This window comes from Myotis daubentonii, chromosome X (genome assembly GCF_963259705.1).
Source record: "Myotis daubentonii chromosome X, mMyoDau2.1, whole genome shotgun sequence".
Lineage (NCBI taxonomy): Eukaryota > Metazoa > Chordata > Mammalia > Chiroptera > Vespertilionidae > Myotis > Myotis daubentonii.
In genome coordinates, this window is record NC_081861.1 from 92,414,215 (window position 1) to 92,485,658 (window position 71,444).

General features: G+C 47.8%; 1 protein-coding gene across 6 annotated transcripts; it reads right to left on the bottom strand.

Moving 5' to 3' along the window:
* Nucleotides 1-10,254: 10,254 nt before the first annotated feature.
* On the bottom strand, nt 10,255-43,513 carry STARD8 (StAR related lipid transfer domain containing 8). Of its 6 annotated transcripts, XM_059680574.1 has the most exons (15): nt 43,272-43,513; nt 21,737-21,808; nt 20,717-20,798; nt 19,694-19,757; nt 17,050-18,452; nt 16,217-16,390; nt 15,078-15,237; nt 14,421-14,619; nt 13,924-14,134; nt 13,516-13,630; nt 13,021-13,245; nt 11,895-12,112; nt 11,619-11,795; nt 11,310-11,468; nt 10,255-10,674 (listed from the first exon to the last, which is right to left on the bottom strand). In XM_059680574.1, exons 4-14 carry the CDS (start codon nt 19,748-19,750, stop codon nt 11,351-11,353), a joined length of 3,057 nt encoding a protein of 1,018 aa, XP_059536557.1. In that variant the 5' UTR covers nt 19,751-19,757; nt 20,717-20,798; nt 21,737-21,808; nt 43,272-43,513; the 3' UTR covers nt 10,255-10,674; nt 11,310-11,350. The 6 variants fall into 6 exon arrangements, with proteins under 6 accessions (XP_059536557.1, XP_059536556.1, XP_059536554.1 ...); XM_059680573.1 differs by having other exon boundaries at nt 10,255-11,468; nt 21,737-21,805; XM_059680571.1 differs by having other exon boundaries at nt 10,255-11,468.
* Between the last annotated feature and the right edge of the window lie 27,931 nt (nt 43,514-71,444).

Consider the following 71,444-nt stretch of genomic DNA (forward strand, 5'->3'; position numbering starts at 1 on the left):
AAACCAAGAGCTGGTTCTTTGAAAGGATAAACAAGATTGACAAACCTCTAGCCAGACTCACCAAGAAGCAGAGAGAGAGGACCCAAATAAATAAAATCAGAAACGATAGAGGCGAAATAACAACAGACCCCACAGAAATACAAATGATTGTTAAAAAATACTATGGACAGCTCTACTCCAACAAACTAGACAACCTGGAGGAAATGGACAAATTCCTAGAAAAATACAACATTCCAAAACTCAATCTGGAAGAATCTAAAAATCTCAATAGGCCAATAACTATGGAAGAAATTGAAGCAGTCATCAAAAAGCTTCCAGCAAACAAAAGCCCAGGACCGGACGGCTTCACAGGGGAGTTTTACCAAACATTCAAGGAAGAACTAAAACCTATCCTCCTCAGACTACTACAAAAAATCTAAGTGGACGGAACACTTCCAAGCACATTCTATGAAGCCAGCATCACCCTAATACCAAAACCAGGTAAAGACAACACAATGAAAGAGAATTACAGGCCAATATCCCTCATGAACATAGATGCCAAAATCCTCATCAAAATCTTAGCAAATCAGATCCAGCAGTACATCAGAAAGATCATACACCATGACCAAGTAGGATTTATCCCAGGGATGCAAGGATGGTACAATATCCGCAAATCAATAAACGTGATACATCACATAAACAAATTGAAAGAAAAAAAACCACGTGGTCATATCAATTGATGCAGAAAAAGCATTTGACAAAATTCAACACCCATTTTTGATAAAAACTCTCAGCAAGGTGGGAGTAGAAGGATCATACCTCAACATAATAAAAGCCATATATGACAGGCCCACAGCCAACATCATACTCAATGGACAAAAACTAACACCATTTCCCCTAAGAACAGGAACAAGACAGGGATTCCCCCTCTCACCACTCCTGTTCAACATAGTATTGGAAGTGTTAGCCATTGCAATTCGGCAAGAAGAAGAAATAAAAGGCATCCAAATTGGAAAAGAGGAAGTAAAACTGTCCTTATTTGCAGACGACATGATATTATACATACAAAACCCTAGAGACTCCATCAAAAAACTACTAGACTTAATACATGAATTTGGCAATGTAGCAGGATACAAAATTAACCCCAAGAAATCTGAGGCATTTCTATACACCAATAGTGAACTTTCAGAAAGAGAGATTATAAAAACAATACCGTTTACCATTGCACCAAAAAAATTAAGCTACCTAGGAATAAACTTAACTAAAGAGGTAAAAGACCTCTACTCAGAAAACTACAGGACGTTGAAAAAAGACATAGAGGAAGACATAAACAGATGGAAGAACATACCGTGTTCATGGATTGGTAGAATCAACATCATTAAAATGTCCATACTACCCAAAGCAATCTATAAATTCAACGCACTTCCCATTAAAATACCAATGGCATACTTCAGAGATCTAGAACGAACTTTCCAAAAATTCATCTGGAATAAAAAAAGACCCCGAATAGCTGCAGCAATCCTGAAAAAGAACAAAGTAGGTGGGATCTCAATACCAGATATCAAGTTGTATTACAAAGCCACTGTTCTCAAAACTGCCTGGTACTGGCACAAGAATAGGCATATAGATCAATGGAATAGAATAGAGAGCCCAGAAATCGGCCCGAACCAATATGCTCAATTAATATTTGACAAAGGAGGCAAGAACATACAATGGAGCCAAGATAGTCTCTCCAATAAATGGTGTTGGGAAAATTGGACAGATATATGCAAGAAAATGAAACGAGACCACCAACTTACACCATACACAAAAATAAACTCAAAATGGATAAAGGACTTAAATGTACGACAGGAAACCATAAAAATTCTAGAAGAATCCAAAGGCAACAAAATCTCAGAAATATGCCGAAGGAATTTCTTCACTGATACAGCTCCTAGGACACTTGAAACTAAAGAAAAAATGAACAAATGGGACTACATCAAAATAAAAAGCTTCTGCACAGCAAAAGAAACCATCAACAAAACAACGAGAAAACCCACTGTGTGGGAAAACATATTTGCCAATGACATATCTGATAAGGGCCTAATCTCCAAAATTTATAGGGAACTCATACAACTTAACAAAAGGAAGATAAATAATCCAATCAAAAAATGGGCAAAGGACCTAAATAGACACCTTTCAAAAGAGGACATTCAGAAAGCCAAGAGACATATGAAAACATGCTCAAAGTCACTAATCATCCGAGAGATGCAAATCAAAACAGCAATGAGGTACCACCTCACACCTGTCAGACTGGCTATCATCAACAAATCAACAAACGACAAGTGCTGGAGAGGATGTGGAGAAAAAGGAACACTTGTGCACTGCTGGTGGGAATGCAGACTGGTGCAGCCACTATGGAAGACAGTATGGAGTTTCCTTAAAAAACTGAAAATGGAACTCCCATTTGACCCTGTGATCCCACTTCTAGGAATATATCCCAAGAAACCAGAAACACCAATCAGAAAGGATATATGCACCCCTATGTTCATAGCAGCACAATTCTCCATAGCTAAGATCTGGAAACAGCCTAAGTGCCCATCAGTAGATGAATGGATTAGAAAACTGTGGTACATCTACACGATGGAATACTATGCTGCTGTAAAAAGGAAGGAACTCTTACCATTTGCAACGTCATGGATGGAACTGGAGAGCATTATGCTAAGTGAAATAAGCCAGTCAATAAAGGAAAAGTACCACATGATCTCACTCATTCATGGATAATAGAGACCATTATAAACTTTTGAACAATAATAGATACAGAGGCAGAGCTGCCTCAAACAGATTGTCAAACTGCAGCGGGAAGGCCGGGGAGGGTTGGGGGGCAGGAGGTAGGGGGGTAAGAGATCAACTAAAGGACTTGTATGCATGCATATAAGCATAACCAATGGACATAAGACACTGGGGGATAGGGGAGGCTAGGGGACTGTCTAGGGCGGGGGGATAAAATGGATACATATGTAATACCCTTTGTAATACTTTAAGCAATAAAAAAAAATCATATGATTGTTGTGGAAACTGAATTATCTAATGCATATAAAGTACTCAACACAGTGCCTGGCATGATAGGTGCACAAGAAGTGTTAGAGGAGGAAAGGCGTGTGAAGTGTGTAAACAGTGCTTGGCATACAGTCGTCACTAAATACATGTTAGCCACTATTATGCTGATACCCACCTCAGGGTCTTTTGGAAACAAATCAAGTGTATTTTATTGGAGGTGGTTCAGAGACAGACTGGCTTCCCAGACATTGACCAGGTAAAAGTAGGAGAAAGGGTGCTCTTGCCTGGCTCACTCCCTCACTTCTCAGCCACCATCTCACTGACTGATTTGACTGATTTGACTGATTTGACTGATTTTCTATTCACCCAACACTGAGTCACACAGGTTCAAATTGTTCAAATCTAGTTCCACCACAAACTAACTGAGTATAACGTTAGCCAAGTATCTCCCTTCACCTCTCCAAGTCTTGGTTTCTGAACCTCTAAAATAGGGATAAAAGTTATATCTGCTTTTTTTATCTAGTAAGAATGCAGGCAGGTGAACTGTGTCAACCACACTAGAGAGGGATTGGTTTTTATTTCTGTAGCTTCTCTTTTCCTTGAGTTCTGGGCACTGCCTCTCTTCTTAGTACCCTACCCACCCCCCATCTCACTCTCCCTCATGTCCTCTTCTTCCCCTCCACGTGAAGCTGTCACAGGCCAAGACATCGCCATTTCCTCTGCCTACACAAGCAGTAGTTGTTTATACTGGTGCTTTTCTGTGACCTGGACAACATGTTCCACACCATGGAAAAGCTGGAGCCACTGATTCATCTGCTCCCCTTTCCCGGAAGACTGCTGGGAGTATGCCAGCTCTGGCCCTGCTCTTCCCTCCACCCTTAGAGGAGAGGAGGCTGGGAGCATGGGATCTCTGCATTCCAGTCCGGAGCTCTGGGCCATAAATTGCTCTCTTTTGACATCAAAGAGCTTGTCTAAGGCCATAAGAGCCAGTTAGAGGCCCTGACAGGAATCTTCTTGCTCCTCTGGACTAAGAAGCATATCTGAGGTGGTGTTGGGAAATGAGTGTGTACACCCCAATAAGGGAGGCAGGAAGCACTGCTGTGGTTACATGTGCTAGATGCACCCAAGTGTAGAGACAGAAATCCAGCTCCCTGGAGCCTCAGTCAGTACCTCCACCCCTTCCCCAGCAGCAATGTTTTCACTTTCCTACAAGCTCTGTGATGCCTTCTACCAGGGACAACTTATTGTTAAGCATAGTAAGCCTAGTACCTAAGGTTCACAAAAGTGTTTTATTTTAACATCAAAAGAAAAACATGAATATAATAACAATGAATATATAATGATTAGCCCAGCCTGGGTAATATTCATTTTCATACCAATACAGTTACAAAATATATATTTTAAGAAAGAGCCCACAAAAGCAGAAGTAGCTAGGGTCCATGAAAGTCCAGATGTGCCCTTGGTCTCTGTTCCATCCCAGGCCCTCTCCATTGGCTCAAGATACCATCTGCCTATCTTAGAGGCTGTGGCAGCTCAGGACCAACCTAGGGCCCTTAGTAACCACAGCCAGAATCTTGGTGGCAGGGCACAGCAGGCCAACGCCCAGCAGGCCTTGGGGGTGAGCTGGAAGCATAGGAGGGCAGCCTCTACACCACTGTGCATGCATGCCCTCTTCCCTCCCTCCTGGTCTCACTTCCTTCATTCATCCAGCTTTTCTCAAATGTATTCCCTCCTTTGTTCAACAGCTCTCACAGCTACAGCTATTGATTCCCTCCCCACTGTGCCCCCTGCCCCCTCCCACACACACATATACACATGGAAGCCACCAGCTGGAGGTAGCAGTGTCCTCTCCCTTTGCACAGGGCTGTAGTTGAAAGAAGATGGGCTTGGGAGTCTGGTGGAAAGTCCCAGGTCATCTGCTTATTTGCTGCATACCTCAGGGCAAGTCTCATTCCTTCTTGGACTCTCAGAACCCCATCCAGAAAAAGGTGATGCTAGCACCTCAAAGGGCACTTTGGAGGTTGAAATGATATCCTATGTGGGAAAATACAATGCATTGTGCCTGATACACAGTAGGAACTCAGTACCCAGGAGTTCCCTGCTAGGCAGCAGAATAATTTGATACTGTCCTCACCCACTCTTCCCCAGGTTTCTTTGAGCTCCAGTGTCCTCTCCCATCTCATAGCCCCAACCTCACATACTCTACTGTCTCTCTGATTTCACAAATATTTAACTGTATTCAGTACGCACTCTGACCTCCCTGAACACTGGGTCTTCTAGACCAGACCCTATGCTGGACATGGGGCCACAGAGGTGACTCACCTGGTCTTTGTCTTCTATGTCACAGCCTAGGCAAGGAGAGACTGGCTTGTACATTTGAGGGTAGTTTTGTGTGATAAAAAGTCCACTTGAAAAGTGCTTCAAGAGCTCATGGGTGGGTTAGTTAGGAAAGGCTGGCTGAGTCGGGAAGGGTGTGAACAGCTAGAGAGGATATGGGGAGGCAAGCCAAATAAGGGGGACTTATAGAACAATGGCTTGGAGTGAATGAGGTAACATAATACAGGTACCTTGGAGATATTGCAGGTTTGGTCCCAAACCACTGTAATAAAGTGATAAAGTTATTCACATGGAATTTTTGGTTTCCCAGTCCATATAAAAGTTATGTTTACACTGTGTTGTAGTCTATGAAGTGTGTAATAGCATTATGTCTAAAAAAGAACAATGTATATACCTTAATTAAAAATATTACTTTATTGCTAAAAAAAAATACTATAGCCATCATCTGAGCCATCAGTCAGTTTTAATGTTTTTGCTAGTGGAGGGTCTTGCCTCAATGTTGATGAAAATCCATTATCTGTGAAGAGCAATAAAATGTGGCCTGTAAACAGTGATGAAATGCTCCCTTTGTGCCATTATTCTATTGGGTACTGTGTTGGGATACATGGGCTCCTCTCAACACCCTAGCAAGATAGGCATTCCTGTACCCATTTTACAAATAAGAGAACTGAGGCTGAGAGAGCAAAGTTGTTTGCTCTAGGTCACACTGCTAAGAAATGGCAGAGCCAAGATTTAAACACACCACTGGGTGTCTCCAGATGCCTTTCTTACCTCCCCAAGTGAGGGACACTATGATGAACTCAGAGAAACCCCAGATTAATGGAGGGAGAGAGCAAACCTTGCTGGAAGTTTCAGGGATGACTTCATAGTGTAGATATATCAAAATTGAGTGTTGCCAGACTGGTGAGGTTTAAGGGTGATAACATTTCGTGATAATCAACCTACATTGATAAGGAATCCACACATCTCTCTGAGCCTCATTTTATATATGGGGAAATAGAACCCCAAAAGGTTAAATAACTTGCCACAGCTAAGAACTGGCAGAGCTGAAACTTGAACCTGTGTCCTCTGAGTTCAAGGCAGTCCTACATCCACTCCTGAAAGAGGTAACTAAAGGAACATGTCTGGGACATGGCTGGAGAAGGGGAAAAAAAGAGGGGAAATATTTGGTGGATATTTGGAGGCTGCATTGCGGGGTCCCGAATGCCACAGTTTGGTAGTCAATAGGGGAGGAAGCATAGACAGTTTTTGAGCCAGAAAGTCATAGGATGATACTTGACTTTAGAAAGATTCACCTGGTACCATGTATAGGTGAAAATGGGCAGGAGGAGAGGAAGGAGGTGAGGGACTCTTTTCTAATATCTAGGCAGAAGGGTGTGCAATATCAATGGGGCATTGTATCCAGCATAGGCTGGTTATAGGAGATGCTGTGGAGGTAGAATAGATGGAACATGGCTAATTCCCCTTTAGATCCATGTGATCTGGCTCTTATGACCCCATCTCCTCCCACTATCCCCTTGCTCCCTGTACCCCAGCCATGCTAACCATCTGCTCATCTGGAAAAAATGGCAACTTTGTCCTCATTCCAGGGTCATTGTACTTGCTTACTATGTCCTCTGCTCAGGATTCTTCACCTTGGATCTTTGTGTGTCTGATTCCTTATGCTCCCTCAGGTCTTAGCTTAAATGGTCCCTCACATATTCACAGAGGCCCTCTCTGACCACCCTATTGAAGTAACTGCCCAGTCACTACCACCTCACTCTGCTTTATTGCCTTCATCACCTTTATCATAGCTGAAGTTAGCTTGTGCATTTGTCTACCATCTACATCCCTCCACTCACCCATCTAGTAGAATGTGCACTAAAGGCATATTCCCAACAAGGTGGATCCTTGTTGGTCTTGTTCACTGCTGTATTCTCTGCACCTCACAAAGTCTGGAATGTAACAGACATTCCACAACTACTTGCTTAATCGCAGAATGGATGAGTGTTTGGATGGATGGATGGATGGATGGATGGATGGATGGATGGATGGATGGTGGATGGATGCATGCATTTGGTTGTGAGGAGAGGTGAGGAGAGAGGGCTTATGCCTGAGACAGAGCAGGCAACAGGAAACAAACTGTGTGTTGGAAGATGATGAATTTGATTTGGGCCTACAGGTGAAACAATGGATGTCAGCAAGGTCCCTAAAGAGCAAGGTGGTCCAAGGAGGAGAAGGATAAGAACGAACATGGAGGAATGTTTTAGGATGAGGTGGGGAAGAGGGAGGAGAGAAGCGGGAGGGGCAAGGAAAGAAGGTTAGGAGCTATGGTCAAAGAAGTGGGAAGAGAGTTCCTTGCCTGGATGAAGGTGGGCTCAAGAAGGAAGATGTGGCCATGGGGCCACATTATCAAGGAAGAAGTGGAGTGAAAGCCAATCAGTAGTTAGGATACAAAGAGGTCATTGGAATGTTTTGAGTCTGCTGAGGAGGTAGGTGAGTCCAGAATGGTGGAACCTGAGGCTGTGGTGTCCCAAAAGGGTAGGTAGGTCCTTGATGCCAAGCAGAAAATGATATGCGTACCCCACCCACCCAGGCATCCATGCAGGCCTACGCCTTCTCCACAGAGCCTGACTGGCAGGGAGGAAGCAGAGCAGAGGAAACTACCACATACTCATGTCCACTATCTGCTAGGCACTGTGAAGCCACATTCACATTAGCTCATTTAACATTGTTGACAACCTTGCAAGATATAAATGATTATCTTCTGTGAGGAAAAAGGAATCAGAAATGTTGAAGTGTCACTAAAGTCCACACAGCCAGGCAATGATATAGGCAATCTGAACCTGAGTCTGTCTACCATTGACCCTCAGCCATTCCAGCAACAGAGCACTAGAAAATAATAGATAAAATCTCACACATAGATTGTCCAATTCCCACACAGGCTCCACCCACAGCTTGGTTTCTTTGAGGTACTGGGTCAGTGGAAGCAGAAGAGAAGAAAGTATAGGCAATGGTGTTGGGAATTTGGGGGTGAGAGCTCTCTGGCACCAGGGAAAGGGAAAGGCCAACTCAGGGTGGGTGGAGATATAAGACTGAGGGCTAGAAAGAAATGGTTATGGATGATGTTCACAATGTGTGTGGCAGTGAGGGGCCTGGGCAGCCTCATCATCATGACACCTATTCCCATGTCTATTGGCCATGGCAGTGCATTCATGGACTGCACAGTAATCCAGGCAGAGCTAGGCAAGCATGAAAGCCTCTGCTTTATGTAGGAGGAATAACACTAAAGTGTAGAGAAGCTCCCCTGCTTGGCACTGCCTCTTCTAGAGCCAGACATAAGGGAGCCACACTGGGCAGCTAGTCCAGAGCGGCAGAGTCTAGGGCCGAATGGTTGGGCAAATCCTTCCAAGAGCCTCCCTTATAACTCTTTTCCTGTCCTTCGCAACAATCACATGGGTGGTGATTTTCATACCACCCATTAACAGAATGCTCAACCCCATCCTCTGTACCATCAGCCAGCCTCCTTTCATGCCCATGTGGGGCAGTGTCTGTGCCAAAAAGCCCCCTGGCTGCCTGCCTTGAAAACTACTGGCCAGAGCTTCAGTAGTTCCTTAACACCAGTGCTGCTTGAGCCAACTCCCACCCCAAAACACAAATTGCTTTTTCAAAGGCAAGGGGCTAACAGGCCCTCTGCTCACCTTGTTCCTCTCCAGGGCTAGCCCCAGACACCCAGGCAGCAGCAGAGAGAAATAACAAAGGTCTGTAGGGGCAGCTAAACCCAGGAGAATGTAAGGAGGTGACAGTAAAATGGGACCTGACAGGCTGTTCAGGCTGGGTAGCGGTGCAGACAGGGGCAGGCCAACCTGATGACTTACTGAGGCTGACTTGTGACAAGGTATCCCTGTTTTCCCTACAAGGAAGGAGAGAAGGGGGAGAGGGAGGGAGGGGGGAGAGGGAGGGAGGGAGGGAGGGGGAGAGAGAGAGAGAGAGAGAGAGATCCGGGCTACTCTACAGCACTCAAGGGATGCAAACACAGATTTGACTGCAAAGCCTATACTCTCTCTAGCTGCCCCTTAGAGGCTGGGAATTTTCTGGCTACAATAACCAAGGAGAGGCAAGTTTATTTCTCCAGGGAAGTCAAAATAAGGGGGTCCTTCTAGTCTCCTGGGTTTTGCTGGCCACTGGAACCAGGCCAAGAGTTGCTACAGGGGGCTCAGACCTCTTATAACCTGGCTTATGAGTGCAACAGCTTCCCCCAGCCTCCAGGGGCTGGGTCTCCACTATTTGTCCTTCAGTCCAAGCTGTGTATAGCAGGGGGAAAATGGAGAACATAGCCATAACATCTCTCTCTATGACTACTATCAGGACTCTTGAGGTCATGCTCATGCGCTGTTCAGGTGGGGGACCCTGGCTAAGAAAGGGGATGGGGTCTGCAGCTTCTTCCCAAGTCCTGGCTTCTTAGAATCCTGCCTGAACACCCCCAAATCACCTCCCAAAGAGAAGAGCTGAGGCCTTGCCCCCATTCCTCCTGTGACCTCCCTGAGTCTTAGGCCAGTAATGCTCACAGCCTCTGACCCTAACACCAAGTCCCTAACCCATAACCTCAGCAAAGACAGCTACACAGCCAGAGTGTATCTTTAGTAATGCTTTATTGTTCTTCTGAGGGGGTTATGTGGCTCCTGCTCTCCACCTCCCTTGTCTCATCTTAAGTGCCCTGCCGCCCACCCCACTCCCAACCATAGATTATAGTACACTTATGATATAACATATCTGTGTGTATATAGATGTGTGTGTGTATATATATATATATATATGTATCTACATATACACAAATATATATATATATATATATACATATTATGACTGTACAGTATTTATAGGTACAAGTAAAATAGACTTAAAAATTACAACGTTGGCTAGGAGCCATCCCACTTCATTTTATTCAGCCAAAAGAAGAATAAATCATGAGCTGGCATTTGAGTGGCACTTGAATTTCCACATGAACCAAGACAGCCAATGGGTGGGATAGATCAGGTTTGGATCTTTCTCTAACTGGCTGAGGTAACACTAGGCCCTTCCATCTGGCCGGCTGGCCACCTGAGCCGGGGGCCAGGTCTCTGCTTGAAGAAGGGGTTGTTATGTCAGCCTCATACCACAGGCACAAAGAGCCGGAGAAGGGATGCCATCTGCTTCTGCTCGGCCTGTGTGGTGGGACTGAGCTTGTTTACTCTCCAGACATGGCAGTGCATGGCCAAAGGCTGCACCGAGACCCCACAGAGTGGCAGATCAAGTGTGGGGCCCATTCCAGGGGAAACTGGCTCATTGGTCTCTTGAGACCTGAAAAAGGAAGGTCCCTCTTTCACTCTCATGTCCCAAGCTATCCCAAATCGTCATGTTGCTGACCAGGGGCCCATCAGTAACCACTCTTTAAATCAGCCTCATAAAAATTAGCATCGTATTTACACAAATAAAACACTTCTTGGTCATTGGGGCTGCCCTCTGCTCTACCCCTGTGCCCATCCACTCCCATCCAATTTATTTGGAAAAGCCAGTTTACAGCCAATGATGGGCCCAGAGGCAGGACCAGAACCTTCTGCTCAACCTCAAAGAGACCCTAGTACCAAACAGGATGGCCTGGCCTCTCTGAAGGGCAGAGAGCTGGGAGCACACACTGCCCTCTCCCTTCATCCCTGCAGATGAAGAGCCAGTAAGGCTTCAGTTTGACTGGTGACTCCCTGGCCTGGAGGGCAGCAGCGGTCTTCTTGGATCCTCTCTCTCAGGAGGGCAGAAAACAGATTCAGGGATGGAGGTGGAGGTGGTGTGAAGATGGGACACTGAAATTCTTCTTCCCATGTATGTGGAGAGGGACTTCAGCAGATGGGGACAGGCAGCTGGGTGTGGGGAATAGCTCTGCCCCTGGAGGCAGCATTGGGGGCTACTGTGCTTTCATTCCCCCCTTACTCCTTTGGTACCATGGAGGCTGGGTGGTGTCACTATGGAACCAGGCTGAAGTTCACAATTTTGTCTCAGGGCCAGCTGCCTGCAGGGTGGGAAAGGAGTCCCGGATCTTTGCCACTTCCATGGCACACAGGTGCCCAAAGACTTTGTTATACCAGTCTGGAGAACGGCCCCTGGAGAGATAGAAGCAGATAGGCATGAGCCATGGGTTCTTACCAGGAGCCCTTTCCAGGAGGAAAGAAGAAAGAACTTGCCCCAGTCTCCAGAGCTCAACAGCATGGGGCACAGGGAAGGAGGGTGCCAGGGCAAAGGGGGCCTGGTACCTTAGGTCAGCACGGCAGATATGGGTGAGTCGGGAGCGACCCAGGCCACAAGGCTCCATGAGGTACTGGGAAGTGAGCATCAGGGCCCGCACCCCAGACTCTGGCACAGGTTGCTCAGGATCCAGGGACTGGGAGACAAGCAAGCAACCCCCACGGGGCAAGTCAGAACGCCACATCCTGTGGGGAAGGGACATAACATTCAGGTTCCTGAAGCTGGTTCCTACCCCACCTCCCCTGTTCCCTAAGCACAACAGGGTGGCATCTGGAGTCCCTCACCGAAGCACCACGAAGTCACGGCAGGGATGGGGTGCCATGCTGTCGGTGACATAGTGGTACAGCTCCACACCCGGCATCAGGGCTTCCAGGACCTGGGCCCGCAGCAGGTCCTCATCCCAGAGGGCCCGTTCCCGCAGAACACGGTGTAGCACCACAGCTGGAGGGGCCGCCACCTCTGTGGATGCCTTCCACACACGTAGGGGGTGCCCGTCTGATGCCTGCAGACCATGTGAACAGGGACAGGGGACAGCTGTCAGGGCTGAAGAACTCCCATTAACCTCCCAGCCCTGGCCTTCCCTCACTCCAATCCCTGAGGAGGAAAGGCTGCAAGGCTATTGTGCTAACCCTTGTCACACCCAGACAGGCCATCCCTGTGTTCCCTGTCCTCTCTCTCTTCCAGATGTCTGCTTCTCCACCTGCTCAAGAGGCCTGCTAGGTTCTACCATGAAATGGGCACAGTGCTTGGAATTTCTGGAAGTGAACAGGAAGAGAAGATGGTGATGGTCCTCAAGGAACGTAACATCTAGCACTGTCCCCAAGAAGTAGACAGTGGAGAGCAACAAAAGCTGCCCTTTACTGAGCCTTTTGTACGTGCCAGGCACTGGGCTGGCTTCTCACCCCAACCCTGAAAGGGAGGTTTCATTGTGCCTGGTTTATATATGGTAAACCTCAGGTGTGCAGTCTTATTTATAACCAGAATCCAAGAAAGAACACGGCTGTGCAAGAGAGAGACAGAAAGAAACCACCTCCAGCCCAGGGCATGACAGCAGGCTCTGAATGGAGGAAGGGGCATATCAAGTTGGGGCTCACAGTGGCTTGGGAAATGTAATGCTTGGGGCAGGTCACTCCAGGTAGCACATCATCAGGTGCAGAAGTACAGTGTGACTGTGGTGCAGGGAGAGATGGGAGGTGAAGCTCTAAAAGTAGTGACATGTCTGGAGAGAGATTTTGGGAAGATAATTCTGGCAAAATGATCCCTTCGTCTCATTTATTCTTGCTTTGCTGGCTGACATTCTCCACATATCAGGCCAAGGCACAACAGCACTGACAAGGCAGCCCCTTTCTTTGGGATCCTTGGTTCCCTGGCCTGCATCAAGCCCTCTCCTATTCCCACGGCAGTACTCACTTTCCTGCAAGCCAGTTCCGTGTCCTGGGGCCCTGGCACGCTCATCCAGCCCTTGAAGCGCTCAGCAGCATCACGCAGCAGCTCCTGGACACTCTCTTCCATGTAGAGGCTCAGGCTCACACCAGCAGCCTGGGCCTGCCGCAGCTCAGCCAGGGCTGGGCCAGGAGGGCTGAGCTCAGCTGCACTGTAGGAGCCACACAATTGCAGCACCATGTCCTGGGGTACCTGACAGGACACACACACACTCTGGTCTGGGGCCATGAGGAGCAAGCAGCAGAGGGTCAGGAAGCCTCAGTCCAAGAGCCCACAGAGTCTGTCAGATTCATATTCATGGATGGGGCAGCCTGGCTACTACAGTGAGGTAGGGGAGAAACCTTGCAGGGAAGAGTTGGAAGTAGGAGGTTGAGGGGCACGTGTCCAGTCTTGGATATAAAGGTCGGACCTGATGGTTCCCCCAAGTCTGGGAGGTAGGCATCATGGCCTGTAGTTACTCACCTGGAAAAGTTTCTTACAGTCACTGATCATATGTGATAAGCCCTGGGTGGCCGCCATGTTCTCACTCAGGTCCCTAGGGCCTGGCCGGCCAACTAGGCTGCGTTTGCTCTTGATCCTGGAGAGAAAGGATGAGAGGAGAGTATGGAATAGGGCAGGAGAAAATATGGCTAATAGGCTGGTTTCCAGTTCTCAGGAAGCCAGCTTGCCAGTCCAGACACAAAACAACCTGCTGTCTTTCAAGGCCCAGTTTTACAGCATCCAACCTGTCCCAGGCCCCTGAGGAGTCAGGCTGACCTCTTGTGGTGATTCCTGGGAACTGCAGTGTCAGCCATCAAGGGCCTGAAGTCCAATGGGGTTGGGAGACCAAACCCTCCCTGCCTGGTCTGGACACAAGTTACCCTGTTTCACCTGGGTGAAGGACTATCCTTCTTGGAGACGTTGAGGTGGAAGATGGAGGGTGCCAGGCACACTGCCAGGTTTCCGGCTGTCATCTGGTTTTCCTCAGCAGAGGCAATGTCACTTAGGAAATAGAGCAGGGTCTGCAGCACCTCTCGGTTCTCGTCAGGAAGCAGCAAAGTGGCAGCTTGCGCTGCTGCCAACCACTGATCCTTGGGGAGGACTATGGGGAAGGAATGGCAAAGGGCTTCCTTATTATCCTGGAGCCTACTGTTTCTAGGAACACAGAGGAAACAGTTGTCCCAAGGGAATCTAGTTAGAGAGGAGGGCAAAGGTGGGCTCTGGTAGGTCTCTGGGTGCAAGATCAGGCTCTGCTCAAATGCACAGTTTAACCTTAGGTAAGTCCCTGCCTTTCCTCAGGGCCTCAGTCTATTCTTCCATATAGTGGGTTTGGGGGAATAGAACATGTTTACTCTCTTTGATAGTTGAGAATGGGGCAGGTGACTCACGCTGGTAGATCTGCAGGAAAGTGGTGGTGAGCTTGCTGGTGAAGATAGGCTCGGGTAGGTCTCGAAAATACTGCTTCAGCAGGTCAGCCACATCATAGGCAGACTGGCCCTCGTAGCAGACATTGTCGGGGGAGGACTCATTCATTTGGCGCAGGTTCTGGATCCTAGACTTCACCCCAGACTTGCGGAATATGCCCACCTAGCCCATGCAGGACAGGGAGGGAGGGAAACATGGAGGGGGAGACTGTGAGGCCAGGAGTCACAAGTGTAGGCCATCCCAGAAACTTCCAAGCCCAGCAGGTCTCCTGCTGAGCAGGGTTGGAAAGAAATGGCAAAACTAAAGAAAAGCGTTTTTATAGCCTCAGGCCAAGGAGAAACATGGCTTTAGTGGAAATGAGTAAGAAAAGGGGGACCTAGACTAATGCAGGCTCTTAGAAGTTGGGGATTACATTGCCTGGACCAGAAAGATGCTGGTACAGAGCTGGAGAGAAGGAAGCTTTGGTTCCATCCTTGCTGGGTCTTCCTGAGGCTAGAAAAGGTCTCTGGTGGGCCGACCAAGGGGGAAGCAGCTTCTCAACCCAATTTCTTAGCTTTGGACTTCTTCCCCTTGCTATCTCTCTGCAGGTCCCCTGGGGGTGGGGCACGGGGGGAGCTCACCTGGTCCAGACACTGGCTGCGCAGGTAGCGCATGGCTTGCTGAATGCTCTGTGGCAGTGGCTGTCCTGTGCGTTGCACATGGATGAGAGGCGGCACCCCAAACACATGCTGGCCCCGGTAATCTGGGGTTTTGTTCCTTTTCATGAACTTGGGCACTGACCTGTTTGGAGGAGTGACAGAGATCAGGAATGGGCTTGTGGTAGGCTAGGACGCAGCTTGGAGACTGTCTTCAGTCTTGGGGGCTCTGGCCGGAGTGAGTGGGGGTAAGAAACACACCACATCCCCAGAATCAACATTCACTAAGCACCTTCTCTGACGCCCAGCCCTAAGAAGTCACAGAGGAACACAGAGAGCTCTCAGTCTCAGTTAAAGAAATATCTGAGTCAACAGGCAGTGACAGTACATGCAGCCAGTAGTGGACCAAGAACTTAGGGGAAGACCCATGAAGGAGAGGAACTGCAACTAGTGGATCAGGGAAGGCTTCAGAGAGGGGTAGAAATTCAACGGGCTCTTGAGAAATAAGTAGGCATTGTCCCGGAGGAGAAATGGGGAAAAGGCATTCCAGGCCAAGAGAAAAGTGTGGACAATAGCAAAGAGGCAAGGAAAGGAGCATGGCACATTCAGGGAAGGTTTTCTGGCCTATACAGTGGTGTTGCTTACGAGTGGCAGGCCAAAGAGCCTGATAGATGGGGCAGGACCGAACATGAAAGGATCATGTTGGGAAGGAAACTGGCAATGCCAAACCACAGAGCCACAGAAGGGTGTTTATTAGAAGAGTGATAACCAAAGCTGCATTTTAAGACAACCTCACTGATGGTAGCATGGGTGTTGCATTAGAGGGGGTACAACTCAAGGACCTCGTGTTCCCCTCCCTCACCCTCACCCCTCCTCGCACATGGCACACATACTCCCATGCACCTTATGTACAGTATACCCTCTGACATACACACACATACACACAAGCCACCCAGAGCAATGCCAACCTCTTAGGCCACGGCTCCTCCAGCCCCTTGGCACATCCCACCACTCCATTGGCCTGTGGGCTCTGCCTGTCTACACCTGCTTTTTGGAGCTGATCCTCCCAGGGCCTTGGAGTAGGGGCAGGGAGGAAGCCGTGACCATGGCCCAGGGGCACTCACCAGCCCCAGCCCTGTTTGTGGGGCACAGTGTACTTCTCCATGAAGGCTGTGAGCCGTAGCAGAGAGCCCTTGTGCAGGAGGTGGATCTGGCTGGCAAACTGCCGGTTGATCTCCAGTGACTCCGAGTTCAGGCTGGGCCGATGAGAGTTCTGGAAGCTGTGCCAACGGAGCTTCCTGGTAAGGGATGGGGGATGGGGATGGGGATGGGGGTAGAAAGCCAGAGGAGCAGGGTTGGGTCAACCTTAGAATGGGCTGTGTTCTTCTGGCCCCTTTTTTCTCCCAAAAGAAAGAAAATGCATGGAGATGGGACCATTGTCAGCATTGCTGCTAGGCCGCAGAGTGGAAAAAGCTTAGTCTTAGCTTCCAGGGCTGCCCAGTGGCCCAGACACTGTCAGGGAAGTGACAGCAAAGCTCAGGCTCCTCTAATGCCAGCAAGTAGTACCAGCTCCTACCCTTCCAGGACTGCAGTGAATAGGTTGCTCTGAGAAATCCAGAATGGCAAAGCTAGGGATCAAAGCTCATCTCTTCTAATGCCCTCCATTTATACATGGGAAAACTGAGGCCCAAAGAGAAGCTAGAATTTACTCAAGACCACAGCAGAGGCAGGTCCTAAACCTAACATTCTGGATTGCTGAGTCCTGTACTATTGTTGTTTCCTTCCTGTAACTGAGTGCCTAGAGGCAATCAGCTAGCTCCCAAGAACCTGCCCCTGGGCCTCATAACCAAAAAATTGGCTGGGGTGGGGTAGGGTTTGAAAATGGAGGGAGGAATTAAGAAGGGAAGAGACAGAGACAGCAGAGGTCCTTGCCCCTTTCCCTACCCTGAACTCCCACCTGCAGGGTCTGGTAAGTGAGGCCCCAACGCCTGAATCTCTTCGTTCACGGGGTGCTGATGCCTGGAGTCCAATCGGGGACCCTGAAGCCTCAGCCTCATTCATGGAGTTCCCACTACTGTCCAGTTCGCTGGAGGAGGCCACAGTGTCAGAAATGGAGTTCCCTTCCACAGACAGGCTAGAGGCAGAAGTGGGTTCCCTGCTTGAATTAGCCTCCTGCTCATTATCCTGGATTGGGCCAAGTGGCTTGGTCTCAGCCTGTGCCTGGAGCTCAGCTGAGGCTTGAGCTGGGACAACTGTCTGGACATCAGCCTGGCCCGGGGCTGAGGACTCTCTGTGGGCCAGAGCGTCTACCTGGCCCAGAGCCTCAGGCTGACTTTCTACCTCAACTGTGGCTATTTCTACTGATGAAGTGGCCTCTTCTTCCTCATCTTCTTCCTCTTCCTTATCTCCAGGCCCCAGGTCTGGGTACATGGCCTGAGACCAAAGTTCTACCCGTTGTTGCAGTCCCCACACTTGCTGGAGGATGTCATCTAGGTGGGCATAGCTGCCACCATCCTCTTCTTCATCTTCGGCCTCAGCCCCAGCCAGTATAGGCTCAGCTGAATACAGCTCAGGCATGTTGTCATAAGTGCTGGTATGGCTGCCTGTGGAGCCACAGGAGCCCCGGCGCCCTCTGCAGCCCCAGCGCCTACCTGGCTGCCAATCAGCCAAACGGTGTCCATCTTCAGTACACAGGCTCTCAATGGACAAGGAGCGAGGGAATGTGCCTGGTTGGTGGTCCCCAGGCACATGCACCAGGTAGTCACCCCTGTGTATCCGCTGAGGATGCCGGAGCATGGCCACAGGCCAGACCTCCCAGCCCCTCTGAGTCTCAGCGCCACTGCCACTGCCACTGCCACTTCCTGAGGTGTCTGCCTGGTTCTTGGCCCTATAGAATCTAGCTGAGAGAAAGCCACGGCGGCTCCGGAAAGAGAAACCTTTAGTGGCCTTCTCTGAGGTGACTGGGCTATGCTCAGGCTCAGCTTGCCGGCTGCCACCCTTTTCCTTCCGTCTCAGAGACTCGAGGTGCTTGAGGAAGCTACAGGAATGGCGCTTCTTGGCCTTGTCCTGGGGACCCTCTTGGCCCTGGGTGGGGCCGAAGAGGGGCCGGTCACTTGGGCTGGGGGCACTGCCTAGCAAGGGCAGGTCCACTGGCTCAGATGGTAGGCTCACGGTGATGGCCGGCAGAGAGGTGGCACTAAGCTCAGTGAGGACACTCTCACAGCTGGAGGTCATTGGTAGTCCAGGGCTCGGTGGGGCCAGCAGGTCAGAAGAGCCCATGGGAGACCAGCATTTACTTTCTCGCTGCAAGACCCAGGGATTGCCGATGGTACATTGTTCTTCCTCTTCTGAGTCTTCATTCTGGGAAGGGCACCACAGGGTCGTGTCAAAGAAGTCCACCCACAAGCCCTTGCTTGTGCTCTGCTCTACTTCAAATGCTTGGGGGACCTTGAGGCAAAGGGCCCTGCTCTTTAGCTGAGGACATGTCCTAGAAGGGGGGGTAGGGGGCTGGCTCTGGGAGTGCTAGAAGAAGGAAGCCAGGAGTCATAGATGGAGCCCAGATGGATGGTAAAGGTCATCTGGTTGATCTAATCCCTCTACATTTACAGATTGTGAAACCCAGACCCACAAATGAGAAGTCACTTGCCCAAGGTCATACAATGTCATTCAAGAAGTCAGTGACAGAGCCAGGCTAGAATCCAAGAGTCTTGACCTCCTGTCCTCAACAACCTCTCAAGTCTGGGCTAGTCTCAGATCAGAATCACAAAATGCCAGAGCTTGGAGAAGATTTTTCTCATTTGCTAATTTGCAAGGTGGGAAAACTAAGGCCCAGAGTGAGAGATTTGCCTGAGGTCACTGAGCAGTCAGTGGGGACCAGGTCCCAGGGGTTTTCTGCTTCTCAGGTAAAGGGTCTGGCAACTTGGCTGATACACCTGGTTAAAGGCCTCTGGGAAAGAAAGCCCCAGAGGAAACCCACAAAGCCTGACCCAGGGCAGGATGGGGTCATCAGGTCCATATCCCAGGGCTACATGCAGACCAACAGTCCTCAAGGTTTCTACAATCCCAGATTGGCAGAGTGAGAAGGCCTTTGAGGCCTATAAATCCTCCCCGAAACTAGATTCACTGTAGAGATGGAGAAAATGAGGCTCAGAGGGAAAAGACTTGGTGTGAGTAGAGTTAAGGACCCTGTCTTCTAAGATTATATAGGTCATGATTTTTCCATCACATTATTATGTTTCTACCCCCTAGTCAAGGAATTTTTGTCATCACAGAGCAGGGAGTTGAGGCAGATGGATTTCCTTAAGGAACGGCCATCTCTAGGTCAAGTTATTAGTAAACCTAACAGATAGAAATGAGCTGAGAGGGGTGGAAGAGGCCAATAGTCAGGGTACTTATTCTCATACTCCAGACTCTAGACTAGGCTTGCCAAAACCCAGAGGTCTCATTAAGCCTTCTACAACCTACTTCCAGGCTGGAACAAGGCACTAATCTGGACATCCTGGACTCTGGGGACACTGGAGCTAGTTTCAAAAGTGGTTTGTGTATGTTTAAGTTCCCCACGGAACCACAAGGTCACAGACCCCACTCCTGCCATGACTCACCTTCTTGGACTGAAAATGAACCTCCAGTTTCATCGAGGCACAATTGTTCAAGGTCATCAGCCTCCTGCAAGGAAACAAAGCAGTGCTCATCCAAGGGTCCCAACTCCAAAGTCTTCAGGGCACAACCTATCAAGACACTCCAAAGATTCACATACCCAGACAATGAAACTTTGTGAAGGTTTCAGTGCTAGACACAATGCTGGGGAGATTATGGCCTCTGTTCTCTGAGAGCTTATAGATGTGAAAACAAACTGCTACAGAAATGAGAAAGGTTCAAGAACAAAGTAGACAGAAGGCACAGCAGGCACACAGAGGGTGGGACAAGGAAGTTCCATGAATGGAGGGGTTGTAATTAGATAAGGCTTCTTGGAAGACAGAAATGGGATTTGGAGGGAGAAAGGCAGAGGGACTCCTATCCCAGAATTCAACAGGAGCTTGGGGAAAGGTAGAGAGGGAAACAGTAGACAGACCAGTGTAGTTATGAGAGGGGACCGAAGCTGATAAGGTTGGTCAAAACCAGATTGCAAAGGGCCTCAGGTATCATGCTAAAAAGCTTTGGATTTTCCCTTCAGGCAGTGACACATTTTAAACAGAGGAGTGAGTGCACACCTGGAAACAGATTCTAGTGGCTGTTGGGCCACTGGGCCATGACAAGGAGGGGAATGCAGAGATGAAAGCAGAAAGGCCAGTTAGGAGGCTATGATGGACCCAAGAAGTCATGGTTTGACCTCAAACCAAGGTCGAGCTGATGTACTAGTAAGTAGAGAGGGGACAAATCAGAGTATGGTCTGTGGGACCTAACTGAAGGGAGAAAAGAATCAAGGACTAGTGTTTGCTTTCCAGCTAGAATGCCTGGTTGGGTGAGGGTGTCACAGACCCAGAAGACAGAGTGAGCAGCATGACTGCAGTAGATGAACTTTGTTAGTAGCTGAGGCTCCTCCTGTGTTAGGGGAACAGGAATTTTTAACACAAGGAAGCCCTAAGCTGGGCCCTAGCCTCCAGGTGTGGCCCTCAGCCCCATACCTGCACAGGGCCCCCAAAGAGTCCTTGTCCAGAAAACCGTGGTCCTTCTTCACAGAGCCAATATCCAAGGGAAATGAACCTTCTGTATGGCAGAGAGAAGCCAAGATGAGTTGAGGGTGGTTGGTCAGAAATTCTGCCCAGGGGCCCTTGAGTTGGAAAAGGGAGGCTGGGGAAGCAGGAAGGCAGGCCAGCAAGTATAGAGCAGAAGGAGGATGCCTAGAGGAAAGGAAGAGTCCAGGAAGCTCAGGTTGGCTATCATTAGAAAGAATGAGGAGAGGTCTGGAAGGCAGAGCTGGACAAGAAGGCCCATCGGTCAGTGAGGCAGGTCCATGGGGGAAAGCAGGCCTGAGGTGGCTGCCAAGAATCAGCATGGGCTCCCTCATTTCCCTTTGAATCCTGGGCTGCTCAAACAGGAAACCTCCTCCCTGACCCAAGGTGAACTGGGGGACCAGAGAGAACGAGGACAGAAGAAACACTTCCTACTGCTACCCATAGCATGGTCCCAGTCCCTGGGGTTTAGGGAGAATAGATGAGAGAGGAAGGAAAGGGGAGGAGGTGAGAGCAGCCAGAAAATCCCACACCTCTCTGCCTTATTGGTAAAATCAGCCCATTGATTCATTTCCTGACATTCATTGAGCATCTACTTTGGGCCAGACACTGGGGACACAATAGCAAATAAGATAGAAAGAGTCCTTGCCTTTATGGGCTTCCCACTCTCCTGGGGGCAAAAGACAAACAATACATAAAACAAACAAGAGAATGAAGTAATAAATGCTACAAAAGACATCAGCCAAAGTGTTGGGGTAAAGAGAGGCTGGGTGGGGGCTATTCCTAGAAAGGTGATCTGTAGAGGCCTGCTGGGGCTGTGACTTTTCAGCTGTCCTGAAGAATGAGAGGGGCCAGCCAGGCAGAGGGCCAGGGTACACAGCTTCTTGTGCAGTCAGAGAAAGGATCTGATTTACTCCATTTTACATATGAAAAAAATGGAGGGATAAGGAGGTTAGGGAAAGGGAACCTTACCTTCAAATAACTGAGCATACTGAGGAAATCCTGTTGCTCGGAGCCACTCACATGCTTTTTTGGCCTCAGCTTCTAAAACAGAACAGAGGGGGATAATGAGGCAGAGAAATGGGGTTAGCAAGGGTGCTGCCTGCTGCCTCACTTCCAGCAGGCATGCACCTCTAGTTCTGGTGATCCAGAAATAGCAAGAGAAGCATGGAGGAGCCGGCACATTTGCTTCATGTCACAGCCAGCTAGGGTTTACCCTCTACTCCCCAAGCCCCACTCATTCCCCATATGCTCAGAGACCTATTTCTTGAATTTCCTTTCTTGAGCCTCATTCATATATTTTTTTAAACCCTTACCCGAGGATATTTTTTTCATTGGTTTTTAGAGAGAATGGAAGGGGGGGGGGGAGAAAGAGAGAAACATCCATGTGAGAGAGACACATTAATTGGTGCCTCCTTCACTCACCATGACCTAGGCTGAGGATCGATCCTACAACCTAGGTACTTGCCCTTGACTGGGAATCGAACCAGAGACCCTTTGGTCCGTGGGCCAATGCTCTAACCACTGAGAAAAACCAGCTTAGGGCTCTTGAGCCTCATTCTTTACTTGCCCAATGCCAAAGAACAGAACCCTCCCAGGACTGTCTGGGATCAAAGAGTACTCCTGGAAGGGAGAGGCACAGCTGTGTCTTCAACCCTCTTTCTCAGGGAGCCATGCCCTTCTATGGCCTGGGTAGACCATCCTAGTCTAGCTGGGGAGATGAAATGTTCACCAATCATTAGTCTCTTTCTCCTCATCATATCTAACATTCTCTAGCACTTTCATAACCAAATCTCACTGAACACACACACAAGAAGCTGTGAAGAAGTTTTTACTATCCCCATTTCTTAGATCTCAAAATCAGCTCAGAAAGGAAGGGCTCATCTACAGTTTCCCAGTTGATGGGGTAGCAATCTCAGGGCTGGAGTCCAAGTTCAGTCTGACTCCAGCTCAGGGTTCCCTCTTCTGACATGGTGGCTGCCCCAGTGTTCTTCTTCCTCTACCACTCATCAAGTTCCAGCTCTCTCTCCCCTGGGAGCCTCCCAGGACTGCCCCAGCTCTCCCCTGAGACTGGTCTATTTGCAGCATAACCCAGTGCTGACTGTCATGCTGACACAGTGCCAGCCTATGGGCGTCTTGGAGGGCAATGGCTGGGTCAGCCTCCTGCCTCTGCTCTGGGAGTTCCTGGCACTGAGCAGGACATCCTGACAGCCTCAGTGCAGACATGCTGCTGGACTGCAGCCACAGAGGAGGCCCTACTGGCCCAGTGTAGGCTGAGTGCCAGCAGCGAAGCCCTGGGACTGCTCAGGCAGCTTTTGTCCCTACCTGGCATTGAGGATGGGGCGGGCTGCTGGCTCAGCAGAGCTGCTCTAGCCACGAGTCCTGTCCCCATTTCCAACATTTTCTTAGTACCTGTGACCAAGGAACTCCAAGGAGACTGGTGGGGTTTTTCCTAGGCTGCAAGTGTGCCCTCCCACAAAGAATCCAGGATGAGAACCTTGCAGCCGGGACTGACAATTTAAAGTACAAAACTGCATTTCAGATATGCTGTGTGGGTAGAGGAGGAAAGAGTGTGGGAAGGTGGAAGTTGGTCAGAAGAACTAACAAGATCCTCAAGGGTCACACACTAATGAGGGAGAGAAAAGAAGGCTCTGCAGCCCCTGAGTGCTTTCTGGGGAAAATGGGATGAGCAGGGTTGCACACTTGTGCATTTTTGCAAGTGTGTGCACCTGGTGTTGCACCCTGGTATCTGCTTCTGGGTATAGCTGCATCCAAGTTTGCTCATGTCCATGATCCACATGGATTGGTGTGGACTTATGCGCTTGCATACACACCCTGCAGGCCCCTTGGTCTGTGTATGCACCTGCATCCGTGTGTATGTGCATTTTTCTTGTTACTGCAACTCTCTAACCTATGATGAAGAGCTAGAAATCACCAGGACCTCCAAGAGATCCTGGAAAGCATTTGTTCCCAGCTAGCACTACCTTAGGCCCTCTGGCAGAAGGCAATGCAGGCCTGGGAAAGGCTCCAGGTCTCTAGGCATATGGTGGTCTGGAAGATAGGGGGTGTGGTAAGAGCAGTGTGAAGGGACTTCACACCCACCAAGGGAGCATTTGAGGGACAGGATTTTGCTACTAGGACAGCTGAGCCGACTGCTGCACCCACCACCTAATCTCTTACTCCTGCCACACACCCAAGAGAAGGGCCTTCCCTGTCCTCAGAGCCCCTCCCAGCAGCCAGCTCTGCTTTCCTGTCATTAAGACAAAGAGGAGGTGCCAAAGGAGGGACCAGATCGGAGATTCCAGAAAGGTGAGCATAAGAGGAAATAGTGACACCTAAAGGGCCATGAGTTTGATATGGCCACCCAAGTCAGGGGAGCCAATCCCTAAGGATAGTCATGCATGTCACACACTTGAAATCCACTACAGCCCCTTGTCACTCATGGTTTGAGGCAGAACAAAAAAAGAAGGGAGGAGAGAAGCATCCACCTATCCATATTCCTGTGCCCCTCCCTAAGCGGGGAGGCAGAGCACAGTGATCAAGTTCTATATCTGCCTGAGCCATAGGGTCCATGGGAGAGTGGTGGGCTGCCTGCTCTCCTAATGCTAGGCAGTGGCCCTAACCAGGGTTGGTGGGAAGGAGATCAGCTCATTCAAGTGAGTGCCAATTTGTTTCATTCATACTTAGGGCCCTCTAGCCCCTGCTATTCAAAGTGTGGTCCCTGGACCAGCAGTAGCAGCATCAACCTGGGAGCATGTTAGACACACTGGGGCCAAGTTCACTGAACTGGATCTCCATTAAACTAGATCCTCAGGTGATTTGCAGCACATTAAATTTTGAGAAGCGCTGACCTAAACCACTTAGCTCAGGGATTCTCATCCTTGTGTGCACATTAGAATCAACTAAGAAGTTTAAAAATACCAATTCCCTCCCTAACCAGTTTGGCTCAGTGGATGGAGCATCAGCCTGTGGATTGAAGGATCCCGGGTTCAATTCCGGGAGGGGGTATGTACCTTGGTTGCGGGCACATCCCCGGTGGGGATGTGCAGGAGGCAGCTGATTGGTGATTCTCTGTCATTGATGTTTCTAACTCTCTATCCCTCTCCCTTCCTCTCTGTAAAAAAATCAATAAAATATATTTTAGAAAAATACCAATTCCCCAAGGTCCCATGCCCAAAGGCTGATTTGATTGGTCTATGGTGGAACTCTCCAAATCAGTATTTTAAAAAAGCTACAGTATGGAGCATGCTAAGGCCGAGGGGACTTTTCCAAGTCACACAGTGTTAAGTGTCATTACTGAGACTATGACCCTGATTTTCAAATTCCATGTCCATCACTCTTCTTCATGGTATTATGTGTACTTGCCCTCAGATGCCAGGTAAACAAGGGGTTTAGACTCAAAGGAACTAACTCCAAACCCTCAAACTTGTTTTCTGTCCCTTCTGGTCTAGTGGAGTGACAAGCTTGAGTTTAAATCTCAGAGCTGTCAGTCAGTAGCTCTCTGACATTGGGCAAGTTGCTTAGACTCAGTTTCCTCCTTGGCAAAATAAGAGCATTCAATAAAATACTGGACAGAAAAATATCCCTGACATGTAGTACCAAGCACTCAACAAATAAGTTCCCTGCCCACCAAGCCTCCCAAGGAAAAAGAGGAAAGGGGAGAAAGAGGCCCAGCTAGAGTTTGCTTCTGGGTCTAGAAAATGGCAGCATCCATATCACTGTCAGAATTGGAGCCAAATGGCTCAGGAAAGTGAGATTCTGAGGCAGAAGTTTCACAATAGCTCAAAAAGACAAAGGAGCCCAGAAGTCCGAAGCAGGGCTCTAGCCTGAATCCCCAGCAGCCTTCCCTGGCAGGAATCTGGAGAATGTAATAAGTTATTGCCCCAACAGGATGTCAGAGACATTGGCTCCCTGACAACATACCACCCCATGGAGAGCTGGAAGGCCCTGAAGCCCCCTCCCAGATGAGCAGTCAGGGATTAAGGGATGAGCTAAGGTGTTTTGCCTTCGTCCCTCCACCTGGCCAGCCTGCCCAGCTCCAGGTGGCCCAGACTGAGGACTGCCTTATGTGCCTGGCAGGGAGACTGACACGGGGCAGGCTGAGAATAATAATGTAGAAATGTCTGCCTGTGGCTCTTGGTCCTGCCTGTGTCCAGATGTGCAGATTCCAGTAGTTTCAGCCTCCATATCAGGGGTAGAGAACATCCGGCCTGTGGGCCATATAAGTACAGAAAAAATCATTTAGTCTCCAAGAGACCTTCCGGATGTTCTTCTGGACAAAGCCATGGTGGCGGGGCTGAGGTAGAGGCAGTTAGAGTCCAAGAGGGGAGGACAGTTGTGGGTGATCAGGCTGGTGGGGGGCGGGGCCGTTGGGGGTAAGCAGACCAACAGGGGGGCAAGTTGGGGGCAAGCAGGCCATCAGTGGGGGTCAGTTGGAGGTGATCAGGACAGCGAGGGGGGGCAGTTTGGAGTGAGCAGGCCAGCGGGGGGGGGGGCAGTTGGGGGTGATCAGCTTGGCAGGGGGGCATTTGGGGGCAAGCAGGCCGGCAGCAGGGGGCAGTTGGGGGCAAGTAGACCGGCAAGCAGAGTGGTTAGGGGCAATCAGGCAGGCAGGCAGGCAAGTGAGTGGTTAGGAGCCAGCAGTCCAGGATTGCAAGAGGGATGTCCGACTGCCGGTTTAGGCCTGAACCCTGTAAACCGGCAGTAGGACATTTTTCGAGGGGTCCCAGATTGGGAGGGTGCTGGCCAGGCTGAGGAACACCCCCTCCCCCGTGCACAAATTTCGTGCACTGGGCCACTAGTGATATTACAAACATCCAAATGGCCCTTCACAGAAAAAAGGTTCCCCCACCCCTGCTCTATATCATGCATGCTGTGCTCTGGCCAAGACTAGGCTGATATGCCAGGACAGGTCAGGGATGGCACCAGTTGGCACAAGCTGGATTCCATTGAGATTTAAGCCCAAACTCTCCCCCTGTGGAGGAGCCCAGCTGAATCGAGCCAAAATAAATAAATAAATAAAAAGTGGGGGAAAGGCATACTAGAGAGCTCTAGAGTCAAATCTGGCCTCAGGGCCACAGTCACAAGTCTCCTGAAAGGAGCATCAAATAAGGACCGGCTGAGCAGAAGCAGATGCTTTTCGAGGTCAGTGATGGTATCTGCACCTACACTTTCACAGGCCACATACCAGGGGTCCTCTTAGCACAGAGCACTTTTTCTGTGCAGAGAAGGATACAATGAGGAGAAAAGCAGGACTTCTGATCTTGGGCTGCGCTCTTTAAGGGTAGAGTTTATGCATCCAGGAGAAAGGCAGCAACATTCCCCTGGAATAAATGCAATAATGCCCAACAGGATAACTGAGTTGGAGAAAAAGATTTTTCCAATTAAGCCACTCCCATACTTGCTGCCAAAGTCATCTTAAGCAACTTTCGTCATTCTCCAAGCTTTAATTTTCAAATCTACACAGTGAGGGATAATAACTTTCCTGCCTACCTTCCTGGTTAATCTGGATGCGGTCAGGTTCTACATGGTTTTGAAAGTATCTATATGAAAGCTATCATTAGAAAGGACTTCCTTTGTTAGAACTACTTGAACTTTGTATTCACATGGTCTTAAAGACTCCATTCTGATTTTGTCCTAGTTGTAAAGAAGTGAGAGAGAAAGCTAGGAGGAAAAGCAAAAGCAGTGGGCAACTAAGCTTTGGGAAGCCAGGCCTCACCAACTGTACCTTCTTCACACCACTATTGGGAAACTTGCATCCTTATGCCTTGTGGTCACTCAGTGGGCTGTGAGAGAGCTGCCCAGACTCTGGTTCATCCTGCTCCCCTCCCAACCCAAAGTGCATCTCAGGTCTAGGGACCAAGCAAGACACAGGGCCCAGGACAAGCAATGGGTGGATGTCATGGGAGCCCAGATCAAAGTGTCTTTGTTTGAACTCAGGCTGAATATTATCATCTTTATTTATTTATTTTTTGTGCTCACCTGAGGATATGCTTAGAGAATGGGAGGAAGGGAGGGAAGGAAGGAGGGAGAGAAACATTGATATAAGAGAGAGATACGGTTGCCTTCTATACTCACCCTGACCAGGGATCGAACTGGCAACCTTATGGTGCACAGGACGACACTCCAACCAACTGAATCACTCCAGTCATGCTAATCCGGCGAGTTTTTAAAAATGCCAGTGTCTGAGCACCAGTCATGGCCAAATAAATTAGAATCTCTGAGGACGGGATTTGTTTTTTGTTTGTTTTTGAGAGTTCTCCAGGTGACTCTAAAGTGCAACCAAGATAGAGAACCATTGCCCTAAACAGATGTGGTCAGCTAAAAAGCTATAGCATAGGTCTCTGGAAAGATTCTAGCCAGAGGCCAGGCTCAGGCCATTCTAATCACTGGTCCGTGTTCTCTCTATGGCTGAGTACAGGAGCAGGAGAGAGTAATGAGCAGTAATGTGAATGCATATGGTAGAACAGGAACTGGTAGGTCTGTGGGTGTTTGTGAAGGTAATTTTTTCAAACAGCTGACCTGCTCCATAAGGCATCTTCCAATCAATGTGTTGGTTTCCTTTACAGTATTTAGTTCCTTATCTGGAAAGGCATCTCCTCCATGGCCCTGATGGCAGGATGACTGTCTCCAAAGCAAGATCTGTTATCAGCATGGCCTCTCCCACCTTCAGTGAGTGCAGGAGGAAAGCCAGTATTCTAAAGTGCTGAAGAGAAGCCTGTATTGCCACCATCTATGTGAAAACCCAAGTTCTCAAGGTGGGCTCTGTGAGGCCAAGCTGGTACCCAAGGTAGGCAGAGGGGCTACCTACCACACCAGGCCCTGCCGTTGCACCTGGCAATTGCTACATCCTGACAAGTAGCTTTTCAGATCATTTCTCTTGGTTGATGCAAGGCCTGTTTCCTTTGTCCATCCCCACTCCTAGAGAGGGACTTGTTTAAGGAGGTGCTGGACTTTTGGCCGAGGGCTTCCATTCACTTGGCCTCAAGTGTATATGATTAACCCCTTTCACCCTCCCATAAGGATACATTAAGGGGCCTAGGCCACAAGAAGCATGCCCACCCATCCTCAAGCCTTGGATGGTGCTTCATTTGAATTTGCACAAGGGGCCCTCTAGGATGGCAGTGACCCTGGCAGAGATACTACAACTTGGCTATTCCACCTCTGTCTTTGGGGGACCAAGGGAAAGAAGCCTTCAAAAGGGCCCATACTAAAAGCTGTCATGGATTCCAAGACTGCCAAGACTTCCCCTCCCAACCCTGGAGTAGACATTCAGAGTGGTCTGCAATTCCCTGTCCATGGAAGATTGAGTACATTCTTGTCTCTTCCTGCTTCTACTACTCTTAGCTGGAATCACAACTCTAATAGATTCTTACAGGGGAGGGAGACGAGACCAAAATAGATCTCATCCCACATTTCAAACCTCACAGGAGGAGCACCACAGCAAGGGCTGCTGGATTTCGAGTGGCCTAGATTGGCAGTACTAGAAAATGGTTGGCCTCCAGCTTGTTGGGTTGATGGGCAGTACTTGGGGCTCCTACTACACCTGTTCAGAGGCCGATCCCCATCTTAGATGGAGCTACAGCTAGATGCCAGCTCCTGGGGCCTCACAAACAACACTTTCAAGTATCCCTGCCACAACTGAGGCACCAATGTGGCAAAAGGCCCAAAAGGGTACAGTACTGTGGTGCTGGGTAGCAACAAAAGGAAGCCACTGAATCTTCTTGCCGGCCAGCGGCAGGTTCAGATGTGTGGCTCTCCATTCTAATATCCCTCTATCCTCAACACTCCATGGCCAAGGCTACAGGGCCACAGAGATTCTCCAACCAGGGACAATTACCCCCAGGGGACCTTTGGCAATATCTGGAGACATTTTTGATCATCACAACTGGGGAGGGGTGCAACTAGCATCTATTGAGTAGAGGCCATGGATGTTGCTAAAATTCTGTAATACACAAGACAGCCCCTGCAACCAAAAAAATGTTCACTTCCAAACCTGAAGTATGAGACCTTACCTGGGGGCCTCAGGCACCCCCAGGCAGCCCCATCCCACCTTGGGAATGGCTTGTGGGGTGAGGCAAAGAATGGACTCAATATTCATTGGAGATCCCTTGTCTTTGGGCACTATGGGCACTTTGCAGGGTTAGCCAGGAAGAGGTAGCAGCTCTAGTTTGGAGTTTTTATAATTATGGAAGTTACATAAGGAACCATCAATTGCGCCCCCCATGAAGCTGTGGCCTGAGCTCCATATGCAGCTGTAGAGAGGGCATTAAGGGAGGGTCACAATAGCCTTGTAGCTAAAGCAGACCTCTGGCTTGCTGGGACTGCTTGAAAATCTGGGTCTAGAGTCAGCCAGGCCTGTGGTCACCTAGGCTAGCACTAGATACAACAGGGCCAAAGCAGACAGCTGAAATTCCTGCCACTCCTAGGGCTTTCCTGTGACAGTGAAAGTCAAAGCTGGCACCTGTTCTGCAGCAGTCTATTAGCTTTCTTGCCCCCAGGGGATCCTACCCCCAAGTGCTCTTACCAGATCACGGTGACAAGGAAAAAACAGGTGTTTTAATAAGTCATGTACTATTCCATCACTTTCAGTCCCCAACTTGGAGACAAGAGATGCCAACCTAACCAGTCTGGGGCAGATGTTAGACCAGTGGTAACTGTTCTCCACTGTGGTATGGAAGACTATTGGATTTAAGGTCAGGAGAACTACATTCTGGTTTTAATTCCACTAGGAACTTCTTGGGTAACCTTGGGAAAGCTACTATTTCTAAGTCTCAGTTTCCCCATCTAATAATGGCCATTTACCAAAATCTAGACGTGGAGCAGAGGTAGATATGATTGGCAGTGGCTGGCTCAGTGTGGGGAGCTGTTCTCCCCCTGCACATTCTCTTTTAGGAGAATCAAGTGAGAGTCCTCAGTGGGGACCAAGACTAAATTTATCTTTCCCTCCTAAGCCAGCTCTTCTGAATTCCTGCTTCCAAAGGCAGCAAACATCTAGGCTTAAATGCCCAGTCATCCTGATCTGTTCTCTTTCTGCTCATGTATTTAGTCACCAAGTTCTATCAACTTTTCCATCAAATGGTCACGGTTTTCCATACCCAACCGTGCTCTAGGTTCTCATGCCTGGATTATTTCAGTCCTCCAAGTTCCCAGCATCCAGCTTCTCCTTTCAACTGGTCATCCTACCAGCTTCTTTTTCGAAGAGTCCAGCTCTGACCTGGCCACTCTTCTATTCTGCAACCTAACGGGTTCCCCACAGCCCACAGCCCAGGATGGATATATCAAACTGCAATCTACCTAGCACTTGCAGTTCTCCACACTCTGGACCCAGACTGACTTGAATATGCAAACTCCTACTATTCATCAAGATGGAGTCAAAACATCCCTTCACACGAAGGATAAGTTAAATTAAGTGGCCCCCAACACATTTCTATTACCTTCTCAAAAGCACAAGTGTCTGTCTCTCTGACTCAACCAAAGCTCAACTCCACTTGGTTCTATTGGTCTCAGAATCCTCACTGCAGTGTGGTAAGGGCTACTGAATGTTCTGGCAACATCTAGACAGGAAGTTCTGCTTCCCAACTAAATAGGGTATGTGGGCCTCTGACTCCACCCTCTTCTCTGGTATCCACGCAGCAAGGACACAGAACTAAGCACACACTTGCAACTCAGCGCATTGGGTAACTGGCAGAACCTTGCCCCAGGGCAGTAATCACAGGACCAGGAACCAAGGCCCAAAACTGTGAGAGAGAAAATAAACCATTCCTGAGGGTGGGGTCATTCTGGCTTCAAAGAGCACTGAGCTTTCCCATCCAAAGCTTTGGTAGGACATCGAAGCTTACTTGAGAGAAGGGACACGCACCACCTCCTGCTTCCCTCCCTTGGCCTGCAGTCTTGGTGCTCACCCATTTTGACCCTGTGCCACCACTTCTACATCCCACCGCCTTGCCTACTTCCCTTTCCTTTTTCTGAAGCCAAATATAAACTCCCGGACAGGAAATGCCTTGAAGGAGCCTGTCCCCACCCTGAGATCCAGAGAAAACTGTCTCTGACACAAAGGAAATGAGCTTGAGAGAGGTGGCCTCCTCAGCCCAGGCCTATTCTCCCTCTGAAAGCAATGGACACAACCCCTCCCCTGAGCCCTGTGGTCAGGTAAAATGAGGGCTGTGATGCTGAGCACAAAGAGAAGGCAAGGGCCTAGGGCATAACAACATTCAAGCTCAGACCATAGTGGGGTGAAGGGAAACAGAACTCCAAGTGGTGGCCAAAAGGCTACCTAAGAGCCTTAGCCAGTTTGGCTTGGTGGATGGAGCTTCTACCTGCGTACTGAAAGGGCGCATGCCCAAGTTGTGGGCTCGGTTCCCAGTGTTGGGTATGCAGGAGGCAGCTGATCAATGATTCTCTCTCATTGTTGATGTTTCTATCTCTCTCTCCCTTTCTCTCTGAAAGCAATAAAAATACATATATATGTGTGTGTGTGTGTGTGTGTGTGTGTGTGTGTGTGTGTATTTAAAGGCTACCTAAGACCTTAGAACATAGAGGTTTTGGGGTATAGTGGGAAGAATAACAGGCTAGCAATCTGAAGACATGACTTTTCATCCTGCTTTTGCTACTTCTTAGCTATACCTATGCTTATTATTGATAACAATATTTATGCCACTGAATGTAATTATATATAATTAATAATATACACTAATATTAATTGAATACTTATTATATGCCAGATTGTATTGGGAGAGACTTAACTTCTCATGCCTCCATGTTCTCATCTGTAAAATTGTGATATGATCATAGTACCAACAACATGAGGTTTTTGCAAGTATAAAATGAGATAATAATAACAGCCAAAAGGTCATTGTTATCTCCCAGGCATTTCTTTAGCTACTTTTTATATGGATTATATAATTGAATCTTCATGACCATCCTGTGAGATAAGTGCTCTGATAATCTACTTGACAGATGAGAAAACTGAGGCCCAGAGATAACAATTACTTGTCCAAGATCAGCAGCTAAGAAGTGGTGAAGCAAGATGCAAAACTAGGCAGCCTGGCTCCAGAGTCAGAGCCACCAAGTTAGAATCCTCCTCATTAAACAGGGGAAATGGCCTAAGCCATAGACACAAAAAACATGTACCAGGAATTTTAAAGTATGACTCCTTAGCCTGAAGTAAATTCCCATCAGTGGAGAAAGCAGTCAGTCATCCCACATCTCTTTTGGTCCCTACAACAGCCCTGTCCAAAGTAGGCCTACTGCACAAGTGGGAAAATTGAGGCTATGAAAGGTTAAGTGGCTTTTATTGGACTACAGATGGGGCTAGGAACCCACCTAAATTTTCAGAGCCCTCCTGTTAATCTGTTACCATGTCAGCTTCCCGAGGATCTCCCCTCAAATCTATTCCCCCTTGGCTGTGCACTTATTCAATTAATATTACCTGAGCACCTACTTGGTGCCAGGCCCTATGTTGGCACCAAGATCTGGAAACTGGGGGTGGAGAGGAAGCCAAAGTCCCCTGGAGTACTTGGCCAGAGCTGCTATCAGGCCCATCCTTCTCAGGGAGGCAGAGGCTAAGATGGGATGTCCTTTGTAGCTGGAACTTGTTTGGATACAAGATAACAGAGAATGAGCTCAAAAGCAATGGAGTTGGCAGGTGGTACAGCCTGAAGCTTATAGCACCCAAGGGCCCTGAGGTAGAAACATTGTGGGGAGGGCTACAGCTTTTGCACAAGAGCCAGCCCCCCACCCACACACCCAAATCTAGCATGGGCCGTACCAGCTGATGGGATTAAAAAATTAATCCAGCTAAGCCTCTTGCTTATCTCTTACCACCCATACCTTCTAAATAATGCAACCTGGTTATCAAGACTGTTCATTAAAATGCCTCTTCTTTCCTGGTGCCACCCAGCACCATGGTCTCTACCCTCCAGTGCTGGAGGGTACTAATCAAGTGACCCTGCTACTGCTGTCAGAACCATCCCCCATCTCCCTCCTGCACACCCTCTCTCACCCTAGTGCAGTTCTGCATCAAACCCAGACCTTCGAGTTTTCTTTCTTGTCCATCTGTCCACCTGGGGAGGGGGCAGGCAAAGATCTGGGGACTGTCTGCCTAGGAGTGACTGATCTCTGGTGGGTATGATAAGTAGTCAGGGACAGAAGGGAGACTCAAGCTCAGCTCTTGCCTCCTGGCCAGGCATCTGGGAAAGGGAGAGGAGAGGTATGGCATAGTCGCTAAGGGTGTGGGCAGTGGGGTCAGTCTGCCTGGGTCCTGATCGCAACTCCATCACTCCCTACTTGTGTAACCTTGGGCAACTTCTTCATTTAATTTCTCCTTATCTCAGTTTCCCCATGTGTAAAATGGGGATGATAAGAGCAGCATATACCTTATAGCATTGTCAAGGGAGTTAAGTAACTTCAAATCTGTCAAGAACCTAGAGGAGTTCACTATTGTCATTGGTGTTCTTATTGGGACTACAGCCCGTTGCAGTGTCACAAATGCCAGTAAAGGAGGCCAGAGGAAGGGAGCCCTATAGCTGACCATGGCCAGGGAGAGCTTTTCTAGAGGAGGTGGAGTCTGAGATGACAGAAAAGTCCAGAGCCAATGCCCAGGAGGTGGCAGGTTTGAGCACTGCACATCCCAATTTAAGGGAAACACAGCAAAGTGATGAGGTGGCAGAAAGTACTACTAAACAACAATAATAAGAATTATGTTTATACTATTGGCTTTAATACTGAACAACCCCATGAGGTAGATACATATCCCCATTTTATAGCTCACAAAATGGAAGTTCACAGGCATTAAATAATTTTCCCAATGTCACAAAGTGTTGCATATACCATTGTATCCACTCTTCACCATGACACTCTCCTGACCCAGGGGCCATGTGTACAACTCAGAATGTATTTGTTTCGGCTCCACTCTGGCTCCGTTCCCACATGACCCTCTTTGTTTTTTCCCATTTAGAAGGTCCTATTCAGGTGGGGGCCACTCAGGCCAGATGTCTGGGACAAGGGCTTCCCAAACTTCCTACTCCTCGCCAGCCTGGAGCAAAAAAGCTGGCTGCAAGTGCCTATCTCACACCTTAAACAACCCAGCCCAGATAAAGAACAGGAAATCCTCGACCACCTCCTCTGGAGGTTGCTCCCTCAACCATGGGAATAGAGTTTCAGCCTGTACAGAGGTTCCTCTGTGGTGGGGAAGCTGCAGAGTCAGCCCCAGCTGCCTTTGCTGTGGGGTGTGGTTTGAGGAAAACAGGGAAGACTGAGTGTCAGGAGACCTGGGTTCAAAATCCTCTCTTCCTGAAAACCATGCCCTTCCCCCCTTCCTGGGCTTCAGGTAGATATCATCCAGAGTCACACTAGGGGGATCACACTGTCTATCTTACTGGGCTGCTCTGAGAACAGAATGGGTTCATGGAAGTTAAAGTGCCTTGGAAACATTAAAGACATGGGAGAATCCATCATTGTCATCATCACTGACTGCTAGAAGAGGAATGGCTGAGTTGGTGTTTCTCCCTGTCTGAGTCACCCTTCTAGGCTCCTCTGTGGGCATGGCTCATACTCATTTCTGTCTTCAATGCTTCTTAAAATATCTCTCCCCCCCCACCCCACCCCCACCGCCCACCAGCTCAAGAGATGAAAGCAAGTGGCAGGAAAGTGGTATACACTGGCAGCCCTCACATAGTACACTGCAGTCAACTCATCAAGGTGGGTGCCTCCTCTCATCAGGACTGCCCTCTGCTATGGGGGCATGAGAAGGTGACTTTTCCCTTGAAAGGCTTCCCAGTCATGGGAACTGGCTGGACCTGAATGATGAACAAATCAGAGAGAGCTGTAGGAGGTGTCTGGACCCAGGATTCTGTAGTTCAGGAAAAGATCATGCAGAACTCTTCTGGGAAAATGCAGGCTAGAAATAAAGAGGAGAGTGAGGCGCTTCTAGAGCCCCATTTCCCACCCCAAGGGCGACAAATAGTAGCATGTGCAGAGGACAGTAATGGGGCTGGGAAGAGGACTGGTCCCAGGGCCCTAGAGGAGCACCTGTAAGAGCTGAGGCTGTTTGGCCTGGAGAGGATGAAGGGGGACTAGGATTCTTTCCTCAGATCTCTGAAAATCAGAGAGAAAAGACAGGGTCTAGGACTCTAGGTGGACTCAGGGAGAAGAGCCAGGGCCCAGGGGTAGAAGTCACAGAGAGACAGAGTTCAGTTCAGCATAAAATAAATCTTTTGGACATTCCATGGATGAAAGCAACTCTCTTGAAACATTGCACTACTAGGTATTGAAGACAGGTGAACAGGAACTTCACAAGTACTTGGCAGGAAGACCCCAGCTTCAGAAGAAGAGTTGGACCAAGTGCCCTCTAAAGGCCCTCTAAAGGAAGTTCTGCTTCCTACCTCTGGAGCACCATGGGAGAAAGCATAAAGGTGACTAGAGCTGACTAAGCCCTCAGCCTGTTCCCACAGAGTCCTGGGATCCCAGCAGCACCTTGGGCTGGTACTACCCACAGCAAGCAGGTCATTCATTAACTTGCAGCTGAATGGGTCAGAGGGTGGCCAGCTAGGACAGACACAAACATGGGGAGGGGCTAGAGCTCAAACTGCAGGAAAGTCCATGCTCAAGGAAAACCCAAGCTGTGGCAGCGTGAGACTTGGCAAGCCCAAACTAGCAGCCAGCTGAGGATATTTAGTGGCTGGACCTGGCAGAATTTGAAGCCAGCTCACCTTTGCCTGTGGATAAGAAAAGGGTCTTGACCGGGAACACATTTTCATAGCTGAAAGGGAGCCTGAGAGACCACTAAGTCTATGCCACCTGTCCTTCCCATTTTAAAGATGTAGACACTGAGACCCAGGGAAAGCAAAAGTCTTCTCTAAAGTCAATGATGGAGAGGTAGCTATGGAGAGGCACACCTAGAAGCCAGGTTTCCTGACTCTATGGTGAGGCCTGCAGGGTTCACAAAATGTTGATCCCTTTTCTTCTCACTGAAACTGCAGTAAATGGCTTGTGGTCTAGAGCAGGGGTGGGGAATGTCTGGCTCATGGGCCGTATATGGCCCACGAAATCATTTGGTCTGGCCCTGCCAAGGCATTAGGGGTAAGTTAATTAAATGTTTGACCAATTATAGCAGGCTAATTTTTAAGTTGATAATTTTGTATGACCCTCAAATGTTATAAATATCCAAATGGCCCTTGGCAGAAAAAAGGTTGCCTACCCCTGGTCTACAGCTTTCTAAAAATGAACCTGGGACATAGCCTGACCCTTCCCAACTCCTTCTGCTTGTCAAGATACAGGCTCTCTGAGGAAGGCTGCCTCTTCTAGCTCGGCAGCTAGCTGTGTGGCTGACAGCTGACATCCCAGGCTGGTGTGAGAGACCCACAGCTGCGCTGAAAACAGACACACATATGGCCCCATCTCACCCCAAGTAATCGTAGACCCTTCTTGCCTTTTAGACTTTTAAACTGAGGTCAGGGCATCAACTGCTCCTAGAAACATCCTTATTCCCCTCTAAATCTGATGCCTAAAAAAAACCCTTACCCCACCACCCATCTGAATCCCTATTAACTCAATTCCCTTTCCACCTAAGGTGAATGTGTGTCCTTGAAGCAATGTGAATTACTACTTCTGTTTGCCCAAGTGAAGACAGTGGGGCAGAAGTTTAATTGGCCCCAGAAGTTCCCACTGGCTGAATGTTTGTTAAAGCTCCCTTGGGCGAAGGTGAGGGTTCAGGATGGTGTCCCTTTAAGGCGAAGCATGGACAAGGAATTGGTTAATGGCCATCCCCAAGAGGTGACTTTCCAAGGTTGTTATTATGTGGCTCAATAATTAACCAAGCAGTGGCAGGACCCCAGGATTGTTGGAAAGGAGCCACTCCTTTCCCAAGGACAGCCCAAGAGCAGGAGGCTGCAAACAGGGAGAACACTTGTGGGGTCTTTCAGCCCCTCTTACAGTCTGCTCTGGGGCAGTGGAAAGAGAGGCCTGGATGAGGGAAGTTGTCCCTCAGCCTCACATGAGGGTGGAGGAGGGCTGGTCCGGATGTGGAGGAAGTCAGCACACCCTTGCTAGAGTGGGAGGGAAAAGCGAGACAGTGAGGGGTTTTATCATGAATGAGAGAGGAAGCTCCAAGCTGGGCCATCGCGATTAGATGACAAATTGGGAAAGGCGCTCATCCTGAATGCATCCTGTTTTGCTCCAAACTGGCCTCATGGGCCAAGCACAAGGGAGGGGCTGGGAGGAGAGCAGCTTCCCAGGAATTCTCCCAGGCCTGTTGACCTCGAGCTCCTGGATGGCCTGGAACTGGGAAGGCAAGGGAGAAAGTAAAAACTCTCCCATGTACCAGTAGAGAACCAGGTACAGAGTTTCCACAAGAAGCCTCCACAAGCCTCAGAGCTGGAGCCCCAGAAACAGGGAGGATACACTGTAAAATGAGGACTAGAACTTCATAATCCCTCCAGCTCGAACCTTTCCTGAGCCTCTCTTCCAAGGTTCAGCCCAAATATCAATGCCTCTGTCAGTCACCTTTCCCTTAATCAAAAGCACTCTCTCCCTGGTCAGTCCTACCAGGGCAAAATGTCCTCCTAAACTACTGGAAATATGAAAACTGCCGGGATATGTGGTGTATTAAGAGACTTTTTGTTGTTATAGTGGTACCATAGCTGTATTTTCTGAGTCCCTTTCTTTTAGAGCTACATATTGAACTATTTATGGATAAATTGAGGTGTCTGGGATTTATTTCAAAATAACAAGAAAGATGGAGGTGTAATTAGGGCAAGATTGGCCACAAGCTAATGGCTGTTGAAGTTGGGTGATGAGTACATGGTGTCTTAGTACACTAACAACCATCTCTACTCTTATATTTGTTTGAAATTATCTATCTACACTAATAAAAGAGAAACATGGTAATTGGCGTATGACCGCTACCCTTCCCATTGGCTAATCAGGGCAATATGCAAATTAACCATCAGCCAAGATGGTGGCCGGCAGCCAGGCAGCTTGAAACTAACATGAGGCTTGCTTGCTTCAGTGACGGAGGACTCCAACGTTCCCCGCCGGCCGCTGCAGGCCTCTGAGCCTGCAGTTTCAAACATTGTAACAATACAGACGCTAAACAAAACCCCAGAAACCAGCTTTCAGCCGGCTGGCTGGGATCTCAGAGCTGGAGTTGATACAGAGTTTCGAGAACCGAAACAAACCAGATACCTGCTTTCAGGAGCAGAGGCCTAAGAGCTGGAGCCTCAGAGCTAAAGCTGGCCCAGAATAAAAAAAGAAAAAGAAAAAAAGGAGCAGTTGGGAGCTACAGTCCCAGCCTGAAAACAGCCCTCAGCCCCTCACCCAGACTGGCCAGGCACCCCAGTGGGGACCCCCACCCTGAAGGATGTGTGACCAGCTGCAAACAGCCATCATCCCCTCATCCAGGCTGGCCAGGCACCCCAGTGGGGACCCCCACCCTGATCCAGGACACCCTTCAGGGCAAACCAGCCAGCCCCCACCCATGCACCAGGCCTCTATTCTATATAGTAAAAGGGTAATATGCCTCCCAGCACTGGGATCAGCGGAGTTGAGAGGCCTCGCGGCACCAGGATCAGTGTGACAGAGGGCAGCGCCCAAACCCCCTGATTGCCCTGCAGCTCTGTGTGTGACAGGGGGCAGGGCCACAACCTCCCTATCGGCCCTGCTCTGTTCGTGACAGGGGAAGGCGCCCCAACCCCCTGATCAGCCCTGCTCTGTGGGTGATAGAGGGCGGCGCCCCAACCCCCCCCCCCCAAGGGCCCTGCTCTGTGTGTGATGCGGTAGAACCATAACCTCTCCATCGGCCCTGCCCTGAGTGTGACAGTGGCGGCGCCCCAACCCCCTGATCCACCCTGCTCTGTGTGTGACAGGGGGCGATGTGCCAACTCCCCTATTGGCCCTACTCTGTGAGTGGCGGGGGGAACTCCCCAACCCCCTGATGGGCCCTGCTCTGTGCGTGACAGGGGGTGGCGCCACAACCTCCCCATCGACTCTGCCTTGAGTGTGACAGAGGGCGGTGCCCCAACCCCCCAATCAGCCCTACCCTGAGCCTGACTGAGGGTGGCATCGCAACCTCCCAATCCGCCCTGCTCTGTGCATGACAGGGGGTGGTGCCCCAACTCCCCAATTGGCCCTGCTCTGAGCCCAACCAGGGGCTGCACCTAAGGATTGGGCCTGCCCTCTGCCACCCGGGAGCAGGCCTAAGCCAGCAGGGCGTTATCTCCCGAGGGGTCCCAGACTGCGAGAGGGCACAGGACGGGCTGAGGGCCCCCCCTCCCCCCCCCCCGAGTGCACAAATTTTTGTGCACTGGGCCTCTAGTATATATATATAAGCCTAAGCAACCATTACAACAGAATGACCAGAATACCAGTCACTATGACATTCACTGACCACCAGGGGACAGATGCTCAACCAGAAGTTGCCCCCAGCCTATAGGCCTGCCAGCCAACCTCCTGGTGTCCTCCCCCCCCCCCCCCCCCCGCCCCAGCTGGCAGGTTCTAATCACCTGTGGGCCCTGGACAACGGGGAACCAGAAGTGGGTGGCAGCGGACAGGGGCAGCAAGGGAAGGAAGATGTGGGGAGGCAGGGAGGCGGGGAACCTGATCTGCCCTGATCACTGGCCAGGCCTAGGGACCCCACCCATGTATGAATTTCATGCACCAGGCCTCTAGTTCATAATAAATTTTAAAAGCCTTCTCCAAGGTAAGGGCCTGACATGTCGTGTATTATTTATGCTACTAACTTCCAAACTAGATGGTAGATTCTCTGAAGGTGGGGTTACATTCTATGTTCTTAAAAAAACTGAGCAATAAGCCTGGACTTAATCATTTGTACAGCACTTTGTAGTTATGGATCACCTCAGTTAATTTAATGAAGTGGAAAAAGTGGGGAGAAAACCAAGACTCTGAGAGGTCAAGCAGAGTGGCAGAGCCTGGATACCCTGTTCTTTGCTGCATACCACCCTGGACCCTCAAGTAACTTAGCATCCAGTTCTACTGCCCTTGCCAGTTGAAGTAATAGGTACAGCAACAGTCAGCATGCAAGTTCCCAAGGTGGAAGGCTGTGCAAGAAGAGACTCAGAATACAAACACAGCACTTCAGACTATGGCTTCTAATCCACTGATTCAAGTTTACCAGGACCCGCCCCCTACCACACACACACACCAAGACCCTAAGTCACAGATGAATAGAGCCTTCATAAACACTTGACACAACAACTGTGTGCCCAACCCTATGTTCAACTACTCTGTTTAGGGTTGCAGGGTGGAAGAGTTTACACTTCCCCTCCTAAAACCGTTGCATCTCTGAGATTACCAATCTCTATTTTACCTGATAACAACCTCCCAAAGACCAGGGTTATGACACTCTTTCTATCCAAACTGAGAACCCAAGGGAAAAGTTCTCCCTATTCTATTTAAGTCAGAGGCAACTCCTTCTTTCGGCCAGAGACTCCTCACTCCACCTTCCCCAAGAAGGTAGAGGCACAAGCCTGCCTTTGTTAAGCCTACCATCATTGAATCTGAACTTCCCACTGCTGCAACAGGGAGTTCCAGGAATCTCCTAGCAGAAAAGTACCAGCAGCTGCAATAGCATCCTGATCAGGGACTCTAACTGCTCCTCTCTTGGGACCTTCTTGCTTTCCTGTCACTGCTGCTATCCCTATATCTAGGCTCCAGGAGTCCTTTGTTCTTTCAGTAGCCCTAAGAATTAAATTGTAAAACTTTAGGAAGAGAAAAAGGGTAAAAGTTAAGGCATCTGTGTGCCACTTTCTTTGTTCCTCTGCTCAAACTCAGAAGGTTTGTGCTTTAACAGGGAAGCCTCACCCTCAACACGCACACAGGGTACAGAGCCCCTTTTACACCTTCAGCACCTCTTCTTGCTCAAAACACCTCCAGATGTCATCTCCCAACAGCCTTTTCTCTCCATATTAGGGAGGGGAGCCACAGACACACAGAGAGGGTTAGCATAATTCTCCCAAGAGACATTTAAGGAGTGATAAGAAGGCAAGCAAATAGGGGAGACCAAACAAACTCTGTTCACATGGTGTTTTCTATCCTTAATTACAGAGGCCCAGGTAGCAGAAATCTCAAATCCCAAAGCCAGAACACAGTTGGACAAAGGCCAAATCCCCAAAACAAAAACCATCCCAAAATGTCCAGCAATATGGTAGACGTAGCTTTAGGGTGAAAGAATGCCCTGTTCCCAACATCATCAATCCCATCACACCTTCCCACTTGCTCCATCAACCACTCAGAAACCACCTGCAGCCACCACCTTCTGTGCCCTTGGGCTGCCTGCCTTCTCAATACCCAGACTAGAATTGTCTTCCTCTATCCCAGGAAGATGAAAGTGAAGGGGAAATTCAGAAAGCAATAAGACAGATGGTGGGTGGGAACAACAAACTCTAGAGTGGGGATGGGAACAGGTCCCACAATAGGAGTCAGGGTTTGAAAATAGCCCTGGGAGTGATTCATCACCCTCTTCTCTGGTCTGAAGACCTGGGTGCTTCTAGTGGGAAGGAGACAAGTCAGAGCCCTCCAGCCCAACCTCTGGGGCAGGGGTGGGGGTGGAGGTCTGTGTTGGCTCCACCCTTCTTCACCTTCAGTCTGGATGTTCACTCTCCCCACCACAGCTAGTTTCTAGCTGGCTTAGCTACATAATCACCACAAAGCTTTCCATCTGCATACTACTCTTACCACAGGCATCTCAGAGACAACTTTTTACCTGCCAGTTAGGACCCTGTACCCATGCACCAAGTCATGAAATGTCAGGTGGAAGAGACTGGCCCTTTAGATCCCAACGTCTAATCAGTGAACCACCTGAATTGCAGTTGAAAACACCGTGGCACACACAAATTGCATGACTCTCCTAAGGTCACATGAATTAGTGGTTGAACCCCAGTTTCCTGAGTCATAATTCAGTGCTCAACTTTAAAGAGTCTTTGGGAGAAGAGAAATTAAGAGAACACCAGACTCTCTAATTCGGAAATCCCCAAAACTTCTACTAAAAGGCTCAGGATTTCTCTAATCCAAAACCATTTTGAACTTCATGAGGAAACTGAACCCTGAAAGATGCAATTTATCCAAAGGTTTTCACTTGATCCCTGCAGCTACCCTAAGACCAGGAAAGTCCAGGGCGTTTCTCAGAAGGGAAGGCACTGGCCAAGGGAAAGCCCATAGTGCCGACCAGGGGCTTCCTGGAAATGCCCTCAAAAAAATAGAGGAAAGAGGAGAGGGTAGGAGAAGCGGCATGACCGGGTTCAGAGACAGGAGTCCCCACCCCCACCCCCCCAGCTCCAGCGCCCTTCAGAAACCCCAGAACCATGGCCACAGGCCAGCCCTGGAATAACGGGCGGGCAGCCGTCTTCCACCACCCCACTCGTGGGGCTTCCCTGGGAGAAGCGTGGCCGGCAGGCTCAGGAGGTCCCCCAATTTAGGCGATTCCGACCCCAAATTCCAAGGGTGAAAGTGGCTTGGCTCGCTTCCCCTGTGTGGGTCGCGCCCCAACTCCTACCAGGAGGCCGCGTCCACCGCCTAAGGTCTGAGACTCAGACACAGTCACCAGCGCCAGCGAGCAGGAAACCAGCGCAGGAGGGACTGCTCCGTCCTGGGCACGCGCAGAGCCTGGGGTCCGGCGCGGGTAAAGGTGCCAGCCAGAGAAGCAGCTGCCTTGGCTGCTTAGCTGTTGTCAACCCGAGGCCACTCTCCTCGCAGGTGGGGAGGGAGCTGCAGCGAGTAGGGCAGTAGGGACGCCCCGCCCAAGTATAGGTCCCTCGACCAATGAGGGTGCAGTCCGGCCTACCAGACTCCTCAGAAAGTCGTACAAATTGTGGTGGGCGGGTCTCTGCCTTCCAGTTCCTCCAATCCCCTCACCCCTGCCTCTTCCTCAGGTCACACCAATGGGGGCACGGCAGGAGGTGGGGGTCAGGGCGGTAGCGGAGAGCCAGGGACTGAGTGAAGAAGCAGGAGCGAGTGGGCCAGGGACACAGCCTAATATTTATTGACGTCTGTAAGTGTCTGGTATCATGTGGGGGATTTAAGTACATATGCCATGTGCACGGGAAGGTTCCGCAGCTTGCTGAAGATAATTTACCAGGAGTTCAGAAAACACAACTTCTGTGAGATTTCAGATTAGTAGAGGCAACCAACAGAGAACTGGGACGTTAGGTGTTTGAGCAGGAAGTTGCCATTTCCTCCTTGCCAGGCTCCAGCATTCTGCAATGTTCCCACTACTCTCAGCTCTCTACCCCAAGTCCAAACTGGAGGCATCTGCATTAATCCTAGCAGGAGAGAGCTCCCAAGAGTTGTGACAGCAAGTACCACAGAAAGCCTGTTTAAATTCACTAAGGAACGGTGTTAAGATTTGATTTCTCTCTTGCCTTTCCTCACAAGGGTCCAACACAAGTTCACAACCTTGATTTTATTATTGAATTGGGGACTACTATTAGCCAGGGAAGAGAGTACACAAGAGCCCATATATCCAACCACCATCCTCCACATTTACAAGTACAGAAACTGAGAAGAGATGTTCACTCAAGTTTACCCAGTAAATCCATGGCAGGGATAATACCTGCATACTGGTTATTTTCTCCATACCTAACAGATGGGAGAAATGAAACTGAGGCACCAAGAAAGCAGAGACAGCATTAATGTAATTTGTTTTCTAGAGTACCTAACACAGATGAGAGCAAAAACTAGTGATTGTTAGGACAGCAACTTTCTTAAAGTCACCAGAGGCAATGGCAGAACCAAACTGGAATTCTCCTACCTTCTTCCCCTGCTAGCCCTAATAAGAATCAGAAGAAAAATGATGAAGCAAGGCTACCTCCAGTGTGTACCCCTCCTTTCCTCTCAATGGCAAGACTGCGGGTGGCACTTTGTTCAAGGTGAGCCACATCCCTGTGTGTCTTGGATGTGTATGAGGCCTGTACACCGGAACTCACTCATGGATACAAAACCTTACCCAGAGTCAGGAACCCTTATGATGGGTGGGAAGGGAGCTGACTTCCTTTCTGAATCCAGGCAGTTATATCTGTCAGCATCCCTAAGGCTTTGAGTTGGAGTCAAATTTGTCTTGCGTCTGGGGAGTGCTAGTAGGATATAAAAGTGTGCATCCTTCTAAACTGATGAACAAAAATAGATACAGAGGTAGAGCAACATTGAACAGACTGTCAAACTACAGCGGGAAGGCCAGGGAGGATTGGGGGGTGGTGGTAAGAGATCAACCGAAGGACTTGTATGCATGCATATAAACATAACCAATGGACACAAGACACTGGGGGGTATGGGAGGCTAGGGGAAGGTCAAGGAGAGAAAAAAAGAGACATATATAATACTCTTTGTAATACTTTAAGCAATAAAACAATTTAAAAAATTTATTTAAAAAAGGAAAAAATAAATAAAAGTGTGCATCCTACAATGATCCTATAGCTTCCCTAAGTGTAGGAAACCATGCCAGAACCAATTCCTTCCACCCCATGGCACCATGCACAGTGGGTACAGCAGTTTCTCAGTAATGCTTGCTAATAGGTGAATGAATGCCTAAAGATATGGAAGGGACAACCATAAAGAAATTACAATCATCAGACATATGCCAAAGCAATTTCTTCACTGAAACAGCTCCTAGGGCACTTGAAACTAAAGGAAAAATGAACAAATGGGACTACATCAAAATAAAAAGCTTCTGCACAGCAAAAGAAACCATCAACAAAACAACGAGAAAACCCACTGTGTGGGAAAACATATTTGCCAATGACATATCTGATAAGGGCCTAATCTCCAAAATTTATAGGGAACTCATACAACTTAACAAAAGGAAGATAAACAATCCAATCAAAAAATGGGCAAAGGACCTAAATAGACACCTTTCAAAAGAGGACATTCAGAAAGCCAAGAGACATATGAAAACATGCTCAAAGTCACTAATCATCCGAGAGATGCAAATCAAAACAGCAATGAGGTACCATCTCACACCTGTCAGACTGGCTATCATCAACAAATCAACAAACGACAAGTGCTGGAGAGGATGTGGAGAAAAAGGAACACTTGTGCACTGCTGGTGGGAATGCAGACTGGTGCAGCCACTATGGAAGACAGTATGGAGTTTCCTTAAAAAACTGAAAATGGAACTCCCATTTGACCCTGTGATCCCACTTCTAGGAATATATCCCAAGAAACCAGAAACACCAGTCAGAAAGGATATATGCACCCCTATGTTCATAGCAGCACAATTCACCATAGCTAAGATCTGGAAACAGCCTAAGTGTCCATCAGTAGATGAATGGATTAGAAAACTGTGGTACATCTACATGATGGAATACTATGCTGCTGTAAAAAGGAAGGAACTCATACCATTTGCAACGTCATGGATGGAACTGGAGAGCATTATGCTAAGTGAAATAAGCCAGTCAATAAAGGAAAAATACCACATGATCTCACTCATTCATGGACAATAGAGACCATTATAAACTTTTGAACAATAATAGATACAGAGGCAGAGCTGCCTCAAACAGATTGTCAAACTGCAGCGGGAAGGCCGGGGAGGGTTGGGGGGCAGGAGGTAGGGGGGTAAGAGATCAACTAAAGGACTTGTATGCATGCATATAAGCATAACCAATGGACATAAGACACTGGGTGATAGGGGAGGCTAGGGGACTGTCTAGGGCGGGGGGATAAAATGGATACATATGTAATACCCTTTGTAATACTTTAAGCAATAAAAAAAAAGAAATTACAATCATATGAATAATGAGCAAACCAAACTTATCTTTTAGTAAATTCATTTAACTAAATCAGATATTTAGCACTTCTTGCTCCCCAAGCCACCACCATCTCCCAACCTAGCCAGAGTCTTGCATATAACAGGTATTCTGTGATGGTGCCTGGAATGGAGGAGGAAATGGTTCCTTTTCACAAGCTCCTTTCTGGGCTGCATCTGAGTGGCTCTGGAGAAAACTGGAGCCTTTAGTTTCTTGGCATAGTTTTTTCCACAAGCCCCAACTCTATTTTTTTTCTTGCCAGAAGCTCATATAATTAAGCCCCCACTCTTGAGTGTGTGTCCTATAGTTCTGCTGAATGCCTGCTCAGCCACCAGGCAGGAAAATGTAGAGTGCATGAGGGCTGGCTGAAAGCAGGTGAAAAAACCTTGGGTGTATACATGCATGCATGTGCTTCTATGCCCAAGGCATGGGGCTTCCCTCATTCTACTACAACCACAGCTCAACTGTGTCATACAAAAGGCAGTATAATATATTCTGAAGCCAGATAAAGCCCAACTCTGCTACTAACTATCTGTGTGACCTTGGGAAAATTACTTTCCAACTTTCAGTGTCTTGATTTCCTCATCTGTAAAGTATGGACAATAATCACAACCCTGACCTCACACAGCTGTTGAGCAGATCCACTGGGCTAAATCACACTTTGAATGGTGCCTGCCTGGCACATAGAAAGTGCTTCTAACTGTTAGACATGGTGACAGGCCTGGATCAGAAAGTAGGAGAGCTGGGTGTTAGTCTCAAATCTACCATTCTGGCTGTGTCACCCAAGGCAAGTCATTGTGTGCTCCTACCATCAGTCTCTTCACCTGTTAAATGAGAGTAAAGAACAATCCCTAGCAGGCAGAGTTGAAACAGTGAATGTGAGGGTATACTGTAAAGGGTGGTGACAGTTGGCAGGATGTCACTGAACATGTTGCAGAGCCAAGCTTTTGCCAGGGCTAATCAGCCCGTTTCTTCTAGGTGGTGGCAGAGAGAAACTCCATATACTATTACCCTGAGCCTCACTCCAAGACACCTGGGTTCTAATAAGTTCCTGAGTAATTACAACAGTCCCTACACCTTTCCCTGCCTAGGAATGGGAGTTCTGCAGACTGGTGCAGGCAGACCCATAGGCCCACACTGAAATGGCTGAGGGTAACATGGGAAGGAACCAAACAGGCCCTTCCACTACTCTTTTCCATGGAGCTAAAGGAACAGCAGCAAATAATTCCAGGAAACTCAGCTGGGAAGGAAAAAGGGAGAGAAGACGCCTGAAGGGAAAATGAATTGCACTTGGACAGGCCCATCCAGCACATGATCTCACACTTGCACACACATCCCTGCATGCCTCATCGAAAGCCCACCAGTCAGGCTTGGGAGGGTAAAACTTGCTTCCTGGTTGTTTTGGGCCCCCACTCAGCCTCATGAAAAGGGGCTATTGATCAGACTCCCACAATGTGGGATAGTTAGTTACAGCTCATAAAAGAAATTCTGAGGAGACATGGCCATGGCAGGGGGTTTGCACTAAGAGGGGCAGCCAGAATAGGGCCAGACATGGGGAAATAGAGAAGTGGTAGTGGGGGGAGCTTGCAAAGGTGAGGGGAACACAGGCATTGCCCACTAAATGAGCATTGCTAAGTGGAGGTGGGGAATAGAAAACTAGCTCCTGAGAGGAGAACAAAGACTCTTTCTCAGCCCATAGACCAGGGACCACCGTGATGGTGCTCACCCCACACACCAGAGACCCTGGAAGGGAAGGAGGAGATATGTGCTAGGCTGGAAGCCCTGGGCTGGTTGTGCAGGGAGCTGGAGCATTAGCCAAGCCAGGCACAGGCCAGGAGAGTTTCAGGGATCACTTACCCTCTGTGGGCTCCCCTTCCTTAAGTTAGGACAGAGAGGCACTCATTCCCTCCCACCTGCCTCCTAGAGCCATTGAGAGGAAAGTGTTGGGATAGCTATCAGGCCTCCAGGCACCTGGACTAGGCAAATTGGAGGCAGAAAGCCAAGGCCCACTCAGTGCCTGTCCCTGACTCTTTCCCCAGACACCCAAAAGCCTGTCCCCTTTCCCCCAACAAACACCAAAGTGTCAGCTTGATGATGGGAGGGCTCCCAGCATCCATGTAACAAACCCACCAAGCCATGACAGTGTGATGGGTCTCATTTCACAGCCAGGATGGGCCCCTGACCTGGCTTTACTGGCCCATCTCAAAGGGGCAAGAGGTTCTCTGCTGGAGGCAGATGGAGCACCCCACTTCCCACAGGGAGGTCTTCCTGCCTTGGCCTAAATGAATAGGTGAGGTCACCCTGGACAGAGCTCTTGGGAATTGTGGCACAGACACCCAAAGCAGGATATCCACCACCCTCCACACCCTACCTCAGAGGAAGGTCACAGGGTAGTGAGGGAAGATGAGTAAAGGCAAACCCACTTCTAACACAAACCCCCTCATACCCTCCCCATGCACACATACAAGCAGCTGAGGTCAGAGGAACCCTCTCTCTACCCTTCCCCAACAGGTCCCCTCTGCCTGATTTAGTTTAGGCCCTCAACTTGCTCCCTCCTGGCCAGGCTCCGTTTCCTAATCTTAAAAAAAAACAAAACACAACCAAACAAACAAAAACCAAAAAAAAACAAAACAAGGCTTGGCCCTGATTTCCAAGGCCCCTTCTTTCCAGCATATTCTCTGCCCCTGTGAGCTTTTCTGTGTGTTACCGTGAGGGTGGGGCCCCCAGAAAAACAATATTCATGGGGCTTCTGCAGAGGAAGGGGGTGGTGGGGGCATGAGTGCTCTCTGAGGGTGGGGAGTAGCTAAGGGCCAGGCCAGAAAGAACAGAGGAAAAAAGGAATGGGGAAGGCTCAGGTGAAAAGCAGGGAAAAGGGGCGGGGATCTTGAAGCCAACCAGGCCTAGAAAACTGGGGATCTGACCTCTGCCTCCAGCACTGTTCCCAGTTCACCCTGCAGCAATGAATACCCAGAGTCCCCGAAAAGAGTTCAGGATCCTTCCCCCTTGCCTAGGACCCTTACACATGTCCCTCCAGGGAAGGAGCTCCCAAGACAAAACCTGGGAGGGTGAGGAGGAGATGGAAGAAGAGGAAAGATGGGGCTCTTCCTTCCTATCCACAGGCTCCCACATCAATCAGCCTGACCTCATGTGCAACCAAATCTGTTGCCCATGAAGCTGGAGGACTATGAGGGAGTGGGGGGAGCGTGTAGTTTTACAAGCTATGCCCAAAGCCTGGCCCAGTCCAACCCTGTGATTATGGTGCTCCAGGACTTGGCAATCTCAATTCAAGCAGACACAGCCAGTTCCCTGGACACCCACCCACCCTGTCTCCTTTCCCTGAAAACAACCACAGAGGTCCCAGGATGACATCAGAGAGGACCTGGAATGTGTGATGAGACCTGAGTGCCACTCAACAAAGCGTCTGGGCTCTTCTTGGTCTTGGAATTCCTGTCCCCTCTCTATGGGCCCTTCTCCAAGTACAATTATCCACCCCTACTCTCCAAATACCCTTTCTGTCCCTCCCTCCATCCCTCCTTCCCTCCCTCCCTCCCTCCCTCCCTCCCTCCCTCCCTCCCTCCCTCATTTACTCACTAAAAAAATTCTGATCTGACTCTCAGCCAAGGCCAGGGCTAGGGCTTCCCTATACATATGTATCAACCTGTTGTCAACATGGGCACCCAGGCACCAACAGGGGGGCTGGACTATAGACCAGGACAGATAGGCCCAATAGTTGGAGTGTCCCTGTCTTCCTGGCACTGCTATACGAGTAGAGGAGACAACAGTAGCCCCAAATGGAGAATGCCCAACCCAGGCAGGTGGGCAGCTAGGTCAGGTCCCAAAGGACAGGGAGAGAGGTAAGGCAGCAGTGCTCCAAGGTTGGACACCTTATGTCTCTGGATCAACAGACCTCCCTTCCCGCCCCCATGAAACACCAGGAAGTGGCTCCTGGGTCCCACCCCCACCAAGGCTCCTGCATCAGAGGCAGGACACTGCAATTCTGGCTTCTGCCCTGCTTCTGTGGAGATGCTGTTTGACCTTGCTTAGAGTGTCACCCTCTCTGAGCCTCAATATCCACATATATATAATCAGAGGGTCTGATCTGAGCATCTCCGCAGGCCCTGTCCTTTAGTTCGTTCATGTTCCATGACAAATCTATGTTGAGAAACCCAACCTAATTTGTTATTTCCTCCCTGCCATTTGGGCAGGGGCAAGGGATAATTTACTGGGGAAAAGTAACAGGCAGAGCCTGGAAATTTTTTTAAGTCCTCAAATAAATACATATTTGTTTAAAAGACAAAGTGCCAGACACTCTGGGAGACCTGTTCGAGTGAAAACAGGCCTTGGGATAGAGCTTTTAGTCCATTTGAGGTGACCAAATATGTGCTGCCAGGGTAGCTGGGCTACATCATGCAACTAGGGAACAGAGCTAGGCAGTAAGGGGCCATTGGAGTGATGGAGGGGGGAGCTATGGAATAGGTAGTGAGACTCAAGAATATGGAGACAAAAAGATAGGGCAGACAGACAAACAATGGAATGAAGAGGTGAAAACACAGACATACAGTGGGACAGGAAGACAGGACAGTGGGAGTGCAACAACAGGTAGAGACAAAGAAAGTGCTGTAGGAATAAGGGGTTGGGGACATACTGTTTATTAAATAATGTTCTTTTTGAGTGGAGGATGAAGGCAGAGAGAGGTGGTTAGGAATGAAGTGAGAAAGACAGTAGGAATAAAAAGACAGGACACCTTGGGACAGAGCAAGAGCTGGCTAAGAATTAGAAGAAAGCAGGCATGCTGAGGTGGAAGGTCTGAAAAAGGGGGACTGATAGCCAGGGGTGGGGTTGAGACAAACGGAGGGACATAGGACTAGCAAATTAAAACAAGACTGGGACCAAAGACAAGGGGCTGGGAACTTAGCAGAGCGGCGAGAACAGCAGCACCGAAGCTCTCAGCCAACTGCAGCGGAGCCCTGACCTCCCACCAGGGTCCTCCCCACCCTGTTCACCTTGTTTCCAGCGCGGCGGGTCGCCCCTGGTGCCTTTCATACCCCATCTGGTCCTTGGCGCCCATGACCTTGGCTTCCGAAGCTGCGTGGCTGCCTCCCAGCCCTGCGCCTGGGCCATAGGTCGGTGGCGGCTCCAAAGCCTGCAGGCAGCAAGCCGGATCGCTGGCGCCTCCCAGGTTGCATCCAGACTGAGCAGACAGCCCTGGAAGGGCCGAGGGAGGGCGGGGCTGAGGGAGCCAAGGCCTGGTTGCCCTGCCCCTCATAGCAACTAGAAAGTTCCATTCCCCCACCTTGAGCGGTAAACCGCGCCCCCGCCCCCCCCCCCCCCCTTCTCTAACACACACTGACCTCAAATCATTTAGCTCCTACAATCTGGCTCCCTACAGCCATGGGGCCTCATCTCCAGGGTTGGAGTCACCTATCGACCCCTTCCACCCTGGCCTCCTATTTGAGAGGTGTCTCACCACCAACCCCACTCCTTCCTACTCTTCTACCCCATTGTGAGAGAGTGAGGGTTTTCTTAGTCCCTGGGTCAGCCCCTCCACTGCTTCTCTAGCTCAAATCTCACCAAACATGTAACATGGTGCAACAGTCAGATGGAGAGTGCCAAAGCAGCAGAACTCAGGAAATAGGGGAGTGACATGGCTTCCTCCATCTAGGCACTCAGTCACTTCTCATCACCCACCAGGGTTTCTGTCTGACCAGAGCAAGGGGAACTTGGATTCCAAAAAGAACACATTGAAACCCTTCTAGTGCCAAGAATATCCTGAACTTTATGAACAGAAGCATGCCTTATAGACTCGCTTATGTTACAGATGCAAAACTGAGGCCGAAGAATGCAGATGACTTAGCAATTATCTAAGGGGGAACAATTATCTTTACCTTGCAGGACTGTTGTGAGAATACAAAAGGGCTGAGCATGATGCCAGAATACAGTCTCTGTAAATAAAGATTTGCTTTTTTTTTCCCTCAAAGATATCCACACTGGAGAGCTACCACACACAAAAAGCCTGGACCCAGGACCCTAAGTTACATAACTTAAATTCCCTTACTCCTAACCTCCACCCACAGTAAGCAAACTTGCATTACCTGATCTTTGTTTACAATGGAAGGAAGACAGAAAGTTGCCAACTGTCAGGTCTGGTCATTTCCACACCACTTCTGGTGATGGCCAGTAAGGGGGACAAGGTTCTAATAGTGGTTTTGCATGAACTACAGCATAACCTGGGAAATTTTTCCTCTCTCAGCCTCAGTTTCCTCATCTGTAACAAGATAGTAATCCTTATGACACAATGGGAATTATGATAAGAGGATACACAGGTAAAGGTCACAGTCCCTCCCTCTACCAGCTCCATATCTTGTGCCATGAGACTGGAGCTAAGCAGCCCCATGTGGGAAGGACAGGCTAGGAAAAGGAAGAGGAGTTTGTGAATTGAGGCATCCTTATTTATAAGCAAGGGATTTGCACCCACTTTTTCTAGACTCAGTGTCAGAGCTGGAAGGGAATAAGAGATTAACATCTTGATCTCCATTGCCAGTCATCCTTTTCCCCCAAGGCAGTGGCACACAGTAGGTGTTCACAAAAAAACTTATTGAATGAACATATTCTTCACATGGGGCAGAGGACTTTCCCAAGGTCGAACAGTGACTCCACTTTAGAATCGAGACAGATCTCCTGTCTACTGCACCTTCTACTAGGCCATGCTGCTTCACGGACTTCTTTGTGTCTTTCTTCCACGTGATCATAAACCAGGGAAGCCCACTCCTCTCCCCCAGCACTCTCAAGACTATCAACAATCCCCATTTTGGACCAGCTCAGTCAGGATGAGCAGCCACTGGAAGACTCTTCTGTGTGCCCCGCTTGGTGCTGCCAAGCCTTTGACGTCTACGTTTCCAGCAGCCCCTGTATTAATCCTGCAAGTTCCCCTCTGGGGAAAAGGAGGCCACAGTCAGCTTCCTGTGAGCACAGGAGTTTCCCTTTTGCTCACTGGTGAAGCCGGAGTATAGGACACAACCCCTCCACAGCAGCAGCCTAGAAGGAAGGGCGGCAGCAGCCATTTCCTACCCTGCTAAGGCATCTCCCTCTCTGGCCAGTCCCTCCCCTATTTCCTGAGTCCTACTGCTTTGGCCCCAGCCAGGACAGTGATGTGAAAAGGCTCAAAAGTTAACTTTAATCACAGAACCTGGAAACTAGAAAGAACCCCGAATTTATTCCTACTCCTTCACCACTTTAGGAATGCCCTATGTTAGCAAATCTTACCTAACTTCTTACAAGGTCAAGTTCCTTTTTTTATAAAATCACAGTATGACACCCACCTGACAATGTTGTTGTGGTGTGGGAAGAAATGTGAGAAGGGACTTAATAAAAGCTGATGTGTACTGAGTGCTAACTTTGTGCCTGGCATCATTCTTACCACAACCCTCTAAAGTAGGTACTATTGTTATCATTATCATCATCATCATCCTCATTTTATAGATAGAGAAATGAGGAATGACAAATGTAATGTAACTTGCTCAATTCACACAGCTAATAGTGGCGATGGCAGAATTTGAGCCCTGAAGCTCACTTTCCACCCTTGTAAGGGTGGTCATCATCCTTACCCCAAAGAATGATCTATCTTAAAAGTTCTAGGAGTTCACATGTCTGTGTGCCTGGAACTTTTGTACCCAAGTACCCCTAAAGGCCAAGGGGAGAGAATTCGAAGAAACCCTGGGGAAGAGGGGCTGAAAATGGACCCTGAAACTTCAGCTCCAAGCAGGGCATGTCTTTGAAGTCCCTTCTTTTATCTTAAACACCTGATTGAATTTCCTGGTGTCTTTGAGGAAAATTGGCACTCCAGGAAGATGGAACATATTGGTCCTGTGCATTCATATGTTCCAGGCCACTGCCTTTTACCCCAGGAGTACCAGACACTTGGCACATGGTAGGCCCTGCATCACTGAGAAGAGTTAATGTTTATGAAACATGTGATATTCAAGCCAGCATTCTAAGCACTTTTCACATATGATTTAATCATCATGACAACTCTATGAAGATGTCAAATTATTATCATCACTCTCATTTTTAGTGGAAAAGTGTAGCACAGATAAGTGATTTGCCCATGGTTACACAGTTTGGAAGTGACCACTGGGCTTTAAACCCAGACAGATGTCAGCTTTGGATAGTAACCACTGTACATACTGCCCTTCAGGCCACAACAGAGTCTCTCTTACCTGCCCATCACCACCACTCTCCACCAGAATGATTGGTTGATTCTTGGCAGAAGCAGGCCTTATCCCAATTAGGTTAGCAGCTCCTTGAGGGCAGAGATGTAGTGTCTATCCCCCCAACTCACCCTTCCTCAGAACAATGCTACGCCAGGGGTTGGGCCATGTACAGGGCTTGTCATTCATATGTACCAACTGACTGCTTCCTGGTTTATGGCACACATAGGGCTGGTGGATAGAGCATTAAAATTTCAGGCAAAAGTCCTCTGCCGCCCTCCATGGCAAAGATCCAGCTTCAGAAATGGCTACCCATCCATCTACAGGGACAAGTCCACACTTCTAAGATTGACATTCAAAGTGTTGCACAAGGTCACCCAGCCAAATCAGCTGGCATTCCTAGAACTTCATTAACTTCATCACCCTCTAAATGTCTAACCTATGCTCTTCTCTCTCATGAAAATGCTAATCCTTATTTCCTTTGACTTATTTCCCGAACAGTTATTTGGTGCTTTCAATGTGCCTGGCACTGTTCTAAGCTCTTTGCACATTTTAACTTACAGACTCCTTACAGAAACCCTGTGGGTAATATCCCATTTTACAGATGAGGAGGCTGAGGCACAAAGAGGTTAAGTTATTTGCCATATCCCCTGCACCTGGCAAAGTCCTACATATCCTTTCTGGCCCTCCTATGAATAACTTAAGCCATTCCCTTTCTGGGGGCTCCCTCAGCTCAGTTGTACCAGCAATCATTCTATACTGAGTTTAGTTATCTAGTATATGCCTTCCTGCCCAATAAGAGTTTAAATTCTCTGAGAGCAAGGACTGTGTTTTATTATTTATGACATATTCATTGCTCAGGAAGGATTTGGCAATTAGGGAATATTTCTTAAAAGACTGAATGAAGAGTGAGTGAGTGGCTCAGAAGCTGCTTAACCAAACCAAATGGTGGCCAAGAGATTTGGGGTTTTCTTTCCCAAATGCCATTGGAGTAAAGGACTGCAAATATGACTCAGTGACTGGGCGTTAAATGCAACCACAGGTAGTGAGGAGAAGAGAAAGAAGACCCCTCCCATCCCATCCTGTTCCTCATGTGGCTGGACCAAACTTGGCACTCTGACCACAAAATCATTGGGCTGCTGGGGCACCTAGTACACCATGAAAGCCAGTGGCTCTGGGGTCTTCTCCGGAGAACTGAGCTTCTCTGTTGCCCCCTCAAAGGCCCCATGACTGCCTCTCCAATTCAGAGGGTTATATGAAAGAGAAGGGCTTAAATGTCACCCCAGGGGGGTTAGGGTTTGCTTCTTTGGGCCTCAAACATTATGCTTTAGTGAACTTGCTTGGTCCTTCCCTTGCTGGTCAAATACACTTTATGAAAAAGTAGAGGGGAATTTGAGCACAACTCAGGTCTTGAGTCCTGTTTCCAGCATTCAGTAAACAAACAAACAAACAAACAAACAAACAAACACCCTGTGTAGCCTTTGGCAGGTTACTGACCCTCAGTTTCTTCACCTAGAAAATGAAAATAACTTTTTTCTGCCCTACAAACCTCAAGATAATGGATCTGAGAGCACTTTGTAATTGGAAATGACCAACTGCAGAGAGCATAGCAGTGTTTTGCAGCTTTGCAATTGAAGGCAGAAAGGTCAAGGACCGGAGCCTCAGCCTTTCCCCATCTCCACCTGGCTATGTATGCCTATTGCCCAATCATTAGCCTTTTTTGGACCTTAGTAAAATGGGAAGGCTAATTCCTAGGCCCTTGCAGCCAAATCTTAGAAGGGCTGCTGGATGGACGTGTGGATTTTATCAGCTCTAGAGAAGGGGCCCCTAAGAACTGCAACTCTCAAAGCAACCTTGGCTTTGAACACCAGCTTTAACACTTACTAGAGGACATATCACTTCTGTGGTCTTCAGTTTCCTCACTTATTAAAGGATACAATAACACCTACGTCCCTAAATTGTTCTGTAGATCAAATACAAAAGCTCTGATAAGATGCTCTTGTCAGTGGCAAACTTGATCTACTTAGTACTTTACTCTGCCTCATCACTTTCATCCTATCTTTGTATCATATAAGCTGCTCAGTTCTAAAGTCCAACAATTCTGCCTTTGTCTGGGAAGTAGTTACAGCACCTACCTATAGTTTGCCCTTACCCTCAACTCACTGGCCTCAGTACACACACTTTCACCCCTGTCATTAACTGGCAGAAGCCTCTCCTCCTCTTCCCATCACATGGAAGAGTATAGCACCAACTCAAAGTAACACATACCCTTCAGTCTGGCTCAGAGGTCCAGGTCCAGGGCTCTGTCTATTTGAGCAGCTGGCCTGGCCATGAATGAAAGCTGCTTGGAGACATAGCTTGGAGGGGGTCAGTTATCTGCCTCCTGTATCCCTACCACTTGTGACTAGCCAGGAGTGCCAGCAAGCTATGACAGTGGGCAGGCTTTGTTTGCATTCATCACTTGGTACATTCCCCTGGAATTCCAGGCCAGTTATGAGAGAGTCCCTGAGTGGCTCAAAACTCCATGGCAGACCAGCCTGGAGCTGGTTGGTTCCCAGTGAGCATGGGATTCACACCCTCATGTTACAGTTGGAGATCCTGAGGCACATCCAGGGATGGGCAAGCAACTCAAGGCCCTACACCTGGGCTTTGCCCTCCAGTGTTTGTGCCTACCTTGTCCTGCCCTGGAGATTCAATCTCCCAGAGCCCTCTCTCATAGGCCCTGAGAAGTTCAAGCAATCAGGTCAGAAGAAGGGGTTCCATAGAAGTCCCAAAAACTTCTCTTATAATTTCTACTCAGTGTGGTGTCCTCAGATAACCCATGCCGAAGTTTAGAAACAAAAGTTGGCAATGCACAGGTTCTTAGATAAACAGCAGCATGCCTTGAACAGATAGGGGCACCCACACGTAGCTGTGAAAGGTGTGGAGAGCCATGCCAGACCCCTGTACTTCCCCAACAACGAGTTGGAAACCAGGCTGCAGTCCAGGAACCCGGAAGGAGAAAGAGCCCTGTGAAATGTCCACCTGGGTCAGTTGGTAAGCAGGATTTAGCCCAGGTCAGCTGCATCCCCCAGATTGGAGACCTCAGGGACAGGGGTCCTTGTCCAAAAAGAACCCCAAACACTGTGCAGTGTGAGGCCCCATGAGGACAGGCCTTGTCTTGTTGTCTTGAAGTCTGGGGCAGTTCCAGCAAGATAGGAGGGTACAAAGTGGCTGCTCAAATTCACAGCTCAGGGTCAAGGCCTCTGGATCAGCCTCCCCTTTCCTCCTATTCACTCTCCTTTCCTAGCTCTTCTTTTCCCAAACCTGGATGTTCTGTGTTCTAATTTAACCAAAGGGGCTGTTCTCTTTGACTAGTTACTATCCCCCATGCTTAGTGGTGCCACCATACCCCTCTCTTCCTTTGACTTGCTGTGTAACTTGCCCATTCAGTGTCAATGAGCATAAAAAGGTTAGATGCACTAGATCACACTTATAAATTGTGCCTCACAGTGGCAGGGGAAAAGCTTCAAGGCCTACCTTGGGGATGTCAAGAGAGAAAATAACAAGGGAAGGCTGAGCCTGGGGACTCTAGGCCCTGACCCTTACCCCACCTTTCTAAAAGCAGAGTCATGCTGCTTTTTTTCTGTTTTATACAGTATATTGGGGTTCCACATTGGGTTCAGTTTTGGGGGGAAAGAAAAAATTTAAAGGAAATGGACTAGATATATTCTTCTTGTACCTGGGCCCCAGTTACCTTCTGAGTGATCATTACGTGCCATAATACAAGTAAAATGTTTAGGACAGTGCCCAGCACAGAATGGTGAGGACAATAATAGCTATCATGTATTGAGCTCCTACTATGTGCCAAGTATTGTTCAAAGATTGTACCTGGATCAATTCATTTGATCCTTCCAAATCTTCTCAAGAAGACACTATTATTATCCTGACTAGAGGTCCAGTGCATGAACTCCGTGCATGGGTAGGGTCCCTAGGCCTGGCCAGCAATCGGGGCAGATCTGTGGGATGACTGATGGGGCGATCGGGAGCCCCCATTGGTACCCACCTTGGCTGGCCTGGGGCCTGTGGGCTGAGGGCAACTCCTGCTTGAGCGTCTGCCCCTGGTGGTCAGTGTGCATCATAGTGACCCGTCATTTGACTGGTCGTTCCACCGGTCGATCTGGCATTCAGTCAATTTGCATATTAGGCTTTTATTATATGGGATTTTACAGATGAGGACACTGAAGCACAGAGAGGTTAAGAAACTTGTCCAAGAACACTGAAAGGTGCAACTGGGATTTGAATATAGGCATTTTGGCTCTAGGACCCTTATTCTTTCTTAATCAGTACAACTATTGGTTCTCAATACATATTTAGTTATTTTTTATTCCTCTGGTGATGGTTATTTTCATTGAAAAATTATGTTACCTTCATCTGTTAAATGGACAGAGTTCACCTTGCATTATGACTGTACCTGAAAATCAGATCATGGCTGGAGAATGGGTGTGTTCCTGCTTTGGCAACCAGGCCAGGCTGCATGATGCCCTCATGTGCCACATCTGCTGAGATAAAGCCTACAGTCTGGGGCCACTTCTCCAAATAGTGGGCAGTGGAAAAATGTTGAGTTTGCTAAGAAAATAAAGACTGGCTTGTAAGCACAAAGCCTAGAAGAAACCAAGCAGCAGAGCTGCTAGGAACTTATAAAGTGACTAGATGTCCTGCATGAGACAAGACTACTGAAGTCCAGCATTCAGCCCTTACTGACCCTACCACCATGAATGTCCTCCATTCACCTGACTTAGCCTGCCTTTTTTTCAATTCTTCTCCTTTCCAGTCCCTTCTATTTTTTTTTCATCACTCCTCCCTCTCCTTATTCAGCAAGACCCATAATAACTTGCTAAACCACAACCCTCATATTTCTTGTATTTCCACTTTCCAGGGGAATTTTGCAGTTGGTCCTGATTGCTTCACCCAACTGATCCTCCCTTTCTGGCCACATTCATCTTTTCTTGGGCCCCACCCACCTTTCCAGGATACTTCCCTCAACTTCAATGCCCTCAGACCAGAGGCTTGTCCTTTCCTGCCTTTACTTGGCCAGCAGAGCCACTAACTCTCTGAGCAAGTCCCTTCCATTTTCTAGGTCTCAGTTTCTCTAATGAAGATCGAAGGGGAGTGATTGGAGTAAATGATATCTGAGGAGCTTTCCAGCTCTAATTTCCCACTGTTTTACATCCATTGAGAAAATTGAATACTCTTGTCCACTTCTCTCTCTCTCTCTCTCTCTCTCTCTCTCTCTCTCTCTCTCTCTCTCTCTCTCTCCACACACACACACACACACACACACACATTTATGTGTGTGTGAGCTTTCCTAGAAAACTCTGAAAGCATTAGTTGGGGCCAGAATCTGAGGAAATGGGAGCTGAAGGAGGTAGAGGGTGGGAACAGTAATTGCAGAATTTTCAAAGTGGAACAGCATTTTGAAAGCCAAATAATTTTAGAAAAGTGGTCCTCTCAGTTGGGTTTGGTTCCAAATGAAAGTCAAGGAACTGTGTACCCAAAACCAGGACATGAGCAAAGCCCTTGACCACTCTAGGTGTGGTGCACTCCCTGGGATTCAGCTCATGTCCTTGGCATTCACCACACCTGCCAGTTCCAGACAAGTCATCGGGACTAGGGCAATAGGGATCTGGCTCCAGATGGGTCAAGTTTCTGTTCTCAAGGTGCTTACAGTCAAGCCACAAAGATAAGCATGGAGATAAATAGAGCACCTCTTAGAGTTTCCAAAGCGCTTTCATTTTTTTTCTCTTTGGTTCTCACAACAACCCTGTCAGGTAGCAGGAGAGGAACTGTTATCCTATTTTACAGAGTAGAGGACTGAGAGTCAAAGTGGAGACAGAATTCACCCAAGCTGATCTGAGCAGCAAGTGGAGAGCTGAGACACAAGTCTAAGTGTTCGCTCTCCAGAGCCAGCACTCTGTCCAAAGCATCATGCTCTTGCATTTTCAACAGCTTTGACAATAGAAGTTTTCTGAGACACTATAAAAAAAACAACAACTACCTAAGACATTTGTCTTAGCAATATCTTTACCAACACAGCTCCTAGGGCAATGGAAACTAAGGAGAAAATAAACAAATAGGACTACATCAAAATACAAAGCTTCTGTACAGCAAAATAAACCATCAACAAAACAACAAGAAAGCACACTGCATGGGAGAACATATTTGCCAATGTTATATCCAATAAGGGTTTAATCTCCAACATTTACAGGAACTCATGTAACTTAACAAAAGGAAGATAAACAGACCAATCAAAAAAAATGGGCAAAGGACTTAAACAGACACTTTTCAAAAGAGGACATACAGAAGGCCAAGAGACATATGAAAACATGGTCAATGTCACTAATCATCTGAGAGATGCAAATCAAAATGACACTGAGGTACCATCTCAGACCTGTCAGAATGGCTATCATCAATAAATCAACAAAGGACAATTGTTGGCAAGGACCAGAGAAAAAGGAACCCTCATGCACTGCTGGTGGGAATGCACACTGGTGCAGCCACTGTGGAAAACAGTATGGCCTTTCCTAAAAAAATTCAAAATGAAACTTCCATTTGACCCAGTAATCCCACTTCTAGGAATATATCCCAAGAAATCAGAAACACCAATCAGAAAGGATATATGCACCCCTATGTTCATAACAGCACAATTTACCATAGCTAAGATTTGGAAACAGCCTAAGTGCCCATCAGCAGATGAGTGGATTAAAAAGTTGTGGTACATCTACACAATGGAATACTGTGCTTCTGTAAAGAAGAAGGAATTCTTACCATTTGCAACAGCATGGATGGACCTGGAGAGCATTATGCTAAGCGAAATAAGCCAGTCGGAGAAAGATAAATATCACATGATCTCACTCGTATGTGGGATATAATGATCAACATAATTTGATGAACAAGAATAGATCCAGAGACAAATGGTAGGGGAGGGGTGTTAGAGAGCAACCAAAGGACTTATATGCATGCATATTAGCATAACCAATGGACACAGACACTGGGGCGGTGGGGGGTTGACCAGGGTGGGAATGACTGGGGGTGTGTTCAATTGGGGGAAAATGAGGCATATGTAAAACTTTAGACAATAAAAATAAATAAATAAATAAATAAATAAATAAATAAATTTAAAAAAAACACAAAACAAAACAAAACAAAAAAACGCCTAACAGTGGCTAATTCTGAAATGTGGAAGTTAGGGGTTATGAAACTTTGGCTCTTCATTTTATATCCAGACACACAAGTAGACATGTTTCTTTGGAAAATGTATTTTATTTCTAATCTATATGTGAAAGGAAATAGCTTCAACACAAGGCATCACATGATCCATGCTGTAAGACAGATACACAGTATGCTGGGGACTTGAAGGGGGTAGGGGAGAATATTTGAACTGAGCTTCATAGAATGGGAAAGGTCTAATCAGACTGAGATTGGTAGGGCAGTCCCAGAATCCCAGAGAGTGGAGCCGTCAGCTTTCCAACTCCGCAGCTGTTGCTGGCTTCTGAGGCAACAGACCTGCCTAGGAGCAATTCTTCCTGAACAATTAGGTACATATATTGGGCAGAATTTTCTTCTTTCTTTCTTTTCCTCATTTTATATTGTGAGTTATCTGAATCACAACCTGGGGCTTGGGAAACACCTGCATCATCCACCCATTACTCACCTGGGCTGTGATCATGGATTGCTCTGGAGATGCCTAGTTGGGCCAGTCCAGCCTGGCAGGGGCAGAAGGAGCCATAGGAACCAGAAAACTTAAAAACAGAAGGTGGGCCCAGTCAGACCTCCCCACACTACTTTTAACTGTTTTTTTACTAGGGTTCAAGATTAAGTAGTATTAAACAATCAGATGACCAGATTGATTACATTTTTTTCAAATCACATTTTTGGGAAATCAAGATCAAATCCCTTTCCAATTAAGGGTCACATAACCATCATGTGTAGGAGCTTAAAGGGCCTTAGAGACTACCCTATCTCATCCCCCATTTGATGATGGGGAAGTTGGGGCCCAGACAGGGAAGGTACTTGCCCAAGGAGTTTGCTAGCACCCAAGTCATCATGTCTGGTTATACTTTAGTCCTCGCTGACAAATGACCCTTGCTGTGAGCCTGGCTTCCAAGGGGCTCCTTGGCAGACACAAGAAGGAAAGCATATCTGCTCTTTGAAGACCTCAGGTGTATGAAACATACCGATTATTTCCATCACTCAATCCCTCTGGCCTACACACAGCCTCCCTGGAGTGGGGGTGGGACTCCAGAGCTATGATTCAACATGGGCCCTTCCTGTCCCATAGGCCCAGGGGCTCATTCCTGAGACCTCAGCTCCTGCCTTCTTAATCTCAAATCAGACTTTTAGATTGGATAAAACATCTCCACCTTCCATCATCCTGTTGCATGGGCTAGTCATGGTAATCATTTTATAATCATTTGATAACTATAATTTGTGTATTACCTCGGAGCATATAGAACACACTCTCTCCTACTATCACACTTAGTTCCCACAACAACCCAAGAGTTGGGTATTTGGATCCTCAGTTTAAAATTGAGAAAACTGAGGCTCAGAGAGGTGATCATACAGTTAATAAGTGACAGAATTCAGACCCAGAGCTGTCTGGTTTCTCCAGAAACAGCTCTTTCCGACAGTTTAAGGCTACCTTTTTTGCTTGTTTCTTGGCGAGGATGGATGGACAGATCAGTGGGTAGAGGGATGAACCAAATGGTTTCTAGCATTCTCTCTGGGGGGCTGGATCTGTATTAGACATGAGGATATAGAGAGGAATGAGACACAGTTTGTACCTCAGGGAGCCCAGTGTGTCATTGAGTGCTTCTTAAATTTTTGCACCAAAGTATCCACAATGGTTGAACATTCTCCACACAGCCCGAAGGAGCTACAGAAGCCCATACAACTAGCCACAAATGAGAAATTCCTTTGAAGTCTCCACTTTCAGCTTACAATTCATGTAAATTTAGCATGCTATTTCATACCATATATCTATGCTTATTTTAATATAAAAATGATGTTTTCCCAAATCTTTTAGGGAAAATGGACCATTCCTAGTAGGTAATTTTGAAAATATCTTCCAGGAAGATGTTCTGATTACTTCTGGCCTAGGGGAGACAAATAGCCCTCTTTGAGAAGCAAGAGACAGTAGTAAGATTTTGTGTGGTGAAGATGTTTTTACCCTTCAAAACTAAGAGTTTGGTAAAGAGGCTATGAACTTGCGCATATGTGACACATGTATATGTGTGCCTATAGAAGCTCCAGAGGTGGTCAGAGCTGTTTTCTTAAGGACCATATTCCTTTAGCAGCCAAATAATTCACACTTCTACTCTGCCGACTAGTTGTGAACTAGCCATGTACTGCAGCCCCAAAACCAGGACTGGCAGGGAATAATGGAGTTCTGGAGTGATTTATTTTTTTCTAAAATACTTTTGCATTGGTTCTTTTAGTAACTGCAGTTGGGAAACAAGATGACATCCACTTCCCAGTGTCAGGGAGCTGAGAGGAGAGAAAGCCAGGCAAACTTATAGCAGGTCATGCGGGGTGATGAAGTAGTTGCCCTGAGAGATATCTGGGGACTGGCAAAGAGCTTTCCTGCTTTTGCTGGCTTTCTTAAAACAATAACAAAAAAAACATGCACTTTATAAAGCCTAAATGTTGTTCTGCCATTTGCTTGTTCTGTACTTAATTTATATTTCTTTTCTTCTTGATTTTAATGGCAGGTTCTGAGTCCCAGCCTGGGCCATAAGTTAAAGGGAGCAGGGCATCTCTGGGGAGGGGGGCGCAGATGTGGTGATAACAGCAGTGAGATCAAAGGATGACAGCCAGAAGTGGGGGATGGTGGGGAAGGGCTGGAGATTCTGAACACGACTGCCTTTCCCTCCTTGAGAGTCTACTTTTTAGCCTTTTTCTCTTTCTAAACCTTGGAGGGCTTTGTGTTTTGTTTTTAATAACAAGGCTGTTCCCTTCCCCTGTGGAATGTCCTCCCTGAAATATGCTCCAGGAGCACTTGGACACAGAGTTGGAAGCCTCTGTTCTCGGGAGCTCTACTTCCTATGTTTTCATTTTTCTTCTCAAAAAACCCAAACCAAACCAGCTCTTCCTGTTTCTGAGTTTGGGATGTGGAAGGTCACACAGCAGGAACTCTCTAGCTAACAGGTCAGAAGGGGCTTTGAAAGCTGCCCCTTGGCTGCCCTGCATGGAAGGAGGGCTGCCTGAATGGAATTTAGTCTTATGGAACGAGGAGGAAGACAAGGAGAAAGGTTGTGTGTGCATGTGTGGTGGGGGGGGGGGGCAGCTCTAGTTCTGACAGTTTGCTCTCCTTTACCTTTGCACTTACCCCCACCCCCACTAGAGCCTGGGTACCAGGGGGGTTTCACCAGTTGAGATGCTAATCTTCAGCCTTTGGTGACTGCCAACTGGGAGTAAGTTGAGGGAAAAGTCATCATGACTGTGAGTAATCATTTTAGGACCTGGAATGGTTCACTCTAGGGAAGAACAATTCTGGGGAGGACAATATAAATGAGTGGGGATTTGGGTTCTAGTCTAAGTTTCACCACCAACAAGCTGTCTGCTGTTCAGATAGATCACCTACTTTTTCTTGGCTTCAAATTCCCCAGGTGCAATGAGAGCATTGTACTGTATGAGCTACCAGGTCCCTTCCATCTCAGACTTTGGAAAATTCTAAATACCAGCAGTTTAGTCATAGAGAATAAGGAACATGTGACTTTCATAAGACACCAAGGGGTGAAAATAGGACTGTTTAGTGGAAGTTGTAAGGCAGATTTTGGCTCAATATAAAAAAGAACTTAGGGATATAGAATGGAAAGGGATGCTTGACCATACCTGGAAAGTTTAGTGTGGGCCCCAGAGGGCACATAGTAGGAATGCTATAAAAAGGAGCTTGTTAGCCATTCGAGCACTGGACTAGGAAAGTGATCTCTAACATTTACTTTTATATGGCCAACTACAGCCTCCAAATGAAAACTTCATGGGATCTCAAAAATATATAATTGATGTGGTTGAGTAAAGGACCCCTCAACTCAGTTCTGCCCTCACTTCCTGCAAAGAATCTCGAGGAACTCAATATTAAACAGTTTTGAAAACCACTGCTTAATATCATCCTTGAATGCCCTTTCTGCCTTGAGATGTAAGGCAACCTCCAAGTTTCAAAGGTTTGGTGGAAATGTGTTTTACATGGATCTGAACCATTGGCTGAAACTACTGGACTCTCAAGACTCTATCTCAAAACAATGTGTCATCTGGATCAAATGGGAACTCAGTGCCAATTTGTAATAGCTAGTTCAGAGCTGAAGTGATAGGGAAGAAAGGCACTAATATGACTACCAAAAACTCTTTTTCTATGCCATCATAAATAAAAGACAATCTTTGGCAGAGTCATTATACATGTGAAGCCCTGTGCTTAGTTCTGTGAATACAGGGGTCAATCACATGTAGCTTTTGTACACAAAGAGCTAATGTTCTAAGGGAGATACAGAAAAGAGGCAAATTCAGATGAGTATGATCTGTTATATTAGAAAAATGGACAAGATGAGAAGGGATGCCAGAAGACAGCTTGAAAGGCCAAGTAGAGGGGCAAAGACACACCCAGTAGAGACCCTAATATGAGAATTCATTATACATAAAGAAAATAGTGAGTTGTCCCATGGGACTCAGAAATGTGGGGATATAGTAAGAGTTGAAGCAATAAAGATAGGTTGTTTAAGTTGTAAAGGACCTTGAACGCTAATGCAAAAAGGTTGGACTTTTAAAAATTTTAATTTTAAAGAGAGAACTCTGGCAGCAATATGGGAGGAGGACTGGAAGGGAAGGGATGGTGGCAGGAAGACCAGCTTGGAAGCCATAGCAAACATCCATGCCAGAGCTGCTAAGGGTCAAGATGGAGAGCTATGGTAGTGTTGGTGGAAAAGAAGGGCATATTTAGGATACATTGCAGAGAAGTTTCATGGGTATGATTTGGTGACTGGATGGCAACAAATGAGAGAGATGAAGGAATCCAGGTGATTCTCATGATTCTTGCTTGAGTGACTGGGTGGATGATATTGCATTAGCCAAGAAAGAGAGTCTTGGAGAAGTTTTCCAGAAGAATGATAAAGAATTATGATCTTTAGTATTGCGTGTGAAGTATCTGTTAGATCTTGTGGTTGAAGTGTCTCATAGCACTTCCCAGGTCCTTTCCAGACCTGTCATTCCACCTGTGATTTCCATTCCTTCCTGAGTACCTTTGTAGCTATCCCATGCCAGCCAGCCCTTGCTCTGATCTTCTGGATTGGCCCAGGCTGTGAAAATGGCCGAGACTGTGTCTCAGAACATTTGCCTGATCTGTGTTTGTAAGCCTGGGCCTGACTTTGTGTTTTGCATTACTGCACCAGGATCCTGGGCTTCCAAGTGCCTTTTGACCACAAAGAAAAAGCTGTTACACTCCTCCAAAAGAAAGCTGTTACACTCCTCCACAGATCTGGAAATCTTTCCCCCATTCCAAAGAACATCTTGAAATTGCCCTTTGCACTGACCTTATCCCTGCCTCTTCCCCCTTTCAGTCTGACTCTGGCATGGTGGAGGGAGGGAGATGCAGTGGAGGATGACATAGAGTCAGAATGCAGAAGACCTTGGGACCTTCTAGTTTAACCTTCTCATTTTTCAGACAAGGAAACTGAGGCCCAGGGAAGGGAGACAACTAACTGAAGGTCACAGAAGTTAATGTCAAATCTGGGACTAGATCTCAGAATTTTCAATTCACAGTCCACTGTTTTTTGTCTTGGCAGAATTCACTATAGATTATGGTTGAAATATTTCCTGTTCCAAATGATAATCAATTCCAGATACCCCCCTAACCAAGTAAATCTTTCTACTATTCCAACTTGTCATGTAAAATAACTGTCAAATATTAGATAAGTTATGCCCTGCAAATGTTCTTCATACAATAGCAAATGCTAATTGACCAGATCTGTCAAGAATTAGTTACAAGAATTATTTAATTATTTTTAAAAGAAAAGAAATCAACTGAATTATTATTCGGATGATTTTCATAGGCTCAGCATTTCAGTCTACTGCCCTCCTGAATCTTGGAAGTGCTACCCAATAACAACTTAAATAAATGTATTTATTTTTATATTTTCTCCCTTTTAAACTTGTCTCCATGTTCCCTCAGAGACAGAGGGAGGGGTTTGAGGTAGCTTATGGATGAAGTCTGGTACTGAAGCCAAGCCTGTAGCCAGGCTGGAGCCAGTTGGGTTGGGGACCTAGACCTCTTGTTACAAGCCAGCTATCCTCCCCCCTCCACCACCACCACAGGTTGCCTCATCAGGAGCCTAGACAGAAGCCCTGAATGGCTCCGGACAACAAAAGGATCTTTGTGCACTGGGAGCAAGAGGCCTCGGGAAAATTTAGTGCAAGGAAGGTGGGAAGGAAGGTCAGCAGCCTCCTCACTTCTATGGTTGCTAGGAAGGGGAGCTAATAGGTTAAGCAACAGTGTGAGGTTTGGAAGTCAAGAAGTCACTGAGCTCTGTCCAGTGTTGCCAAGCAGTTAGAGTGTTGGCTCACACACCTCAGGGTCATGGGTTCAATGCCAGGTCAAGGGCAAGGAACCTGGGTTACAGATTTGATCCCCAGCCCAGGTCCAGGTGTGTGCAGGAGGCAACCAATAGATGTGTCTCTCTCACATTGATGTTTCTCTCTCTCTCTCTCTCTCTCTCTCTCTCTCTCTCTCTCTCTCTCTCCCTCTCTCTCTCTCTCTCCCTCCCTCCCTTCCTTCATTCCCTTCCAATCTCTCTAAGAAATCAATGAAAAATATATCCTTGGGTCAGGATTAACAAAACAACACAAAAAGTCATTGAATTAAAGAGCAGCAAGATACTTTAGAGGTTATTTAGACCAAATCATTCATCTTATAACTGGGGACACTAAGGCCCAGAGAGGGGAAGGAACAGGCCCAAAGTCATACAGCTGGCAAAGGACAGAGCCAAAACTGAAACCTAGAGCTTCTGATTTCCCAATCAAGTATTGTCACTTCATTACCTCAAGGCAGTTCAGAACTGTGGATTTTGTTTGTGGGGAAGAAGCTCTAGAACCTATCTCTATCTCAGGAGAAATTCATGCTTAACAACACGATGTGAGGACTTGGAAAAAGTATGAAGTGATGCGGGATGTCTGAGAGCACCTAGTGAGTATTGGAGTGAGCCCTAAATGCCGGAACCTCCTCCTGACCCCCTGGTTTGTGTTACCATAGCTAGCTGTTTGTTTTCCAATGCTTGGTATTATTATATGCATGGGATGATTTGGAATATACATTGACACTTTGAATTGTGACAGATATATATTTAAATCAATATGTATTAGGAAAGATATAATTAGTACCTCAAACCCTAATTTCATAGATATTACAGTTTAGAGTAAGGCATGCGCCCTGACCAGAAATCGAACCATGACCTTCTGGTTCATAGGTTGACACTCAACCACTGAGCTACACCAGCCAGGCCAGTTGGACATTCTTAACGTTCTCTTATGAAGACAGTGCCAAAGTTTTGCTCTCTTAATGAGCTCACTTAGGACTAAAACAGTAGTGAAACCGAAAAACCTATGACTGATCTTAATAAGAAGAAGATCAGATATGCAAATCACATGAAATTGTCAGCTGTCAGTCAGTGTCTCAGCTTTTTCTTCTCTAAAAAGTCCCTTGAGCCTGTTGTGTTCTTATATGGCATTCTTACAAGTTCCACCAAAGTAGAACAGGCTCAAGGTGGAGATGGAACACTGAGGGCCAGATCATTCAACCATGAGAGGCACAATCCCAGATCTCTTGACTTTCAAGATAATGCTTAGCCCACCACTGCCCCACATTTTCTATTTCATTGCCTTTTCTGCACACTCCCCTCAACCCTATCCTCACCCCAAGTCAGGTGCTATAGCCTCCACTGAAGTCTTGTCTGGCACAATTCACTTTCTTTAGACCTTCTGAACTCATCAAATACCCAAGAATCTGGTAACATTGATCACCTCCAAGAGGATTCTGGGTAGTTAAGAGACAGGAGTAAGAAGACTATTTTTGTACCTTTTGAGTTTTGAAACAAGTGAAATCATTACCTAGTCCAAAAATAAATAGGAAAACAAATCAAGAGTTTGGTTCCTTCCCTGAGCTAAATCTCAAAGCTAACCACATTTATTCAGTATTTTAAACTTTTATTGTACTATCTCTTATGATCCGTATAAGAGCCCCATGTAGCAAGTAGCTCCATTTTATAGATGTGGCTATTGATCTTGGGCTCACACAATGAATTAGTAATAAGATTTGGGCTACAATCCAGACCACAGATCTCCAGTGCCTTGATGCTTCCATAGCCACATCCACAAAGCTCATAATTTGTGCCAGATTATCCTCAGATCAGCCTGAACCAAAGTGTTCACTTTTGCCCTTAAATAGACATTTTCAAACTTTAACCTAAAGAATTAGCACAATCAGTCCCAGCTCAGCTCTGTAAGTGGCAACCTCTTCTGCCTGGCCCTACATTAAACCACACTTCTCTGTCCTTTGGAAGCCATAGACCACTCAATCACCTGCTACCTAACTTTCAGGATTCAGCACTGGCAACTTAGCGTGGCACAAATATTCTAATGAGGCAACTTTGGCAACTACAAATGCATTTGTCTGGAGGAGGGGGTCACTATTTCAGGGCCTGAGGGGTTCCCTTTTAGCCTTTGCAGCTGGTGTCTCTAAAATTCATCCTTCCCCAAGTATGGGCAGGCCACAGATCTTGTGCCCCCACAAGTCTCTGTTGCAAAGCAGGAACTGTGCTCAGCAAGAAGCCCTGGTAAGATGAGGGAGGAGGCATAGGGTGGGGTGAAGAAGCAGATGTATGCTGTGTGCTGATCAAAGCAGTGTTCCTGCTTCAAAATAGGTCCCCTCTCATCTGCTGTCATGGCAATGCAAATAAACACCTCGTCCTGTTGGTTCTTCTTCCTTTTTAGCAGCCACCACCCAAGAACTCAAGGTCTTAAGCTGGAAAAGTCCTTGGGAGGTTACCAGATCTCCTCTCTGCCTCCTAGTAAGACGGTGCAAACCAACTGCAAACTACTTGGGGAAGTCTTCAGGACCTCACACAGGTCCTTAGCATGTCACTTGTTAATTGGTGTTTTTCTGTTCCACACAAGTCCCCAATCCTTATTGCCACCTAAAAGCCATGCTCACTCAAGTCACAAGTTCATTCTGATTAATTGGAGCCAATGGGAATGGCTGAGGTAGGGTTGGAGCAAGGAGGATGACCTAGATGACTTCAGCAAATCCAGGATGATGCCAGAAGTTCAGGCTCTGGCAGTAAATGCATTCCTGGCCAGTATCCTTTCTCTTCCTCCCCAAAGCAGTCATCTTCCCCTATATGACTGTGTCCCCCTCAACAAAAGGAAGTTGCTCTCAGAATGACATCCATTTGTCCACACCCAAGTAGGAATCCAGAGGCAGAAGGCAGATAGGCAGTCAGGCTAAAAGAAACTTGTTAGAGAAAAAAAAGGAGGGATTTTTTTTCTCTCAAGGCTATATATATGCCTCAAGTCCTAACTAAAGTTCTTGGTAGTCTTCCAGATAAATCAAATGGTGGGGATACCAAAGACACTGACTCAAATGTCAGGTCTCTTCTTCACCCTCCACTTACCTGTTCCCTCCCAACTCTAATATACTTCCTA

Excerpts from the sequence above, each read along its gene's own strand:
- STARD8 (XM_059680575.1), bottom strand. The coding sequence starts at position 19,750 with ATGACCTTGAACAATTGTGCCTCGATGAAACTGGAGGTTCATTTTCAG. Across the intron at positions 18,453-19,693 it reads TTCATTTTCAGTCCAAGAAG|AATGAAGACTCAGAAGAGGA; the intron begins GTGAGTCATGGC and ends TGCCCTTCCCAG. Across the intron at positions 11,469-11,618 it reads ATCTGCCGTGCTGACCTAAG|GGGCCGTTCTCCAGACTGGT; the intron begins GTACCAGGCCCC and ends CTATCTCTCCAG.